At 38.4% G+C, this 72,089-nt stretch overlaps 1 protein-coding gene across 1 annotated transcript; it reads left to right on the top strand.

Annotated features, from left to right (window-relative positions):
* Positions 1–14,562: 14,562 nt before the first annotated feature.
* ITGB1 (integrin subunit beta 1) lies at positions 14,563–65,656 on the top strand. The gene is made up of 16 exons (XM_039220531.1): positions 14,563–14,662; positions 31,932–31,998; positions 40,685–40,770; positions 43,362–43,584; positions 45,002–45,172; positions 45,653–45,891; positions 48,585–48,740; positions 49,513–49,608; positions 49,986–50,075; positions 52,419–52,559; positions 52,719–52,918; positions 54,501–54,739; positions 54,964–55,186; positions 55,797–56,029; positions 58,214–58,380; positions 64,431–65,656. Exons 2-16 carry the CDS (start codon positions 31,932–31,934, stop codon positions 64,494–64,496), a joined length of 2,397 nt encoding a protein of 798 aa, XP_039076462.1. The 5' UTR covers positions 14,563–14,662; the 3' UTR covers positions 64,497–65,656.
* Positions 65,657–72,089: the final 6,433 nt, after the last annotated feature.

The following is a 72,089-nucleotide window of genomic DNA, read 5'->3' as shown; positions in this document are numbered from 1 at the left end:
AATAATGTGTGTACCACCTAGGTTCAACAATTCCTAATCTTTTGTCATGCTTACTTCATCTTTTGCTTTTTTTTCTTGCCTTTTAAAACAAATCTCTGAGATAACCTATTATTTCACCATTTTTTCATGTCCCCCACTCCTAAATATTTCCCTAAAAAAGTATTTTCTTACAAAATCACAATAGCAGTATCATGCCATTATATTAATTCCTTAATATAATCCTGTCTATATTCAAAGTTCCCCCAATTATCTTATATCTTTTTACACTTGGTTTGTTCATCAGGATCCAAATAAGTTCCACTCTAAATTTGATAGTTAGGTCTCTTAAATCCCTCTCCTTTTTAGGTTTTCTTTCCAAGATCTTTCTTTATAAAAATCAGATCAGTCATCCTGTAGAATATCCCACAATCAAAAGTTTTTCTGAGGCTTTCTTGTAGTGTCATTTAAATTGTTTTTCTATCCCTTGTATTTCCCATTAAGTTAAAGATCTAAATGTGATTAGATTCTGCTTCATTTTCTTTTCTTTTGTTTGTTTCTGGCATAAAAATTTTACAGGTAGTGCTTTGTACTTCAAAATACATCATATCAAGGAGCACATGGCTCTGGTTGACAAAGTTTTAATGATGCTACAATGAACCTCTGAGTTCAGATGAAAGTAGTGAATCCTTCCAGTGTGTAGCTCTCCCTCAAACTTTACCCTGAGGGTTCTTAAAAAAATCAATTATTTCAAGAAAGATTGTCAAATAGTAGTTTTCTACTTTCATTATTCCTCTATAGTTGTCAGCTGTGATTCTTCTTTGAAAAAATAGCTTTGCTTAATCAAACACATCAATTTAGATACTTTGTCAATTAATTTATACAGGAAAGGTAGGATAAATGCTTAATTCTTTTGTTCTAATTACCAGTTTCCAGACTAAGAAGTTAGTTCTCTGGCCACTTCCAATGGTCTTTTCTTTTCTTTTAAATTCTTGTTTGTTCAGTTTTTTTAACTTTCCTGTTTTTTTCTCTTTTTTTAAAAAAATAATGAACTCATAAATTTTTATAAATTCAATGTGTTTGAATGAAGTGTAGTCACTTTTTCTTTTTGATACTCAAATTGTCCCATCTATAACAGTTGGAAGGGTCTTTTCAGTCTGGCTCCTATATCCTTTTGAGAAAACCCAACTAATACTTGATAATTTCTTTGGTTTCTGGTATGCACACAAGTGTGCATGCACACACACACACACACACACACACACACACACAGAGTCTCCATTCATCTCCTATATTTGCTATTTCAGGTTTGTAATCAATCATTTTCCATGCTCCTAATTGGTTGGGAATTTCCAGTAGACAACAGTTTGGAAACCAGAAGTATTCCTTGCTTCCAAGTTATTATTGTTTCTAGGTCTTTCCAGTTTATTGAACTAGGAAACACTCATTTTTAAAATTGTGGTAAAATACACATAAAATTCACCATTTTAGCAATTAAAATTTTTTTCTTAATGTTTATTTATTTTTGAGAGAGAGAGATAGAGAGAGAGCAAGCACATGCAGGCGAGAAGCAGAGAGGGAGACACAGAATCCAAAGCATGCTTCAGGCTCCAAGCTGTCAGCACAGAACCCAATGCGGGGCTCGAACAGACGAAGTGTGAGATCACGACCTGAGCCAAAGTTGAACACTCAACCAACTGAGCCACCCAGTCACCCCTTAACTATTTTTCTTATTTTTTAAAGTTTATTTATTTATTATTGAGAGAGAGAGAACACAATCTAGAGAGCGGCAAAGAGAGAGAGGGAGACACAGAATCCAAAGCAGGCTCTAGGCTCTGAGCTGTCAGCACAGGACACAATGTGGGGCTTGAGCCAAAGTCAGACACTTAACCAACTGGGCCACCCAGGCACCCCACCCCTTAACTATTTTTAAGTGTTTACTCACATTGTTGCATAACTAACCTCCAGAACTCTCATTGTCTTGCAAAACTGAAAACTCTACACTCACTTGTTGTTTACAACCTCCCATTTTCCCAGCCTCCTAGCCCCTGACAACCACATTTCTATTTTCTGTCTCATAAATTTAACTACTCTAGGTACCTCATACAAATAGAATCATACAGATTTGGTTTCTTTGTGACTGGTTTATTTCAGTTAGCATGATGTCCCTCAGGTCCATCCCTGTTGTAGCATGTGTCAGAATTCCATTCTTCTTAAGACTGAATTAATATTCCCATTGTATTATGTATCATATACCATATTTTGTTTACTGATCCATTCACCAATGAACAGTTGGGTTCCCTCCCCATTTGTCTGTTGTGAATAATGCTGCTCTTAACATAGGTGTACAAATAGCTTTTGGAGACTCTGCTTTCAGTTCCTTTAGATGATATATAGCAGAAGTGGAATCACTGGATCATATGGTAATTCTATTTACCTTTTGTTATAAGTTCATTTATTTATTTTGAGAGAACATGCTCGCTGACAGAGCAGAGGGGGAGAGAGAGAGAGAAAGAGAGAGAGAGAGAGAAGGAGAGGGAGAGGGGGGGAGAGAGAGAGAGAGAGAGAGAGAGAGAGAGAGAGAGAGACACAAGCAGGCTCTGCACCATCAACATGGAGCCCATTGTGGGGCTCGAGCTCAGGAACAACAAGATCATGACCTGGGCTGAAATCAAAAGTCAGACGCTTAACTGAGCTACTAAGCATCCATTGTCCATTTTTAAAGAAACCACCATACTTTTTCCATAGCAGCTGCACTATTTTACATTCCTGTCAATAAAAACAAAGTTTCAATTTTTCCACCTCCTTGCCAATACTTATTTCTTTTCCTTCTTTAATAGTAGTCATCCTAATGAATATAAGGTGGTATCTTGTTGTGGTTTTGATTTACATTTCCTTAATGATTAGTGATGCTGAGTACTTTTTCCATATGGTTCTTGGCCATTTGTATATCTTCTTTGGTGAAATGTCTATTTGAGCTCTTTGCCCATTTTTTAATTGGCTTGCTTTTATCGTTGTTGAGTTCTGGAAGTTCTTTTTTTGTTTACTTATTTTTGATAGCGACAGAGGGACAGAGCATGAGCAGAAGAGGGGAGGGGCAGAGAGGGTGGTAGACACAGAATCTGAGGCAGGCTCAAGGCTCTGAGCAGTCAGCACAAACTCACAAACTCTAAGATCATGACCTGAGTCAATCAGACACTTAACCAACTGAGCCACCCAGGCACCCTAGTTCTTGATATATTCTGAATATTATTCCCTTATAAGATATATAATTTGAAAATATTTTCTCCCCTTCCATAGGTTGCCCTTCATTCTGCTGATTGTGTCCCTTGATTCACAGAAGTTTTTAAGATTGATGTAGTGCAATTTTTCTTTTACTCTTGTTGCCTACGTAGGGTTCTGTTTTGTTTTTTTGTCCAAATAGTCCTTGCCAAATTCAATGTCATGAAGTTTTTCCCCTGTTTTCTTCTTAGAGTCTTATACTTGAGGGTCTTATGTGTATGGATCTTTGATCCATTTTGAGTTAACTTTTTGTATAGTGTAAAGTAAGGATCCAATTTCATTCTTTTCCATGTGGCTATCCAGTTTTCCACATACTGCTGGTTGAAGTTACTGTCCCTTCCCCATTGAATAGTCTTGGCACCCTTGTCAAAAATCATTTGGCCACACAAGAACAAACTGAGGGCTGATGGGGGTGGGGGGAAGGAAAGGGGGGTGATGGGCATGGAGGAGGGCACTTGTGGGAATGAATGAGCACTGGGTGTTGTATGGAAACCAGCTTGACAATAAGCTATTAAAAAAATCATTTGGCCACATATATGAGGACTTATAGTCTCTCTAGTCTGTTCCATTGATCTGTATATGTCTGTCTTTATGCCAGTACCACACTATTCTGATTATTATAGCTTTGAAATCAGGAAGTTTGAGACCTCCAACTTTGTTCTTCTTTTACATGGTTATTTTGGATATCCAGAGTCCCTTCACATCTAATATTTTAGGATGAATTCTTCTGTATAAAAGTTGCCATTAGGATTTTGGTAGAGATTTTGTTGGATCTATAGATTACTTTGGCTTGACATCTTAACAATACTAAGTCTTCCAATCCATGAACAAGGGATATTTTAGAATTTAGTTGTGTCTTAAGTCAGTAATGTTTTACGGTTTTCAGTGTATAAGTAAGCCTTACACCTCCTTAAGTTTACTCCTAAGTAGTTCTTTTTTTTTTGTAAATTTTTATGTCTTTATTTGAGAGAGAGAGAGAGAGAAAGTGAGCAGGGGAGGGTGAGAGAGAGAGAGGGAGACACGGAATCTGAAGGAGGCTCCAGGCTCTGAGCTGTCAGCACAGAGCCTGACATGGGGCTCAAACTTAAAAACCATGAGATTATGACCTGAGCCAAAGTTGGAAACTTAACTGAGCCACCCAGGCATCCCAGTAATTTATTCTTTTTAATGCTATTGTAAATGGAATTGATCTTAATTTCCTCTTTTGGATTGATGTAATCACATGCAACTGGTATTTGTGTAGATCGTGTATCCTACAACTTTCCTGGATTTATCTGAAGTTCTAACAGGTGTGTGTGTGTGCGTGTGTGTGTGTGTGTGTGTGTAATCTTTAGTTATTTTCTACAAATAAGATCATGACTTCTTCAAACAATCCTAATTTTACTTCCTCCTTTCATTTTGGATGCATTTTGTTTCTTTTCCTTGCTTAATTACTGTCTGGAACTTCTAGTACTGTATTGAATAGAAGTGGTAGAAATGAGCATTCTTATCTTGTGATCTTAGGGGAAAAGTTTTCAGTCTTTTACCAGAGTATGGATTTTTCATAAATCGCTTTTATTTTGAGATAACTTCCTTCTATCCCTGGTTTGTTGAGTGTTTTTATCATGAATTAAATGGAATATTTTAAGGAATAAGATTAAGAATGAAAGCTACACTAAATAATTGCTTTTTAAGATGTTATTTTAATGTTGCTTTGTAATCTTCACAAGGTATTGAAATAACCATCATATTTGTTGTTAAGTAAATAGCGAACAAGCATTTACCCATTCATTCAGCTGTGTACTCTCCGCATGTGTTAAGTACTTCTAGGAACTGGGTGAGGTAGACAAAGCAGTTACTTTCATGGAGTTTGCACATTCGTAGAGGTATATAGAAAATAATCGAAGAAAAAAATAAATAGAAAAATATCAGTTAGTTACTGGTGCGTGCCATGCAGAGTATTAAAATATGGCAGTGTGATCGAGAGGGTTGGGGGAAACTATTTTAAATAGGAAGGTCGGGAAGACCTTCTAAAGAGGTGATGGTTAAACTGAAATCTGGTAAGAAGGAAGTAGACATATGAAGAGCAAGACCTATTTCAGAATGACAAGGACAGAAACTCCCAGATAAGAACACACCTGGTGAAGTCAGACTTCATGGAACAGAGAAGATCAATGTGATCAAAGTGCAGGGAGCAAAGGGGAGATGGTTTAAGATGAGGTCAGAGAAGAGGGGTGGTTGTTTTACCTTAAATGTAAAGAGAAGCAATATAATCATATATGTAAAGCCTTGTGTTAAACACATAAACACTTAAGATATGCTCACTGCCCTTAAGAAAGGTAGAATCTGGGGCGCCTGGGTGGCTTAGTCGGTTAAGCGTCCGACTTTCGCTTAGGTCATGATCTCGTGGTTCGTGGGTTCGAGCCCCGCGTCGGGCTCTGTGCTGACTGCCAGCTCAGAGCCTGGAGCCTGTTTCAGTCTGTGACTCCCTCTCTCTCTGACCCTCCCCTGCTCACACTGTCTCTCTCTCTCTCTCTCCTAGAAATAAATAAAACATTAAAAAAAAAAAGTTTTAAAAAGAAAGGTAGAATCTTATAAGGTCTCTAATAAAAAATATGTAACTGAACAACATTGGAATGATGTGTTTGAACAATCTTAGCTATACTTATATGCTTGTTTACATTGATCTATAACAATTAGAATCTCACATTACCCTTTCCTTTTTGATATATGTCAAATATATATTTGATATATATTTATATGTTAAACTATTTATATAATATTCACATAGTATATAAATATATATTAATTTTTATATATTTTTATATATAAAGAGATAAACCAAGTAACAGAGGGAAGTGAAAACGTTACCTTACTATTATCGAAAATGTTGGTATTGGAGAATATGGCTTATATCTAGAATTACAGATATACCTGCCTAGTCACAGCAGAGATGTAACAGGGCAGGCAATGTCTCTATAAAGTTACAGAAGAGACCAGAGATAGTACAGTAAACAAACATGTGAATCCTACAGCCAGACAGCCCAGGTTCTAGTCTCCACACTGTAACTTTCTAGTTTTTCAAGGTAACCACTCACTTCCATTTCCTCACCTATAAAATGTGGATAATACTAATATTACTTCATATAAAGGATTGTGCCATAATATGTTCTGCATCTTGTTAATAATGCACACATAATCTATATCAAATATCTTTCCATAGCCATGCATTCAGATCCAATGCATAATTTTTTAAAATTTATTTATTTTTGAGAGAGAGAGAGGTGCAAGTAGGGGAGGGGAGAGAGAGACACACACACAGAATCTAAATAGGCTACAGACTCTGAGCTGTCAGCATAGAGCCCAACATGGGGATCAAACCTGCAAACTGTGATATTATGACCTAAGCCAAAGTTGGATGCTTAGCCAACTGAGCCACCCAGGCACTCCAACACATTGTTTTTTAAAGCTGCTGATTGTTATTTCCATGGATATGTTAGAATTTAATCAATTTTGCATTTTCCTGAATGTTATATAGTCCGAATCATACTGGAGGTAACCTTTTTAGACTGGCTTTTTTCACTTAGAATTTGCATTTAAGTTTCCTTGGCTTGATAGCTCATTTCTTTTTAACACCAAATAATATTTCATTATCTAGATGGACCACAGTTTATTTACCCACTCACCTACTGAAGGACATCTTTGTTACTTCCTAGTTTTGGCAATTATGAATAGAGCAATTATAAACATCTCTGCACAGATTTCTGTCTTGACATAAGTTTTTACCTCCTCTGGGTAGATTCCAAGGAGGGTGATATGGGCACAGTATGTTTAATTTTCTACGAAACCACTAAAATGTTTCTCCAAAGTGACTATACTATTTTGCATTCTCACCAGCAATGAATGGGAGTTCCTCTTGTTCTATATCCTCACTAGCATTTGGTGTTATCAGTGTTTGGATTTTGGCTATTCTAATAGGTATATAGTTGGGATTCATTGTTGTAATTTGCAATTCCCTAAAGACATATGACCTGGAATCGCTTTTTCATATGCTTATTTGCCTTCTATATATTTCTTTTCGTGAGGTATCTATTAAGGTCTTTTGTCTCATTTTCTTTTTCTTTCTTTTTTTTTTTTTAATGTTTTTTATTTATTTCTAGGAGAGAGGGAGAGAGAGACAGTGTGAGCAGGGGAGGGTCAGAGAGAGAGGGAGACACAGACTCTGAAACAGGCTCCAGGCTCTGAGCTGGCAGTCAGCACAGAGCCCGACGCGGGGCTCGAACCCAGGAACCGTGAGATCATGACCTAAGCGAAAGTCGGACGCTCAACCGACTAAGCCACCCAGGCGCCCCTCATTTTATTTTTCTTATATATTTCAAAAATTTTTATTTTAGAGAGAGTGTGCACGAGTGGGAGAGAGGGGGAGAGGGAGAGAGAGAGAGAGAGAGAAAGAGAGANGAGAGAGAGAGAGAGAGAGAGAGAGAGAGAGAGAGAGAGAGAGGGAGAATCTTAAGTAGGTTCCACACTCAACACAGATCCCAATACAGGGCTCCATCCCACGACCCTGGGATCATGACCTAAGCCCAAATCAAGAACTGGATGCTTAGCCATCTGAGCCACCCAGGTGCCTCTGGCCTATTTTTAATCAGGTTGTTTGTTTTCTTACTGTTAAGTTTTGAGTTATTTTTTTTTGATAACAATCCTTTATCAGATATGTATTTTGTATGTATTTTCTCTCTACTAGTGAAATTGAAATGTTTCATTTCCATTGCCAATGATCTGACTATAGAAGAAAAACAGCGTAGTTGACATTTTAGGCATGTGGCAGCCCTAAGCAATTCTAAATAGGGAATTCTTGTGATCATAGAGTGAAAAGCCTATGACATCAGCCAGAAACAATGCAGAAATCCTAAAGCAGAAAAGCCACAGGGCTTATTCTTCTGAATGCTATATGGAAAATATGCCTAGGAAATGTAATTAATATTTATTTAGAATTGTTCATGAGCTAATTAAAAATTTACAACAATTTTTGATTAGGAAAATTTTTAGATATAACTTGAAGGCATTTAAGTCCCAGTATATAAAATGGAGACTTGAAATAAAAAGGTTCTAGTTTCCTTTTGAAGTCTTATTTTACCTTAAAAATTAAACACACTCTTTAGTTGTATGGTTTGGTCACAAATGAGTCTACTTTTTCTGTTCTACTTCCTACAGGTTAGATAACACTGCAGTGAATCTCTTGTTATAACAAAATATTTGGACATTTATCTGATGTTTAAAAAATGGTTTCAGATAAGACTAATCAATATTCAACTAAAAAATCCAGGACAAAAACAAAAAAAAAAATTTTTTTTAGGCCCTTGGTCTATAAAGAAACTGATTGCATTAGGGCGTAAGAAACTAATTCTTAATGTTTTGCGGTTAAGATCCCATTAAAACCAGAAATATCTACAAAAATACAGATCTACCTGTATACGTGAAACAACTTATCTACAACTTTGGGGGTTCATATAGTCTGGGTTTCCCATGTTGACATAGCAACAACTCTATCTTAGATAATATGTTATGGGGATTAATCTGGGAGAGGAGGGAGCTTTTACTTTCCAAACAAACATACCTTCTAACTAACCTAACCTTTCCACCCCTAATGAATCTGGCCTAAAATCAAGCTACTCTCAGCTCAAAATAGCATATTTTCTTGATACTCAAAAGTAGTTAAATAAAGAAATAACGCTGTTTTATAGTCACTTGCCATAACTCATTGGTAGCACCACCATTTCCCGCACTGAATGACCCCAGTTCCTAAAAATAACTCCAGTGCTATTCAACTGCTTATATTTGGCATATTCTTCATTCTTATTTGGGAAAGCACATTCCCTTCTCCAGCTGAAGAAACTCAGTGTCTGAAAAGAGCCGCTTAAAAACACTGCTCCCTCTGGGCTCCTAAAAATGTTCAGCATCTGAAAGCTGGCAGAGAATGCTCACACCCAGTGGAGGCAATACTGAGCAAGAGAAAAATGGGGATGCTATATATGGAAGACAGGAAGCAGAACTAGTTGAGGCAGCCTCACTCAATCAGTGACCCATCTTAAGGTCATAATCCGGCAACTGTTATCTAGAAAAGGAAAAGACTTTAATAGCTAGCCTAGGTTATAAAGGATACACTGAAAATCAGGCCAGACTGTTCGGACATGTTCCACCTTACTTTTAAATAAGCAAAAGAGTACAGAACTAAGTAAAGCCTCAGGACGGGCTAGTCAAATACACAGCATGTACACAGCATGTACACATGGCATGTATACAGATGGTAGCTGCCTTGCAGCAAATGGGATTTTTTTATGGTTGATCTGGCAATTAGGGTATTGAGGAGTGTCAGAGTTCCCAAGCCAAAAAAACAAGTTGCAAAATAAATGAACTTCCAGTTTCTCTACATTACATGATTATTTGCATGTTATTTGTATATTTGGAGACAGAAAAAGAAGGAACTGGAAGGCCTGTCTCACTCTTTCTTATTTTTCAAAAAGCCAATAATTCCCATAGCTGTTTTGTTTTGTTTTTAACCAGACAGATTCACATTTTAATAGAGGGATTTTGGTTTCTTAGGAAGAGAAATGGGGTTATTTATGATCAACCTAGGGAAGCCTGGGTGGCTCAGTTGGTTAAGCATCTGACTCTTGATTTTGGCTCAGGTTGTGACCTCATGGTTCATGGGGTGGAGGCTGGCATTGGGCTTGGTGCTGACAGCAGAGCCTGCTTGATATATTCTCTCTCTCTCTCTCCATTTTCCTCTCATGCTCTCTTTCTCTTCTCTCTCTCAAAATAAAGTCTTTTTCTTAAAGCACTTCCACATTAGCATTTTAAGACATCATCAGAGGCTTTTTATTCCTTCTCTCCCCATCCGCTTATCTTTGTCCTTTTTTTTAATATTTAAAGAGGAGTCAAGATCCAAGTGCTGGAAGTGGCAGATGAGGAAAATATATCTAGGTCACTCTGTAGGAACCGTTCTTAGAAAAGAGGCTGAAGACTCACCTAGCCACTATCAATTTGTTCCAGAAGCCTTCACATACATTTATCATGGTTTTTAAAACACAAGTCTTGTTGATCAATGAGGTTACTGTCAAAGATTTTCCTCAATTAAAGCTACTAGTAGGGCATTTTCATCAATATGAACTGCTTCATTTACCACACTCAATCCTACACAATGTTTCCCCCCATCATTAATGTTAGAACTGGTTTTCACCTATAAACCTGGAACCTACTTTGCAATGTGTCCCTATGTATCCTCTTTGAATTTCTAAAACTATTTCTCATTTCTTATTGTATGGACATTCTTATTTATTGGATGACCATCGAATCTGTCATCCATATCTGGATGTACTTTTGGGAATGAAAAGGGGTGCTATTAATAATTATGCATGGACAACAAACTGTGGCTATCTTGAGCATATCAGGACACAAAGTCTCCCTGCAAATTTAAAAGTGATCTGAGGGGAGGGGGGCAGGGCAGCACCTGGATGGCTCAGCTGGTGAAGCATCCAGCTCTTGATTTCAGGTCAAGTCATTGTCTCATGGTTCTGAATTTGATGGAGCTCTGTGTCTGGCTTTGTGCCTGCTTAGGATTCTCTCTCCCTCTCCCTCTCTCCCTCCTCAGCTCTCCCATGTGTGCTTCTCTCTCTCTCTCTAAAAAATTTAAAAAATGTAAGTGATCTGGTTTGAATTGTGTGTGTTTGCCAGTCAGTAGCCAACACCAAGAAAAATTTGATCTTAGGTAGACTTTTTTTTTTTTTTTTTGAGGAGAGACAGACAGAGCATGAGGGCGGGAGGGGCACAGAGAGAGAGACACACACACACAGAATCTGAACTGGGCTCCCGGCTCTGAGCTGTCAGCACAGAACCCCACATGGGGCTCGAACTCACGAACTGTGAAGTAATGACCTGAGGGGAAGTCGGATGCAGAGCCAAAGCCAACTGAGCCACCCAGGTGCCCAGGTATACTTCTATTCACGTAGGATCCTCTGATAATTGCACATTGAAAATGATTTATAAGTGAACATGTACTAAACTATTTGCCCATAAAAGTTTATACTATTTAGTGTTATTTCTACTCTCAAACATTGAAAAGCCTTCAAGTTATCATGGGATGATTTGTGGCTTACTAAACACCTTCATATGTGAGAGCGTAAGTCCCAAAACTGCTCAGACTGCAAGGTAAAGAGACGCCACTTCCTGACACCAACATCGACTTCTCACTCCCAATCCTGTATTTTATAATCACGGGATTAAATACAACCTGCCTGTTCTAAAGGTCAGTAATCAAATTGTGATCCTGCTGTTTAAAAGAGATAATCAAGTTCCTAGAGAACCTTTAGTTTCTTTTGTGCCTCACTAAATATTAATGGTTCCTTTCATTTATGTAAGCCTATCCTTTAATTATACATAGAAGTAGGGATTAAATGCTGATTGAAAAGAACCGGAGTATCCAATAAAGTCTTTGCTGGTGAACAACACTGAAACTTCACTTTGGAAAACAGGGGGTGAATAAAGATACATTTCAAAGAACATATAGTATGGTGACAAACTTAAAGAAAAAGCTAACTTTTAGTTATCTGATATAATGAGCTGGAAGAAGACATTCACAATAATTGGGAGACAGTATAGGTACAGTATAATTTGAAATGTAAGCCACCAATAGATGTTCTATCATGATTTGATGTGGCAATGTGACTTGCGCTATTCCTATGTACTAGGACTTCCTGTTCAGTCTTACCATGCTGACCAATGCTTTTTTGGAGTAATCATATATTTTATAGTTAAATATCCATTGATTAATATTTTATGAAATCACAAGTTGAGCCATACTCCTGACCAATCACTGTTTTTCTCCGATAACATATTTCTTTAATTTCTCCTCTTTAAGGTTCATGACGTCTGTATATAAATTGCTACTCATACTTCAGTTTAACTTATCCCAAGGGAGCAAAAAGACCTATTTATTTATTTATTCACTTATCATATATTAGCTGAGCCCCATCACGTGTCCTGGAATAGTGTTTGACATTGGGATTAGAGAGATGATTAAAACTGCCCTTGAACTCATTTAGTTTAGGATTGTACAAATCTAAACCTCATAATTTTCTTTTTTTTTAATTTTTATTTTAGAGAGACAGAGAAAGAGAGAGAGCATGAGTGAGGGAGAGGGGCAGGAGAGAGAGTCTTAAACAGGCTCCATGCTCAGCATGGAGACCAATGAGGAGGCTTGATCCCACAACTCTGGGATCATGACCTGAGCTGAAATCAAGAGTCAGATGCTCAACTGACTGAGCCACCCAGGCACCTGTAAATCTCATAATACTCTTGTGGGAAAGATTGCCTCCTCAGATCACATAAGGGAAGAAAATTCTGGGAGATGTAGTGCAAATCAGGCATACGTCAATTATGCTTTATCTTTGAACTTCAGTCTCCCATGTTGAAACCAGGCCAATTCTTAGTAATTTTGAACAGTGGTATAACCAAGAATCAAAGATTCCTTAAATCCAAGAACGCTGAGGTCGTAGCAGCTTTACTGTTGGGATGACAATACAGAAACATCCTTTAGCTTCATCCATTAGGGGGGAAAAATCAAGCTCATTACTTCCAGGTCTTCAGAGATTATCTAATTAACAGATTTGAATTTGCTGGTGAGCAATATGCAGACTTTCCATAAGAAGAATTATTTTATTTTTTCTTATTTAAAATTGGCAGCCAAGGGGTGCCTGGGTGGCTGAGTGCTTAAGCATCTGACCCTGAATTTCACCTAAGGTCATGATCATCTAGTTTTTTGGGTTCTAGCCCCTTGACAGGCTCTGCGCTGAAAGCACATAGCCTGCTTGAGATTCTCTCTCTCCCTCTTTCTCTGCCCCTCCTCCACTCACGCACACTCTCAAAATAAACTTTTTTTTTAAAGACTATAAAATTCACAGCCAAATGGGCATCTCAGCTTCTAATTTCCCCCAAGTGAAACACTACTCAGTTTCACAAATCTCATTTGAACTCTATTCCCAACAGGGTGCTGCAGCTGGCCGGGCTGCATGGCTGTAACATTCTCTGTTAACAGGATGGCGGCCTGCCAGCAACATATTCTGAATTACTAGGTTTCAATATGATGTTGGTTGGTACAAGTTTCAAGCCTCTTATCAAAATGTGTCCAGCCATTCTCACAATGAATGGTTCCCTTCTGTTTTAAATGTTCCTCCTCCAGCCCTCATCTCCACCTTATTCCTGTTCCCCATAAATGGACCTCCAGATGAAACTAACAAAAACAGACCCCCAACTTACCAGTTTTTTTCTCTAAAACTTTCCTAAAATCCATCTTTCTTGGCACCGAACTCCTTCCCGTCTTCACCTTCTCAAAAGACCCAAGTCAAGCAAACTATCACTCCAGGAAACAGTATTGGCTTTAGTTAACTGCATTCCAAACGTTTACTGTTTTTGGCCTTGCAGGGTGGGTGACTGTCTTGATTTGGATTTGCCTGAGGCTGAAGGGGATGCCGGGACAATCCAGGGCAAAAGGGACCCTTGGGTGTGGCCTGGGGTAAGCAGAACTTAAGGCCGGAAAGGAGTCCCGCCGCAAGTGGGGGCGCCTGGCTGGCTCAGCCGGTTAAGCGTCCGACTTCAGCTCGGGTCATGATCTCACAGTTTGTGAGTTCAAGCCCCACGTCGGGCTCCGTGCTGACGGCTCAGAGCCTGGAGCCTGCTTCTGATTCTGTGTCTCCCTTTCTCTCTGCCCCTCCCCTGATTGTGCTCTGTCTGTCTCTCTCTCCCAAAAATAAATAACATTAAATTAAAAAAAAAAAAAAAAGGAGTCCAGCCACACGTTCCCTGCGGCCTATCCAGTCTTCCCTCATGGGAGGATATGACAGCTCGCCGGGGCCGCGCAGATACTACAGCTCGTTTGGTCCAACCCCAATGCCTCCGTCCCCAGGCAGAAAAGGAAACTGAGGCACGGCGGAGTCCCGGCCGAGTCCCCCGCCCCGCCCCCCGCGACTCCCTCAGGCCCGCTCCCGCCCCGCTGGGCCCTCTCCTTTGTCCTGGGCCACGGTCTTCCTGCCTCCTCCACCGCCTCAGCCGCCGCCGCCGCCTCCTCGCCTCGGGCGCGGCTGACGCTGCCGGGGAGGAATGCGTTTCCGGAGGGAGAGGAAGGCGGCGGCTGGAGGAACAGGATCGACTGTGCTGAGAAGGAGGTGCCGCGGGGGTCGTTTCCTGCCAGGGGGCGGCTCCGAGCCGCCGAGTCTCCTCCTCCCACCCCCGAGGAGGAGGAGGAGCCGCCGCTGCCCGCCGCGCCCGAGACCCGGGAGGCCGCGCCAGCCCACGGGCGAGAGACCGAGCGGGAGCCGCGGAGCAGCAGGCCCGAGCCGACCGCTCCGGGGCTGGACGCCGCCCGGAGAAGGTAGGCGCCTGGGGGGGCGGGGCGGGCGGCGGCTCCCGGGCTCCAGAGCGCGCGCCGGGCTGCGCGTGTGGGACGCTGGGGCCGGGTGGGCCGCGGGGGCCGGGGCGGGGGTGCGGGCGGAATCCTGCCCGGGGCCGGAGAGGAAGTCCGGGCCGCCGGCCGCGCTCCTGGCCTCTCCCGCGGCCTTCCCTCCCCTCCCCCGGCGCGGGCGCCCCCAGGGCGCTCAGGCGGCCCCGTGGCGCTGCGAGTGGGAGGGTCGCCGGCCTGGGCGCTGTCACGTCAGGGCTGGAGTCCACGGAGGACCGGAGCCCGCGACCGGCCCCTCGGACACTTGCCATCCGTAGCGACCCTTGTCTGACTCGTGGCTCGGGCTTCGTTGAACGAACTGACCCCACGCGGTGCCCGGGTGTCCGTCCGCCGCCTTGGGCGCGTGCAGGTGAGCCGGCGAACGGAGGAATGGAGGCAGGCCTCCCAGCGCCTCGACGCTTTAGGACTTTGAACAATCCTGGACGGTTTCCCTTTGTCTCCGTTTCTGTCGCAGGCAGGCTGCTTTTCCTCTGAGCAGCGTTAAGCTTAGTAATTCGCTTCCAGCTTCCAGAAGTTGGGCCCTAGCCTTCAGGGCCCGTGGCCCGGGCTGAATTGCGGGGTGGGCCCAAACAAAAGTTGGCATCGTGGAGCCGCTAGGAAAAGAAGGCGCAGGGTTGGCATATAGTTTTTTCCCCTTCGTGTTTATGAAGGCCGCGCTTGAGTGTCGGCTCCCTGGGCAGGGAGAGTCCTGGGCCCGGGCTCCCTGCCGCTCCGCAAGACGCAGTGTCCCGACCTGCCCCTGGTGCCTGTCTCACTACGTGTCAGTTCTTGTGCTTCCTAACGAGTTGTATGTAGTTTTAAGAATATCAATATTTTATGCCCACGTAGTTTTTATTTCACCAAATTTGTGCTTTTGAGTCAAAACTTAAGCACTCGTAAATTACCCTCTTTAAGCGTTTTCTCATCTAAAAATGAGATACAAGAATACCTACACTATAGTCAAAGTTAACTATGATAATAACGACAGTATTGGCCGTGCTTAGTTTTAAGCACTTTACGTCTGTTTTCTCATTTTATTCTGGAACCGATGCAGTGAGGTAGGTGCTGTTTTTTATCCCCGTTTTACAAATGAAGAAACTGAGGCACAGGGAGCATAAGTAATTTGCCTGTGATCATCCAGCTAGCAAGTAGAGCCCATGTAAGAACCACAGGTAACCTTCCAAAACTACAATATAGTTGTGAACGTTAAATGTAATATGGAAAATAATTTAAGAGTAGATACTCAATAAATATAACTTTTTTTCATCTCTTCTTGGTGTATTAAAGTGATTTTTTCTTAAATCTGGGGATGTAATTGATAACATAATTAGCTTGGTTTCTTTGGGTCGCATTCCACATAGATACTCAGGTGGGTACAATTACTGGGTTGTTATTTTTTGTTTTGATGGGACGAATAACTGCAAAATGAATTTTGATTAGGTGTCTTTCTTAAACTACATATAGCCTTTAGGTTATGCTAATAGACTGCTTTTGGAGATGATTAAGAAATCTTAGTTGAAGTTCACCTTCTGCATTTGTGGACACGTAGGCCCAGAGATGGTAGGACTGACTTAAAAGTTCCACTGTGTTCATATTTTTAAAAAATTTTAGTTTGTTGATCAGTATTAAATGAGTGACTTAAATAATGAAGTGATACATAGAAGACAGAGCAAACAAGTCAGTATTTTGGGGACAGGCCTTTGAGGAAAAAGCCATTTACTTATCCTAAAATTTAGTGTAAGGTGGAAGATGTAATTAGAATGCTGGTTAAGAAGACAGGGGATGTGGTTAATACTTCTGCAAATAGAAAGCAAATCAACTCCAAATTAAGACATCTGTGTTGACTTCACAGCTCTAAAGTTTTTTTTGTAATGTTCACTCTTTTCAAAAAGAATGCTAAATTCTGTTTTATGATTATTTTGTAATACCCTCAACATTCTGTACATTATGAATCAACAATATTGAAAATTGCTAGATTTAGTAAGTTTAATAATCAGGTGGTTTTTTCCTTAACTTTCTGGTCAGTATAATTAAAGTCTAGCCCAAATTTCCATCACTGAATGAATATATAGTTCTCTGTATTGTTACCCATGAGTTCCTAATTCCAGGAGCTTCTCTGGGGACAGGTCTTCACTTTGTAATAGAATTAATCAGTTTAATGTGATAATTTTAATGGAATACTTGCCACATAATAGCTTTATTGTTTGACTTCTTGCCAGATAAATTGTGGCTTACAAAATGGGGGGGGGGGTAGTGTAATATTCTACCTCCAGAAAATATTTTTTCTTTAATATTCTGTTAGTGCACTTTTGCTCCTAACTATACTGCTAGAAAGATCAGATGAAACATCTTCTACCTGGTGAAAGTTACAGAACTTTTGAGTTTGAGATTTTCAGTTTCTGAATGTGTAACAAGTTGAATTTATCTGAGGATTTATATGGGCCCTTGTTAAATTTTAGGTTTTCCCACTCTGAATGGAAAGTTAGGATGTGTCAGGTTGTGGGTAGAATCCTAGAGGATTCTATTGTGCAAACACATAAATATCTCTTGTATTAGCAAGTCTCTTCTAACTTTGGTTATATATTGTGAGATTTTGTCCTTTTTTGTTGTACTGGGGTGGATGGATTGACAAGGGTAAGAGTGAGGAAGAGTGCATTAGTCTTCAGGATTGTGAAGTGGTAGCAGTATCTATAGATGTAGAACGCTGAAAAAATATTTCAGTATGTCCATGGGTTAAAGGAGGTACAGTCCATAAAACCTAGAACACTAGCAGCCTTAGAGTATTTCAGTGGGTAGGTGAAAAAAATGTGCTATCTCTTCTCCAGGATCCCCTGTTCAAAAGGAGCCAAACTGTACTTTGTCAATTTCTTATCTTTTTAAAGATGGGTAATTATAAGACTTACAGAATTAAGTTTTATTTATAAAATAATATTGAGTGGGTTTTTAGAAGTCAGCTACCTTTAAACTTTTTGGTTTATGACCTTTAATAAGGTTAACCATTAAGCAATATGCTAAAGCATTTGTATGTCATCTTGAAATATGTGTGTGTGAGTAAAAAGAAAGGGCTTCAGATACCTACTGCATACCTATATAAATACATATACACATGCATAGATATATATCTTATTGGACTAGTCTCATATAGTTCCTAAGTACAGTTTCCTGGCCCCCGGGGATGTATAAAATGACTTACTGGAGTGTAGGAAGAAAATATTAGATTTAACTGTTAGACTTAACATACATATGTGTGTGTGTATGTGTGTGTGTGTATACCTTAAAGTTTAAAATTTTTATTATTTTATTATAATCTTGTATTGCTGTAGAAGTACATGAGCTTTAATATATAAATAAATATGTACATATTTTGGGCATATGTTCAAAAATCTTTTCAGTAATAAAAGTGAGTGAGGGAAAAGCTTTTGGAGATCATTGGCATAGGGGATGATTCGGGTGGGGTACAAGCGCTTCTGTATTCAGGAGGGAGAATTGATACTTGGTGTCTAAGGTAAGAGAAGTGAAAGAAACCCAGAGTGACACAGGTTTCTGGGTAGGTGGTGTCATTTGCCAAGACAAGGGGGTGGTACTTGTTGACTGGGAGGGGAAATGATGAATTTATAAGGCTGAGTGTTTTTACAAGTGACTGTGGCACATTGGTAGAGACACCTAAGAGCGTAGTTGAATACACACATTGGGAGCTCAAAACAAGTCTGGCTGGGAGATTCAGATTCTGAAATTCTTGTCTACAAGGACTAGTTGAAGCTACGGCCTACAGACGAGGATACCAAAGGAGAGTGTGGAGAGTGAAAATGGGCTGGACGGAAAGCCTGGGAACACTTATAAACTGTCCAGGGCTGGGTGGAGGAAAAGGTATCCAGGAAGGCATTTCCTGTCCTGTTTCTTCTCTTAGTTCCTAATTCTTTTGTGTGACAGTTTAATTAGTGACTTGAGAATTCACAAGTTTTTCCCGTGGTTGACATGTTTGAGGTAAAGGCAAAAAGACTTAGTCATTTTAGAATCATATTGGAAAAGCAGTTTGATGTAATAAAGGCTTTGTAATTGGGTGGTGGGAAACTTGGGTTTCGGTACAGGCTGTGCTACTGAATTCCTCTGTGACTTTTGTTGAGATACTTCACCTTCCAGGGCTTTGGTTTCTGCAGCTACACCATACAGAAATGGCCAGTATGTTTCCATCATTCTGTCGTTCTGTTAGTTGATGGATAGCTACTGCTTCACCCAGGCAGTTGGAGGGCAGCTCTTCCTTGAGCAGCCATTTTCTTGTATCGTCACCAGAGAGGGCAGGTGCTGTGCCACATTACTACTGCTTTAAGAAAACCTGCCAGTGTTGACCAGCCAAATCTATTCCTGTTATTTCTTTGTGGAATGTAACTCTTTTGTATGTTACATTTTAATCTGTGTATTGAGTGCCAGTTACCTGGAAAATGCTGTGAAAATGAGTGGATGTAGATCAAGCAGTTGACATGGACTTTGCTGCTGAGTGTATTGTTTAGTTAGGACAAATTGTGTTTAATCTAGGGAAACATAACAAATACCAAAGAATACATTACTCAATGTACTGTACCACATAATTTTCTATAATAGATTTTGAGAAAAAGATCAGCATTGGCTTAAGTGGTTTCGGAAGACTTTATAAAGGAGCTTGGAATGATACGAGCACAGAAATGGGTGACAGATTGGTGACATATTCCAAGGACACTATAGGTACAAGGCAGAATTCAGTTTAATTTAGCACATTTATGTGTGTGTGTGCGTGCGCTCGCACGCATCTGTTGAAGGCCTGGATTTTGTGCTCCAGCTTTTGTCTGGTGTGGTTCACAGACATGAGTATAGTCATAATAGAAGTTTGAATTAAAACAACATGATATTATTGAGCATCACTGGGAGGTTTGTTATTTACTGTGCTAGAAACATAAAGAACTAAAGAATTAAAAAAGGAGTAGTTCTGCTTATTGTGGTTTGAAGAGATGAAGAGCCAGTGAAAGCCAAAAAAAAAAAAAGAAGAAAAATTAGCATTTTATTTTGTTATATAAACTATAGGGAATATAGTTTCTGTGGGTGAGAAAATTTTTCATGTAAATTTTTGTTTACATGAAAAATTTATTGGGAATGTACCATTTGAAATATAGAAGCCACGTTTCAGTGTATAAAAGTTTTATTGAATGAATATATGAGTAAATTAAGCCTTCATACTGAGTGAAATTCAGAATAATTTATTAGCTGTCTAATATCTTACAGTTAATGATTTTTCTTTTTCTTAGAGAAATCACGAGCATAAGCAGGAGAGGGGCAGAGAGAGAGAGGGAGAGAGAGAGAGGGAGGGAGAGGGAGAGAGAGAGAGAGAGAATGAGAATCTTAGGCAGGCTCCATGCTCAGCGTGGTGCCCAGTGCATGGCTTGATCTCATGACCATGAGATTGTGACCTGAACTGAAATCCAAAGAGTCGGACGGGTAACCAGTTGAGCCTCCCAGGAGCCACTGTATGATTTATTTCATATTATGATTTCAGTGCTTCCCAGAAGGGGTCATGGTAGGTCGTATTTGAATGTTGGAGGAGGAGGTTGTAGTTTGAAAAAGTATATTCAGCATTATGTTAGGAAAACAACAACAACAAACACAATAGGAATGGATTTGTACTTGCTAAAGAAGCATGGATTTAAAAAGATTGAAAACCGTTTATTAAGTAGTCACTCAGTTTCTTATGTTTAGATGCCTATACCTAGTGAGTGAGTGGAGAGCAGGAAGAAAATTCAGTAATTAAGTAAAATGTAATCTACAGATCACTGTAATGATATGTGTTGCTAAGAGCTTTTACATTGATCATCATATTTTGTCTTTGCAACAATTCTGAGGTAGATATTATTCCCAGGTTAGTGCAGAATATAATGAGAAATTGATTTCTCCTCTGTAAAGCTAGTTTTTAAAGCAAATGTTTTATATTTAAAATATACCTTGTGCTTGTTCCACACCATTTCAGGGCAGAGAGGAGCTGTAGCAAAAGATATGGTCAAAATTTATTAGAGTTTTGATCAAGAAAGAAGTTTAGAGTGATCTGCCTAAAAGATAAAATTATACAATTTGGGAACATAATTTATAATTCTCCTTAATTAAAATAATGTGGAACAGCTGTTTCTTTCAAGTGTTTATTGATGCCATTATAACAGTGTGGTTAACATTCATTTTTTGCTAGCGCCATTCACAATTATCTTTGTAAACTTGCCCCATAGTTAAATTCTCAAACAAAACTCTTACTCCTTTCTTCTCTCAGGGAAGGGCCAAATCTATAGCCACAGCAGGTATAGAGAAGGAACTAGGCTGGTTTGAAAAATATCAGTTGCTAGATAATGTTTTCTCTTTTGAGTGCAAGAAGGATTTGGGAACAGTTCATTTCAGGCAACGTTCCATGTTCATTTTGGATCAGCCTTTAATATTATGGCTCAACAGTTTTGTTTCCGCTTGTATGTAAGTTCGTCCTTCAGTCTTTGAGTTTACTACGTGTCCCCGCACCAGTGTTTTTAGTTTAATGCTTAATTGTTTTTTGTTTGCTTGTTTTTTCCTTACCAGGTTAGCAGTTTATTATAAAAGGATATGACTCATAAACAGCCAGGTGGAAGAGATGCGTAGGGCAAGGAATGGGGAAGGGCCAGGGAGCCTCTCTCCACATCCCCACAGTTCACCAACCCGAAAGCTCTGAATTCTTTCTTTTCTTCTTTTTTTTTTTTCCTTCATTCTCACATAGGCTCTCCTTTTGGAGGGATGGTAGTAGTCTACTGGTTATCTGTTAACTAGATCACCATTGGCTCTATCATAATGTTTCTTTTTTTTTTTTAAATGTTTTTATTTTATTTTGAGAGACAGAGAGCAAGCAGGAGAGGGGCAGAGAGAGAGGGAGACACAGAATCTGAAGCAGGCTCCAGACTCTGAGCTGTCAGCACAGAGCCTGATGCAGGGCTCAAACCCACGGACTGAGATCATGACCTGAGCTGAGGTCGGACACTTAACCAACTGAGCCACCCAGGCGCCCCTCTATCATAATGTTTCTGATTGGCTTGAATTATTTTGAATTCTGTGTGGTATTTCTCACACATGCTTATCCTGTTGTATTGATTCAGTTGGTTGTATTTAAGAGTTCTATAGAGGATTTCAACTTAAATTTACTCCCTGAGTTTTGTACGCTTTTCCACTAGTTTTGTGGTCTTAACTGTTTTTGACTGATTGCCAAAAGACCGGTTTGAGATTTTCTAAGTCTCTTCTAGAGCATAATGAGTTCATCTAGATTTTCTCCTAGAAGATTCTTCACTTCTTTTAACTTTTTCTTCTGTAGAAGTTTTTCCTGAATAAGTTCCATGGCCTTGCCTGCCCCCTTCCCCCACAACTGATTTATCTTTGAGGCTCTTTATGTGCCAACACACAGTATATCCATTCTTTATCTTTCCTGTGCACTTGTGGACTGGGTGGTGGATGGTGGTGATTGATCTTCCACATTCATGTTTCCTTGGAGAAGATGGGTAGAGTAGTTACTAGTGATGAATTTTGTTTCAGTCTGTTACTATTATTTTCTTAAAGTATCTAGCCCTGTTATGAGCTCTTCTCAGGTTTCAAATTGTTTTGTGAGTCTGTAGCTTCTGAGCAGCCTAACCTTTTGTTGTGGAGCTCTGGAGCTTCAGGTTGATGTCATCATTGGGTAAGAAGGGGTCAGTGCTCATAAAAAAGCACTTTTTTTTTCTGGGCAGGAGTAATCAATTATAGAAAGGTTTCTAGTTCAGACTACTGTTTCTCCATCGCATTAGGCAGAAAAAGACTTCTGGTGAGGTATTAGTTGCATTTTTGCTTTGGAGTACTTAGCCTTTTCTCTTTCCTGTTTTCTCTCTCTCTCTCTCTCTTTTTTTTCCTTTCTCCTTTCTGCCAAGTTTTTCTTGATCATTAATTTTGGCTTATTATTTGGGTCATAAACACTTTTGTGGTTACCACACATACGTCTTCCTGCGAGACAGAGGGAAATAAAATGTTGAGTTTTAATGTTCTTCCTGTAGGTGAAAGATGCTCTTGCCCCAGAGGAGTACATCCCCACTCTCACCCTCAAATTTGATAGAATAGAGATCAGTAGGATTTCTGGGCATCTTCCATGTAGACCCCCCATCTGTCTGCTCTCTGTTGGGAGAAGTGGGAAGGGCTGTATGTAAGTTCTCTGAGGCTTTCAGTTTGGCTTTGCATTGTTTTTATGCTCTGTTGTGATATTTAAGTGCTATTCTTTTATAGGATTATTTATTTTTTTCCCTTTTAAAAAGCAGATACAGAAAAAAATAATGGTGGGACAGACTTGATGAATACAACTTTCTTGTATTTATAGGAGAGATTTATGATATACCTTAATGTAGGTATCCTTATCTTTTCTACCATTAAATAAGTGAAAAGATTTAAAAATGTTATGACATAGGGGTGTGTAGGTGGCTCAGTTGGTTGGGTGTCTGACTTTTGATGTTGGCTCAGGTCATGATCTCACCTAAAACATGGTCTGTGGGACTGATCTCTGTGTTGAGGCCCATATTGGGTTCTATGCTCCCATTTTGGGAGCCTGCTGGGGACTCACTGTCTGCCTCTCCCTGGCTCGCATGCATGCTTTCTCTCTCAATAAATAAACAAAAAGTTATGACATAAAAAAGGAAGTAAATTCTGTTGTCTGAAAGGGTATTTGAAAGGTGAAAACCCTTAACCTTACCGTTAAGTTTTATTTATTTATTTTGAGAGAGAGAGGGGGAGAGAGAGAGAAAGCGTGAGCGGGCGTACGCAGGGGAGGGGCAAAGAGAAAGGGAGAGAGAGAATCCCAAGTGGGCTAAGTCTTCAGTGTGGAGCCTGAAGCAGGGCTTGAACTCACCACCTGTGAGATTAACCAGCTCAGCGACCCAAGCAGCCTACCCTTAACTTTCCTTACTAGAAACCTACTTATATTGAAAGCTTGAGCTTTTGAATCAGACCCAGGTTCATATCCCAGCTTTGTCTAGCTTTTTCTGGCATAGTAGGTACGCAATAAATATTTGCTGACTTGAATTTAATTGGTTGTATTGAGCAAAAATGTACCCTTTGTAAAAGTTTTAGGGGAAGAAATCTTTTGTGGATGATCTCTTTTTGTACTAGTTGGCTTTGGGGACCTTATTTTGAAACTTGAAATAAATGTAACTCACCACGTTTTTAAAAGTAATTTTCCTCTAAAATGTAATTGCTTGATTTCTATAAATTTAGTACATAAAAAGTTTCTAAAGATTGTATTTGTAAATGGAAATGCCAAATGAGTAACTTGTGACAATATTAAAAACATTAAAATAAGTGTATATTTAGAAGTTTAAACAACATAAAATCACAATTTGGTGAATGAAAGTGAGTTTAGAGTGGAGATTAAAATTATTATGGGCAATTTTTGACAATGCATACAGTTCAGACCACAAATAACATTGTTGGGGGAAGATTTATTGTTTAAGAAATGTATTATGACCCCTTAGATAAACTTGAATATGGTAAAAAAATAATACTAGCGTAAAACGTCTTTGTAGTAACAAGACGCAAAACCTGTGGGTATACTCATGAAATTTGACAATTAACATAACTTGTTAGCCTCCATTCAAGTTTGAAGCGCTAAAAAATAAACTTACAGAACATTATAAATCCTTTCCATTTCTATGCTGTGAGTCATTTCTCACACTGAAGAGATACTCTTTTTTTTTTTTTCAATAGTGACTTGAGTAGGCCTTCAAAAAATTACAGTTTCATGAAGCACAGCTCTGATCTCAGCTTGTGATGCAGTCTGAGCTCCATTCTACCTATATGACTCTGCAGAAGTTACACAACCTCTCTGTGGTTTGGTTTCCTCACCTGTAAAACAAAGGTAATATCATTACCAACCACAGAATCACTTGGGGGAGAGACCTATTATTATTTTTATCATTATTGTCATTAGTATAATCATTTGAAGGTGTTGAGTTAAAAGTGAGGTAACTTTTTGTTACTAATTACCTTAAATTGCTAAAGCTGAGCGTAATGTGTTATCTTCTCCGTGCCTGCCATATCCTTACTCTGGCCCTTTAAATGAACACATAGATCTTCCTTTTGTTTGTCGTCCTCCTGAGCACCATGAAATCCCACTGTTAACAGAGCATTCAGATTCTCATTTCTACTAGTAAGATGTCTTTTCAGGGAAGGTCCCTTTCTTTCAGCTTCTCCTAGGTTTGCTTCCCCTTGACAGAAGAAGCCTCAAGCCACTCTCTCTCTCTCATATTTCTATTTCTATTAGTATGTTTTCTCCCACCCTGATATTTTTAAGGTAGTCTGTGATACTGATGTTTAGAAATTTCTGTATTTTGTCTAATGTAATATAAAACTGAGACTTTGCTGCTTTTATTATTTTACATACAAATTGTTAGGAATCTAATTGTTAGAAAGCATATTAAATAGAATAATCCTTATTAGATGTGGTACCTAAAATAAGCATCTAGTATCCTTAATTAATATGATAATTGGTATCTAATATAATAGCATCTGATTAAACCTTACTGTTATTTAGTGTAGTAAGGTTTTGACATTGTATCCAAATAAGTCTTTGAATGGATATAATAACGAACATTCATCTGTTCTTGGCAGTCATGTTATTTCTAACCCTTATCCTTTCTTCCATATCTTGTTTCTCCCCTAATGTGGATCAATCCAAATTCTTCTGGTTATAATTATGATTGAAAACAAGCAAAACCTTCAAACATAGTTCAGAGATTTGCATCTAGGCATTCTGGCTCCAAGTCCATGCTCTTAATTCTGTGCTAACCTGTTATTGCAGTGCTGGGCATAACACACTTCTTGCCCTCCTTAAGCTTACTGGTTTGGGTTTGGTTTTTGGGTACCTCAGAATATTTTCAGTTACCTTTATCTTTTAGTTTCCTGACTAAATATGAAGGTACTGTGCTTAGTACAGAGAACACCGAGCAGTTAACTTCTAGAAGATGGCAATTTAAAAGACAGGTCAGTTTCAGACAGATGGGTAAGAGCTACATGTATCTTAAATACTAAAGTAAATTTTTTAAAATTTATTTTGAGAAAGAGTGCACGTGCACACAACAGCATGTGGTCGGGGCGGGGGGTAGGCAGAGAGAGAGAATTGGAAGCAGACTGTGTGCTGTCAGTTCAGAACCTGACTCAGGGCTCAGTTGCACTGACCGCAAGAACATGACCTGAGCCAGGATCAAGACTCAGATGCTTAACCCACTGAGCCACCTAGGCACCCCTTAAATACTAAATTTTTAAAACAAAGATTGTTTATGTATTTGATTTATTGTGTGTGTGTGTGTGTGTCTGTCTGTCTGTCTGTCTGTCTGACCTAAATCACCTCCCCAGTTTCTGCTGTCATTGGGGGTCTTCAAGAGTTCATGCAGCTAAAACTTCTCACACTCTGGTCTGTTTTCTTGACTCTTTCAACTCCAGTGCCCTTTGAGCACTGAATTAGAGACCTCTTCTGTCTTCACCTCCTCCTGGCCTCTTCTCTGATTCCAGCCACTGCAGCTGGAAACAGTTCGTTTCATGACTCACTTTTGGCCGACTGCATCATGCCTCAGGTTCCTCTTGGGACTTCTCTGTCTGTGGGGTGAGAAGCTGGCCCAGCCTTCTGGGCAGATGAACCATAGTTCTTGGAAGTGTGGGGGAATTAATACCCCTTGGGCCAAACTTTCACCTGTGGGGACTGGAATTAACGTACTTCTCCACATTGACCCTCTTCTGGACCCACTTTCTATACACTTCTCAAAACTTCTCAGCCAGATCAAGCCCCAAAGCGCCCCCATGATAAATGAGTCTCCTGAATTGGCTGCCTTGGTTCAACTCTTTTTAGGATCTGTGTCTTTACCAGGGGTAGCCTTTGTAGTAATACTCACCTGCACTCCTGGTTTTGTCTCAGCCTCTGCGTTCAGAAGGAACTCTGGCTAAAACAATTGCCCAAGTGTTAAACCTACCCTTATTCTCTAGCTCTCTTCCCTCCCCTGTTTATATGAGCCCTTTTTCTCTCACTTACCTATTGTGCTCTCTAGTCTTTTCACTGGGTCCTCTTTGTTGTTAACTCTTTGTCAGCACAGCCAAGGCCTCTTCGGTGCCTGCATTTGCTCTGTAAACCAGTGAGTTAATTCAGTTGATTTCAGATTGAAGTCTGAGGATCCAAGGGAGGTAGTCTCAGTGATTTGAGCTGTAAGCATTTGTAAAAAATGTTGTGCTTTTGTGCTAATAATTATAGTGGTAAGCAACTAACATCTGGATTATCTGGTTGACTACTTTGTGACAGAGTAAGTATTATTTCAGTGCCTAGTGTATATTTACATATTTGGTTCATAATGTGTAAGAGCCAGAACTGTGAAGCTTTTTCTATCTAGCTGTATATACTTAAATGAATTGAAAATTAGGATCACTAGGGTGTCTACAGTGTTTTCTATTTAAAGAAGGTCTTCACATTAATTCTGAGAACTCTTCTGGGCTTCTGAGTAATGTCTGAGAGAAATGTCATATAATATAATACAGCTCAGCAAAAATTTTTGAGCATTGACTTTGTGCCAAGTGCTTTCAGGTACTACAACCGATTAAGACACGCCAAGGCCCTGTCTTCTTGGAGCTGGAACCCATCAGGAAAGAAGGGTGTGAGCAGGTAGTTTCCAGTGAGAGAGTGCTGCAGATGGGCCTTTGTAAGTCAGGGCCCTCAGCTCTGTGATGCTGCTATTGCCTGTCCCCCCCCCTCCCCCCCGCTCTACAGACCTGGGCTGCCCTGCCCTGCGCCGAGAGAAGCCCCTCTCTTCCGGCTCCTACACTTGGCCAGAGCTCTGGATGCTAACCCTCTCCGCGCCATCAGATATCCTCCCCAGTGTCTTCACCTCTCCAGCTCGCCTCTTTTCTGGAATGTTCTTTCCTTCACGGTCTCCTCAGTTTCCTAGTTTCAGTTGTGCCTTTATGCCAACCACTCTTGGGTAATCCTCTCTGACCCTGACTTACATCCTGAGCTGAGGACCTGTGTCTTAACTTCCCCATAGGTGTCCTCCCTCGCTCCCCCTCAATTAAGGCATTGTTTGCTCCTCTAACTTCATTCTCCTTCTGCCATCTCTGTTCGAAAACGGTGATTCCTTTCTTTCTCATACTTCCTTTTCTAAGCAACAGTCAGGCCCCACTGTGCTACGTCCTAATCTCATGTTTGTCTTCTTGTCCATTGCTACCGAGTGAGTTTACATCTGCTGAACCTCAGCAGTGAGAGTGGTGCTCATTTGTAGCCTGGGTCTTGACCCTCCTCCCCACTTTCCCTGATCTGCGCGCATGTGTGCCGTCATGTGCTGCCCCGCCCCATGCTGTCTTCCTGCTGTATATCAGGTAGAATCTAAACTCGGCATGGCTGGCTGGCTGTAACCTAACTCCTTCTGCCTTGGCTCGCCTCAGTTTCTTTTTCCCATCTCATAATTTAAGTTTCAGAAATGCTTCAGTATATTAAGGTTCTTTTTGGCCTTTATGATATTTTAAGATTATTAACATAATTTGTACTTACTTTAGAAAATTACAGGGATAAAAATAATCATTCCCACAGACTAGATTTAATTACAAATAACATATAGATACATGTTTTCTAGTCTTTCTTCTGTAAAGATAGAGTGAGACAATCCCAGTTGGGTGGTGAGGGTCGGGGAGTCACCCTAACGTGTATGTGTGGAAATAAGACTGGAAAGAAGTTCTCTAAATCTTGTTGGGACTCCATGGCTTTGCACGCACGAACTCTTGCCTGGAACACTTCTCTCCATTTGCCTGCCCGCTTCCCATATGTCTGCAGTTCTAGTGTTGCCAAACTCATGAAGCTGCTGAACTTGGCCGGGCAGATTTTGGTGTCCTCAGTGCCCTTTGTCCTTATTTTCATTACAGAAACCATCACACCATATTGTAATCATTTGTATTTTTGTCTTTGAATGAAAACTTTCTGAGACCACAGATTTTGTATCTCCATATACAGCACACAATTGGACATAGTTGGCAGAGGAGAAACTTCCAGAGTGTGGGGGAGAAACCAGGAGAGCCCAAGTACTAGAGTGCATTAAGAAAGAATGATGATGTGTATTAAGTGCTTTGTGTGAATTCTGTGGGTGGCAAACTGATGTATCTCCCAGAATATAGGAGATGGACAGTCAAGGCATTTTTGAATGAATGAATGAATGAATGGATGCGGACAGTAAGATAAGGCCTGGGAAGTTCTTTTGCAAGAGCAGTTTCACATGCCTTGTAGTAAATGGACACCAATTACAGCCGGTTGAGGAGGGAGTAGGAGATTACAGAATGGAGACCAGCATTGACAAGTACTTCTAGACCTTTGATTTCAAACAGGAGACAAAAGATAGGATCAGGGTGATGCCTAGAGGCTTCTCTCCTTGTTGGCCCCTCATAATGAACTGTTCTGCATGGGATGCCATTGGTAGGAAACGCCTCAGCTTGGGAATCACTGGAGTACAGGCCTCACTGGCTGAGCTTGTGGTTTTAGGCCCCGGTGGGCATCCAGGTAAATCTGAAGTGGATACTTCCTAGACCACACTTGTGGAGGTGCGGCCTGATTTTGAAATGCTGTGGGAGACTCTTGGTGTGCCCTTCTTCCCCCCACCCATGCAGGAGGAGGATCTAACACCTTCAAGAGCCGGATCAGTGGGGAGGCTGCTGAGTCTTATTTGCCGTTTCCTCCACACTGCCTGTTTTCTGTGGTGCACTTTGCTCATAGCCACTTCTAACCTGGTGTCTTCTCAGCCTCATCCTCACTGCTCTTTACTCTTCATTGCTGTCTTCTGTCTCCAGTGGCTTCTCTGTTTCCCCGAGGGAAAGACTGGCCTTTATAGGAGTCACCAGCCAATGACAGTGCCTATTTCTTGCGAGTATGCTGACCAGTCACTGGAGAGTTGACAGATGTCCTTGAACTGTTCTCAGCTCCTGTCCTGTTCTCTCAGCTGCTCTACAACACTAAAGCCTTGTTCTGCCTGCTTCTGGACTTGGAGCTCTTCCAGAGGCAAGAGGGTTTCACAAGGCTCATCTTTGGCTTGTCAAGGGTTGCAGAAGGAAGACGACAGGGGGGTTAAAGTAATATTTTAAAGGTACATAGCATAAGATTGTGAGGCTGTCTAATAATAGAATGTTTCTGTGACCTAATGGCTTTATCTTAGTGGTAACTCTCTGAATTGTGTAATATTTTAATAGGTTTTTCAAAGCAGTCTAGTGGTCATGAAGTAGCCTGAGGAGTATCCTGAGGAAACACGTATCAGCCCATATATGGAACAAATATTTGTTCTGTTCACTTTGTGTGGAAACTGCCCAGATGGTCCATCCATCACAGTCTTAATGTTCCAGGCCCTTTTTGTCATAACTTTGGAATTGATAACATTATGCGAATTGCTTAGAGTTTTAGTCTATGTGGATTTATCGTACATAAACCTGTTGGATAGGCCATAGAAGGCAAACTGTAGGCATGTCCCACTTCCATGACACTGTGGCTCTGTCGCTCCTTCAGATGCAGTTACAAGTGATACGTAAGCAAAACCGTAAGCTCGTGGCACAGCAGAACTTTCCGGTCTGAGCACAGTGTAGAGCGTGTAGCTATGCAAGTTACACTTACTGCTCTTCTCTGGGAAGCCAACAGTGAAGCTTAAACAGCATTTAACAGTAGAAGAGACACAGGGATCCTGGGTGCTCTGAGCACAACTTTGAAGCACTCTCCCGGAGCTGTGGTAATAGCATCCTAGAATAGAAGCTTTTGAAACTGGAGGGTTGTTTTTTTTTTTGTTTGTTTGTTTGTTTTAAAGAAATATGTTTTTCCTGCTAATAGAAATTTACCAAGGCAGAAGAAAATCCCACACACTCACTCTGCCATAATTGTTTTTATTAAGAAAGCAAAAAGGAGAAAACACTATGACAGTTTAAAAGCAAGCCTATTGGGGTGCCTGGGGAGCTCAGTAGGTTAAGCGTCCGACTTCAGCTCAGGTCATGATCTCATGATTCGTGGGTTCAAGCCCTGTGTCGGGCTCTGTGCTAACAGCTCAAAGCCTGGAGCCTGCTTCAGATTCTGTGCCTCCTTTTATATTATGCATATATACTTTATAAGCTTATGTACTGTAATTTTTACATATCATCTTAATATGTACTTTGTATTCAGAATCATTCTAAAAACCTTTTTGGTCTATACTGCATTTGGTTTTTGTATTCTTGTGGGAGAGGCAGATATTCATGTATAATATGTTGCTGGTCCAAGAGCAGTAAACAGTTAAAGGATAGGGTTAGTGACTAGTGGCTAGAGCCATCTTTGACCAGCTCTGCTAAAGTGTAGATTAATATTGTAAAAACTGATTCACAGAAAATAGTCCTATACCTAACAGATGCAGGTTGGGATAATTCTGAGTAATATACAGGATAATACTTAATTTTTCTTTGGAGATTCTGGGAGACATTTAAGCCTCTGTCAGGTCTTCTTAGGCTCCCCTCCTGAACTTTTTCTTTTTTGGTCTTGTTTGTAGATCTCAAAATTATAGAGAATTGAATGGAATGTTTCACTATTCCCATGCATAGAGGTTGATTTTATTTAAAAAGATAACTAATTTTAGTAGATCACACTCAAACATGAAGTCAAGCCTTCCTTGTGTATGGTGCTGGTCTTAGTCTGAGGAGAAATGGAAATTATTGAAGTGCTGTAATCAAGGGAGTGAACCATGAGGATTTCGACAAGTTCCCTCAAAACTCAGTGTTGAGGTAATGGAGGCATCTCGGTGTGGCTGTGTGGCCCCTAGAGGAGCCACAGGAGGTAATAGGCCTAGAGGTTCCATGGAACACAAACTGTTAATAGCTTTTACAGTGTTAGCGAATACTTGACACTTTTTTGAGCACTATTAATTAGATATTAAAATACATTTGATAGGGAGAAAGGCAAGAATGGATTCAGGAATCTGGCATGGAAACTATTGTAGAGCAAGTGAAAGGTGAGGTAATTGGGAAGGGGAGGTGGTGGTGGGTATAGAGAAAAAAGGTATAAAGATGGATGGCAGAAGAAATGGTTTGAGAGGTGGTATTATGTTTATAAAATGAACAGAAGATAAGGTGACTAGGTATGTTCGTGTTTAATGTATTATCTTTTTTGTTAATATTTAGCCATGTACATTTTACATTTCAGATGAATTTACAACTGATTTTCTGGATTGGACTGATCGGTTCAATTTGCTGTGTGTTTGGCCAAACAGGTAAAAAAAAAAAAAAAAAAAAAAAAAATTTCTGGTTGTCTTTTCATTTCAGTGTCTTGTATTACTTTTGGATCAGTCAGATTCCATCATGCTGCTCCTTCTGAAAGCCCTGCAGTGGCCGCNGTGTGTGTGTGTGTGTCTGTCTGTCTGTCTGTCTGTCTGACCTAAATCACCTCCCCAGTTTCTGCTGTCATTGGGGGTCTTCAAGAGTTCATGCAGCTAAAACTTCTCACACTCTGGTCTGTTTTCTTGACTCTTTCAACTCCAGTGCCCTTTGAGCACTGAATTAGAGACCTCTTCTGTCTTCACCTCCTCCTGGCCTCTTCTCTGATTCCAGCCACTGCAGCTGGAAACAGTTCGTTTCATGACTCACTTTTGGCCGACTGCATCATGCCTCAGGTTCCTCTTGGGACTTCTCTGTCTGTGGGGTGAGAAGCTGGCCCAGCCTTCTGGGCAGATGAACCATAGTTCTTGGAAGTGTGGGGGAATTAATACCCCTTGGGCCAAACTTTCACCTGTGGGGACTGGAATTAACGTACTTCTCCACATTGACCCTCTTCTGGACCCACTTTCTATACACTTCTCAAAACTTCTCAGCCAGATCAAGCCCCAAAGCGCCCCCATGATAAATGAGTCTCCTGAATTGGCTGCCTTGGTTCAACTCTTTTTAGGATCTGTGTCTTTACCAGGGGTAGCCTTTGTAGTAATACTCACCTGCACTCCTGGTTTTGTCTCAGCCTCTGCGTTCAGAAGGAACTCTGGCTAAAACAATTGCCCAAGTGTTAAACCTACCCTTATTCTCTAGCTCTCTTCCCTCCCCTGTTTATATGAGCCCTTTTTCTCTCACTTACCTATTGTGCTCTCTAGTCTTTTCACTGGGTCCTCTTTGTTGTTAACTCTTTGTCAGCACAGCCAAGGCCTCTTCGGTGCCTGCATTTGCTCTGTAAACCAGTGAGTTAATTCAGTTGATTTCAGATTGAAGTCTGAGGATCCAAGGGAGGTAGTCTCAGTGATTTGAGCTGTAAGCATTTGTAAAAAATGTTGTGCTTTTGTGCTAATAATTATAGTGGTAAGCAACTAACATCTGGATTATCTGGTTGACTACTTTGTGACAGAGTAAGTATTATTTCAGTGCCTAGTGTATATTTACATATTTGGTTCATAATGTGTAAGAGCCAGAACTGTGAAGCTTTTTCTATCTAGCTGTATATACTTAAATGAATTGAAAATTAGGATCACTAGGGTGTCTACAGTGTTTTCTATTTAAAGAAGGTCTTCACATTAATTCTGAGAACTCTTCTGGGCTTCTGAGTAATGTCTGAGAGAAATGTCATATAATATAATACAGCTCAGCAAAAATTTTTGAGCATTGACTTTGTGCCAAGTGCTTTCAGGTACTACAACCGATTAAGACACGCCAAGGCCCTGTCTTCTTGGAGCTGGAACCCATCAGGAAAGAAGGGTGTGAGCAGGTAGTTTCCAGTGAGAGAGTGCTGCAGATGGGCCTTTGTAAGTCAGGGCCCTCAGCTCTGTGATGCTGCTATTGCCTGTCCCCCCCCCTCCCCCCCGCTCTACAGACCTGGGCTGCCCTGCCCTGCGCCGAGAGAAGCCCCTCTCTTCCGGCTCCTACACTTGGCCAGAGCTCTGGATGCTAACCCTCTCCGCGCCATCAGATATCCTCCCCAGTGTCTTCACCTCTCCAGCTCGCCTCTTTTCTGGAATGTTCTTTCCTTCACGGTCTCCTCAGTTTCCTAGTTTCAGTTGTGCCTTTATGCCAACCACTCTTGGGTAATCCTCTCTGACCCTGACTTACATCCTGAGCTGAGGACCTGTGTCTTAACTTCCCCATAGGTGTCCTCCCTCGCTCCCCCTCAATTAAGGCATTGTTTGCTCCTCTAACTTCATTCTCCTTCTGCCATCTCTGTTCGAAAACGGTGATTCCTTTCTTTCTCATACTTCCTTTTCTAAGCAACAGTCAGGCCCCACTGTGCTACGTCCTAATCTCATGTTTGTCTTCTTGTCCATTGCTACCGAGTGAGTTTACATCTGCTGAACCTCAGCAGTGAGAGTGGTGCTCATTTGTAGCCTGGGTCTTGACCCTCCTCCCCACTTTCCCTGATCTGCGCGCATGTGTGCCGTCATGTGCTGCCCCGCCCCATGCTGTCTTCCTGCTGTATATCAGGTAGAATCTAAACTCGGCATGGCTGGCTGGCTGTAACCTAACTCCTTCTGCCTTGGCTCGCCTCAGTTTCTTTTTCCCATCTCATAATTTAAGTTTCAGAAATGCTTCAGTATATTAAGGTTCTTTTTGGCCTTTATGATATTTTAAGATTATTAACATAATTTGTACTTACTTTAGAAAATTACAGGGATAAAAATAATCATTCCCACAGACTAGATTTAATTACAAATAACATATAGATACATGTTTTCTAGTCTTTCTTCTGTAAAGATAGAGTGAGACAATCCCAGTTGGGTGGTGAGGGTCGGGGAGTCACCCTAACGTGTATGTGTGGAAATAAGACTGGAAAGAAGTTCTCTAAATCTTGTTGGGACTCCATGGCTTTGCACGCACGAACTCTTGCCTGGAACACTTCTCTCCATTTGCCTGCCCGCTTCCCATATGTCTGCAGTTCTAGTGTTGCCAAACTCATGAAGCTGCTGAACTTGGCCGGGCAGATTTTGGTGTCCTCAGTGCCCTTTGTCCTTATTTTCATTACAGAAACCATCACACCATATTGTAATCATTTGTATTTTTGTCTTTGAATGAAAACTTTCTGAGACCACAGATTTTGTATCTCCATATACAGCACACAATTGGACATAGTTGGCAGAGGAGAAACTTCCAGAGTGTGGGGGAGAAACCAGGAGAGCCCAAGTACTAGAGTGCATTAAGAAAGAATGATGATGTGTATTAAGTGCTTTGTGTGAATTCTGTGGGTGGCAAACTGATGTATCTCCCAGAATATAGGAGATGGACAGTCAAGGCATTTTTGAATGAATGAATGAATGAATGGATGCGGACAGTAAGATAAGGCCTGGGAAGTTCTTTTGCAAGAGCAGTTTCACATGCCTTGTAGTAAATGGACACCAATTACAGCCGGTTGAGGAGGGAGTAGGAGATTACAGAATGGAGACCAGCATTGACAAGTACTTCTAGACCTTTGATTTCAAACAGGAGACAAAAGATAGGATCAGGGTGATGCCTAGAGGCTTCTCTCCTTGTTGGCCCCTCATAATGAACTGTTCTGCATGGGATGCCATTGGTAGGAAACGCCTCAGCTTGGGAATCACTGGAGTACAGGCCTCACTGGCTGAGCTTGTGGTTTTAGGCCCCGGTGGGCATCCAGGTAAATCTGAAGTGGATACTTCCTAGACCACACTTGTGGAGGTGCGGCCTGATTTTGAAATGCTGTGGGAGACTCTTGGTGTGCCCTTCTTCCCCCCACCCATGCAGGAGGAGGATCTAACACCTTCAAGAGCCGGATCAGTGGGGAGGCTGCTGAGTCTTATTTGCCGTTTCCTCCACACTGCCTGTTTTCTGTGGTGCACTTTGCTCATAGCCACTTCTAACCTGGTGTCTTCTCAGCCTCATCCTCACTGCTCTTTACTCTTCATTGCTGTCTTCTGTCTCCAGTGGCTTCTCTGTTTCCCCGAGGGAAAGACTGGCCTTTATAGGAGTCACCAGCCAATGACAGTGCCTATTTCTTGCGAGTATGCTGACCAGTCACTGGAGAGTTGACAGATGTCCTTGAACTGTTCTCAGCTCCTGTCCTGTTCTCTCAGCTGCTCTACAACACTAAAGCCTTGTTCTGCCTGCTTCTGGACTTGGAGCTCTTCCAGAGGCAAGAGGGTTTCACAAGGCTCATCTTTGGCTTGTCAAGGGTTGCAGAAGGAAGACGACAGGGGGGTTAAAGTAATATTTTAAAGGTACATAGCATAAGATTGTGAGGCTGTCTAATAATAGAATGTTTCTGTGACCTAATGGCTTTATCTTAGTGGTAACTCTCTGAATTGTGTAATATTTTAATAGGTTTTTCAAAGCAGTCTAGTGGTCATGAAGTAGCCTGAGGAGTATCCTGAGGAAACACGTATCAGCCCATATATGGAACAAATATTTGTTCTGTTCACTTTGTGTGGAAACTGCCCAGATGGTCCATCCATCACAGTCTTAATGTTCCAGGCCCTTTTTGTCATAACTTTGGAATTGATAACATTATGCGAATTGCTTAGAGTTTTAGTCTATGTGGATTTATCGTACATAAACCTGTTGGATAGGCCATAGAAGGCAAACTGTAGGCATGTCCCACTTCCATGACACTGTGGCTCTGTCGCTCCTTCAGATGCAGTTACAAGTGATACGTAAGCAAAACCGTAAGCTCGTGGCACAGCAGAACTTTCCGGTCTGAGCACAGTGTAGAGCGTGTAGCTATGCAAGTTACACTTACTGCTCTTCTCTGGGAAGCCAACAGTGAAGCTTAAACAGCATTTAACAGTAGAAGAGACACAGGGATCCTGGGTGCTCTGAGCACAACTTTGAAGCACTCTCCCGGAGCTGTGGTAATAGCATCCTAGAATAGAAGCTTTTGAAACTGGAGGGTTGTTTTTTTTTTTGTTTGTTTGTTTGTTTTAAAGAAATATGTTTTTCCTGCTAATAGAAATTTACCAAGGCAGAAGAAAATCCCACACACTCACTCTGCCATAATTGTTTTTATTAAGAAAGCAAAAAGGAGAAAACACTATGACAGTTTAAAAGCAAGCCTATTGGGGTGCCTGGGGAGCTCAGTAGGTTAAGCGTCCGACTTCAGCTCAGGTCATGATCTCATGATTCGTGGGTTCAAGCCCTGTGTCGGGCTCTGTGCTAACAGCTCAAAGCCTGGAGCCTGCTTCAGATTCTGTGCCTCCTTTTATATTATGCATATATACTTTATAAGCTTATGTACTGTAATTTTTACATATCATCTTAATATGTACTTTGTATTCAGAATCATTCTAAAAACCTTTTTGGTCTATACTGCATTTGGTTTTTGTATTCTTGTGGGAGAGGCAGATATTCATGTATAATAGGTTGCTGGTCCAAGAGCAGTAAACAGTTAAAGGATAGGGTTAGTGACTAGTGGCTAGAGCCATCTTTGACCAGCTCTGCTAAAGTGTAGATTAATATTGTAAAAACTGATTCACAGAAAATAGTCCTATACCTAACAGATGCAGGTTGGGATAATTCTGAGTAATATACAGGATAATACTTAATTTTTCTTTGGAGATTCTGGGAGACATTTAAGCCTCTGTCAGGTCTTCTTAGGCTCCCCTCCTGAACTTTTTCTTTTTTGGTCTTGTTTGTAGATCTCAAAATTATAGAGAATTGAATGGAATGTTTCACTATTCCCATGCATAGAGGTTGATTTTATTTAAAAAGATAACTAATTTTAGTAGATCACACTCAAACATGAAGTCAAGCCTTCCTTGTGTATGGTGCTGGTCTTAGTCTGAGGAGAAATGGAAATTATTGAAGTGCTGTAATCAAGGGAGTGAACCATGAGGATTTCGACAAGTTCCCTCAAAACTCAGTGTTGAGGTAATGGAGGCATCTCGGTGTGGCTGTGTGGCCCCTAGAGGAGCCACAGGAGGTAATAGGCCTAGAGGTTCCATGGAACACAAACTGTTAATAGCTTTTACAGTGTTAGCGAATACTTGACACTTTTTTGAGCACTATTAATTAGATATTAAAATACATTTGATAGGGAGAAAGGCAAGAATGGATTCAGGAATCTGGCATGGAAACTATTGTAGAGCAAGTGAAAGGTGAGGTAATTGGGAAGGGGAGGTGGTGGTGGGTATAGAGAAAAAAGGTATAAAGATGGATGGCAGAAGAAATGGTTTGAGAGGTGGTATTATGTTTATAAAATGAACAGAAGATAAGGTGACTAGGTATGTTCGTGTTTAATGTATTATCTTTTTTGTTAATATTTAGCCATGTACATTTTACATTTCAGATGAATTTACAACTGATTTTCTGGATTGGACTGATCGGTTCAATTTGCTGTGTGTTTGGAAAAAAAAAAAAAAAAAAAAAAGATTTCTGGTTGTCTTTTCATTTCAGTGTCTTGTATTACTTTTGGATCAGTCAGATTCCATCATGCTGCTCCTTCTGAAAGCCCTGCAGTGGCCGCGTCTCACGCAGGGCGATGGGCAGGGTTCTCACAGGGGCCTGCCAGGCCCTTCCGCATCCGGCTCCTTTGGCTGCTGCCACCCAAAAAGTGGTAAGGCCGGTTGGCTAAGGAAATGCTGAAGTGATAGGAATACAGTACGCTACAGAAAGATCTTTTAAGACTGTAATAGGGTGTTTAAGTGAGCAGAGAGAAAGCAAGGGTATGTAATGTATTAGAAGAAAATAATAAATGTGTAGGATGATCGATTATGACAAGCCATTAGTATCTAAAAAAGTGAAACCAGGAACAACTGACTTTCTAGAAGATGTTCTTGCTCTTTGATCAAAAAGCCTTGACAAAATGTTAGCATTATCTAGAAGAGGAATAAAAAGTAAAGCCGAAAATAATTTAATCTTCTTGTAAACTATGGCGTACCCACCTCTGGAATAATAGATGTGCAGTTCTCTCCTCCGAATCTCAAAACATACATTGCACATGGACAATTATTTGATCTCAGGACAGGAAGGACTTAACCAAATAGAAAAATGAAGGAAGAAACTTTTAAGGAAATTATTGATAATGTTGATTTACTTAAAATCAACAGCAACTTAAAATGTGTTTATGTGAGAACACCATCAATAAGATAAGAAACTAAATAAAGGTTTAATTTCATTAGCACGTATAGAGACCTAATAAAAACAGATGAACACCATAGAAGAAACATTTGCCAACAAAATTTACAAACAAATGGTCAGTAAAATACAGTAAGAATGAAACCTTAAATAACTGACAAGTTAATTGATATTGTTATTTATATGGATTAAATGAGTAAAAGATTTTTTTTATGTTAAAGAAGAACTTGGAGGTGCCTGGGTGGTTCAGTTGGTTAAACTTAATCTGACTTTGGCTCAGGTAATGATCTCGCGGTTCATGAGTTCAAGTGCCACATTAGGCTCTTTGCTGACAATTTGGAGCCTGGAGCCTCAGATTCTGTGTCCTCCCCCTTTGCCCCTTCCCCACTTGTGCGCGCGCGCTCTCTTTCTCTCTCTCTCTCTCTCTCTCTCTCTCTCTGACTTAAACATTAAAAAGAAATTTTTAAAAAAGTATTTGGTGCTTGCTGAAGGTTCAGTAAAAATGGTATTTTGTATACTGTTTGTGATTATAAATTTGAATATTGTTTCTGGACAGAAGTTACTATATAATAAGAATATTAAAAACATTAATAGCATTCCACTCGGTATTTCTGTTGTTTTTCGTCTGTGATAAGGAGATCGTTAGAGTTTTACATTGTGTGCATGGTCATCACAGTGGGTGCATGTATGTCCATGTATGTTTATACGTGTATTTGGAGAGTTCATGTGTGCACATGAGCAAGTGTGTGTGAACCATGCACTTATGCAATTAAAGTATATTAATGTAATATATAATCATTAAAAAGCATATTTAAAGATTTTTTTTTTAAGTTTATTTATTTTTGAGAGAGCGTGAGTATGGGAGCTGAGTAGAGGCAGAGAGAAGGAGAGACAGAATCCCAGGCAGGTCCCATGCCGTCAGTACAGAGCCCAACACAGGGCTCAGTCTTGCGAGCCCTGAGGTCATGACCTGAGCCAAAATCAAGAGTTGGACCAACTGAGCCACCAGGCACCTCTAAAGAATTTGAAATGAAACACATAGGATAAACTATAGAAAGTACTATGCAAAATGTATATTCTCAGTTTATTTAAATAATGTCTCTATGTGTGGTTCCTTGCTGTTTTTTTTAAATCTATCTTCATAGAAAAAAAAAACTGGAAAGAAATATACAAAAATGTTAATAGTAGTTATCTCTTAGTAAGTGGGTTATGGGTGTTTTTTTGTTATGTTTTTATGTAGTTTCCAAATTTTCTATTATGAATATATATATTAGGTTTATAATTAGAGAAGACACATTGGAGACAGTCCATGTTAGTGCTTACCACATGAAAGGCATGCTGATATACTTAGGAGGATTCAAAGAAATGTGAGGCATACTTTGAACATAGAGCTTGAAAAACTATGAGATTGTGGACTGGATGAATTGGGGTTTTCAAGTATTTACATACTAAAAATGAAAGGAAAGCAGTTACAGGTGTTTCTGGAGGTATGGGTATGGTAGTATGAGTTAATTGAAAAGAAATAGTATTTTAACCAGTTGTAAGAAAATTCCTGACAGTTATGACCATCCAACAATAGATCCTGACTGAAATTATGCCTTTGAGGAAAAGAATAAGTGTATAGATTACTAGTACATAATCTGCTATAGAAGGAAAGAAAAAGGTTACTATTTTTTCATGGCTCTCTATGCCAAGGTAATCTAAAATCACTAGTCTTTGGGGTAGATCTGGATCAGTTCACTAACTATTATTATATGTAATATAATAGTATTTATTATATAACAATATATGACATATTTTGTTATTCATACTTAACCATTATGTATGTTGCATTTTAATCATTTTTCATTATGTTCTCTCTTGAAACTTCAAGTAAAGTTGTCTGTTCTTTGTTTCTCCTGACAGATGAAAATAGATGTTTAAAAGCAAATGCCAAATCATGTGGAGAATGTATACAAGCAGGGCCAAATTGTGGGTGGTGTACAAATTCAGTAAGTAAGATTGCTCAAGGTCTTTCTATTTACTCTCTAGTCATTTACTGTTGCCCAATATTGTATCCTTAGGAAATGTTAGATATGAATTTTCACTTAAATCAGTGTTTATTGAATGAGTATCAACTCTGTCAAACACTATGTGCTGATCTAGAGGTATTTAACACAGTAGCCACTGGGAACATGTGGCTATTGAGCACTTTAAATATGCTCCAAAATGGTCCAAATGAGAATTGCTATAAGCCTCAGATACATCCCAAAGGTTGAAGACTTAATGATTAAAATAATCATTAATAATGTTGAAATGGTAATATTTTGTATATATTGTTAAAATTAGTTTCCTGTTTCTATTTTTTTCTTCTTGTGTGGCTACTAGATAATTTTAAAGTGCATTGGTATCTCACCTTTGTGGCATGCATTATATTCCTATTGGATAGCTTTCCAAAAATCTCTAGCCATTTAATTTGGCTGTTGTAGATCTGTCTTTTTTTTTTTTTAGCAGGAAAGGTAGAAACTAACCTTCCTAATTGTATTTGAGTTAAAACTAATGTAGAATTGATTTGCATCCTGATAAAAGCCCATTGGGGTTCGGGTGTAAATTTTATTTAGTGGTCATCTCTGTACACTGTGTAACTTGGTATCTTTCACAAAACTTAATGTTAAATGAATAAATAAATGTATGAATGAATAAATCAGAACAGAAGTAAAGGGAAGTCATTTTGAGGATTTACAATTTATTCAAGTAAATAATATCAGAAGGTCAAAGGTTGCTATAAGCCATGCTTATTTAAGCATTTGACCTCACATTTGAACTCAGGCATTTGACCCCATACATTTCAATTGCCTGTTTATAGCTATAAGTAACTGGTCAAACATCAGATATTTTGTTTGGCTTAACCATATGAAAAGGAAAATCAGAGGTTTTTGTTCTGTTACTTCAAAATTTTTCTAGTGACACTTTCTGTCCTCAGAAAAATGGTATTTGGAATTGGAGACAGTGGAAGAAATAGGGAGTGCTCTGAGTTTGTCTCAGACAAGGCTTACTTGCCAAACTGTTCTTTGGCCTTTGATATTTGTAGCATAATTCTTAAAGTATTAAAGGGTATTTTGGAATGTGTTTAGTGAAATTTTATTTGAATATTACAGTCTTAAATTTTCCACACTAGGCTTCTGTGCTTTGGTAGTTAGTATTTTAGGTTTGATAATACATCAAAGTAGTTCAGCTTTGAATTATCTAACCCTTGGTATTCCCTTTCAGTTTTGTTTTTCTAGTTACATAAATGCTCTCATTAGTGTTGTTTCCCTTAAAAAAGTGATCACAACCATTGTATATTCTCTGTATTTATCCTCATTACACAGCACTGTGAAATTTGTAGATAGTAAACAAAAACCATATAAAATTGAAGATAAAGTGACCCAAAATAAAAGGCATTTCCTCATTTTCCCAGTGTCAAGATTAAAAAAGAAAAAAATAAGATCTCTGGCCTAATATAACTATATATACAGTTTTTAGGGATATATGTGAAATATTCAAATGTCTATTATAATAATTGATAGTTATGGGTACACATTTTGAAATGACACATACCCATCCATGTACTAAAATCATTGTTTTTCTCCTCTCTCAGATTTCATGAAAAGCTTTTATTTAAAGATTTTGCATGCATCCTAACAGTAGCGTTTTTGCTTCCACTAAGATACTTCTTCAGTTATCTGATAAAATTTTTATTTCCATCTAATTTGTTTGAGGTATAACACATTTTGAGGTCATATCACTACTGGAAATTTTACCCCAAACCACAAGTACCATTTATATATTATTCAGACCTTTTTAATTTTTATTCTTTTAAAATGCACCCTATGGGAATATATTCATGACCTTGTCAGGTAATCAAATTTTACTGCGATTATTGTTTTCTGTTGTCATGTAATCATCACTGTGATTATTGTTTTTAAAAATAAATTTTAGAAGACTTATTTAAAATAATAGCCAGTACTTGAAATGTTTTCAAACCTCCAGGAATACTTACTAATTCTGCGTTAAGCTTCTTGGTCTTTTTAAAAATTGCATCATTAATTGAGACACCTTCAGGCTAATATGTTTTCTCTACACATTGAGTTGTTCAAACTATTGTGAGGAGAATGGTACATAATATGAGAGACTTAAATAAGACTTTTCTAAGGGAAATTTTGGGGAAAAATTGTCCCATATTTGGGTATATACATTATTAGTGGCCATTAGGCATGCCGAATAAGTGGTTTCACTGAAGAAATTTGTTTGATTATATACTTATAATTTGAAAGAGGGACAGTTAAAATGTACATTTAGGTCAATCCTAAGTATTACCAAACTAATAAGTTATTATTAATAATAAAGGTATTACTTTCCTAGAGAATGAGTTTGTTTGTTTTTAAACAAGAGCATATGATTTGGGTGAAGAGAGCATTTTGTTTAACAACCAGAAATGAAGTATGTTAGTTGTGTGTCACTTGATTTTTGCCTTTAAATAGTGCATGTTTGCAATTATGATTATGCAGAATGTTTGACCATTATACTTATTATTTATACCTATATTTTGTTTGTCACTTAGACATTTTTACAAGAAGGAATGCCTACGTCTGCACGATGTGATGATATAGAAGCTTTGAAAAAGAAGGGTTGCCATCCACATAACATAGAAAATCCCAGAGGCTCCAAAGATGTTAAGAAAAATAAAAATGTTACGAACCGTAGCAAAGGAACAGCAGAGAAGCTCCAGCCAGAAGATATTACTCAGATCCAACCTCAGCAGTTGGTTTTGCTTTTACGATCAGGTACAGAAGTCTAATTGCATGAATACCTTGGTTTCAACTGGAGCTTTTTGACAACTTTATATAAGCCTCTTTTGAGTTTCTGTCAAGGGGTGTTCACATAAGGACTGGCACTCACATAGAAATGTGGACTATGTCAAACTTTAGAAATTTGTAGCAGACATAACAATCTGTAAGACACATATACTTGACATAGTAAAGGTTGCCTAATGTCCAAAGCAAATTCTGTTAGAGTCAGAAAGTATTAGATTTAATGGATTTTAGAAATGAAAGTATCCATCCTGAGGTATAATTAATGTAAAGACAACATTCTAACCTATGTTTTTCCTTTGTATTTGTTTAATGCTGTGAAAATAGTAAGCTTTTATAAGAATCTGGGGCAGTCGTGCATCTGAAAAAAGAAAGAAGAAAACAAGCCTCTTCCTCAGCTTCCCAGTTTCCATCCCTTTTCTCTCAAAAGATGGTGCACACTCGTGGTCTCCATGACTTTCCCTCTTGAGCACTTTTTAGTCTGCTTCCGTTCTGAAAAACGCTGTTACACCTTGAACCACCAAACGTGGTAGATCCCTGTCAGGGCCTTTTCTTCTTTTAACCTTCTTGTACTGACTGACACTTTTGATTGAACTTCTTGAAATGCTCTCCTTTTTGTGTCTTTTTTTCTTCCTTCCTCTTTGTAGTACACTTTTATTGTTGGCTTTTCTCTCATTGCTTTTAAACCATTTGTGTGCTATAACACAGCCTTCCTTAAAAGCTGCCTACTAGAAATCTGTATAGAAAACATCCATTGTTAACAAGTAATGGCTTTTCATCCAAACCTTATCTTTCTACTGTATATCGTAAATGAATTTTACCTTCTGCCTCTTATATACTTCTCCTTTTCGTATTCCTCATGGTTTCAGTTCAGACCTTCATGTCTTCCTCAAGGATTTTTCCAGTAGTTTCTCAACAAGCTTCTTTGTCTCTACAGTTAATTAAAAAAAAAATTTTGGGGGGGGGTCAGGTTCTCTAAAGTAAAAATCAGACGATGTTGTTTACTTGCATATAAACAGAGTACAGAATGTCTTATGACTTCACCTCCTAAAAGTCGGGCATACTCTCTAACGTGCCCTGCCTTACCCACCCCAGTCTAATTTATGCTGTTCCATCATCCTGTTGTCCTTTGCCATAGTTATAAATTGACTGTCTGTCTTGCTCATGGGAGTATTGTCTTTTTCATCTTGCATGCCCAGAGCTTAGCATAATATTTGTGGAATGAAATTGAGTATACACTCAGTTAACCAGTGGAATTTTCAAGTTTTTGTAAAGATATGGCAGTAATACATTTCATTTTATAGTGTTTACTTTGTGAATCCAATTTGGTTTTTATCATTTGCTTTCGATTGCTACAACTAACTTCATTTTCTAATCTCTACTTAATTAGGGGAGCCACAGACATTTACATTAAAATTCAAGAGAGCTGAAGACTATCCTATCGATCTCTACTACCTTATGGACCTCTCCTACTCCATGAAAGATGATTTGGAGAATGTCAAAAGTCTTGGAACGGATCTGATGAATGAAATGAGAAGGATTACTTCAGACTTCCGAATTGGTAGGGATATGGAGAAAACTAATAATTTTCATTTGTATCAGTCTTGGCAGTTTTGTTCTTCATCATATACTTATGAAATATATAGAGCAGTTTTTAGCCTTTTTTTCTGAGAGAAAACCTATTCCTGTCACATATCTAGTAATCTTTGTACCTTCTTGTTCCTCTGTTACTTTATGCTACCATGTTACTCAATACACATTATACCACATAGATAAGAAATAGGAACTTATTCCACTCATGTGTTGAGTTATAAAATGTTGAGTACTCAAACATTTTAATTAATATGACTACACCTGTCAGTACAGCCTAGTCTCACTTTATTTATTTTTTGTATTAAAATGATCTCTTTTCCAAACTTTATTATTAAAATCTTATTTCTTATTAAAGAAAAAGATTGACTTCTATGTGGTAACATACTTTATTCTTTTCAGTACAAGTTTATGTCTGTCCATCCATCTCTTGTGCATTTTTCCTTCACAGGATTTGGCTCATTTGTGGAGAAGACTGTAATGCCTTACATTAGTACAACACCAGCCAAGCTCAGGAACCCTTGCACAAGTGAACAAAACTGTACCAGTCCCTTTAGCTACAAAAATGTGCTCAGTCTTACTGATAAAGGGGAAGTATTTAATGAACTTGTTGGTAAACAGCGCATATCTGGAAATTTGGATTCTCCAGAAGGTGGCTTCGATGCAATCATGCAAGTTGCAGTTTGTGGAGTAAGTGCATTCATTTCCTACAAAGGGCTATTACTTGTATGAATTTTAGGTGCCATTTTACTCTCAGTACAGAAAAACTACCTACTTTATCAAATCATCCTTCATTATCCTAGAGAAGTACAGAATTGGATCCTTTAAATTCCCTCCAGCCACACAAGTGCTTTGTAAAAGCGTATTTAATCATGTCCTTATTTAAACCAGGCAGTTACTTCTTTTATATGGGATTTTAAAAGCCAGATCGCTCACCATTTGAAACAGTGGGGCAGTTTAGCTATGATTTCGCTGGCGTTCTAGGTTTTTAGAAGAGGGGCAGGTGTCCTGACTCTCTGGCTTGTGCCAGAGACAGAATTGAACTTGTTGGAGGTATTACCAGGAGAATTAAAAGAGCTCAAATGGAACAGTATCTCAGATACCATTTTCCTTTGATCAGTTTTCTTCTGCTCATTGTCTTTGAAAGATGCCTTCCTGTGTCTTAGTAATTCAAAAAGAGCTTTTTATGTTCTACTTTGTAAGCTATATGAACATATATATTTTGAGAAGTCCTGTAATGTATTTATTTTTATTTATTTTTATTTTTGAGAGAGAGAATCTTAAGCAAATCCCATGCTCAGCATGGAGCCCAGTGTGGGGCTTGATCCCACAGCTATGAGGTCATAACTTGAGCCAAAATCAAGAGTAGGATACTTAACTCATTGAGTCACCCAGGCGACCTTATTAATAATTTTAATTGCAAGATTTTTAGTAAGCTCATCTCGATTAGACTAGTGATAGAATTCTATGACTCATTTAGCAGCTGAAGACTTTTAGGTGACCTTTTCATGACACGGCTGACCCTGAAATTAGAAAGCATTGTGAGGTAAATAAGGTTTATTGCAAGACCTACTTCTCTCTTAATTTTTCCTCCTTTTTTTTCCTTATAGTACCCCTGTTCCCTAGAATACTCATATATGTTCCCTGTTCTTGATTCCTGACGCTTCCTAGTGGTTATTTTTCAACCAGTTTTTGCTAAAGTGTTGTATCTCATATCCAAGATATCCAAGATAATGATGTGATATAGCAGTATGGTATAGTGTTTAAGAGAACAGTCTTCAGACTATTAGAACATGATTTCACAGTTTCCCATTGCCACCGATGCTAGACCATTTACATAGCCACACTAAGGACTGTATCCTTCTCAGTATGAAGGGACAGTAGTACGTACACCTGATAGGACTGTTTGCAGGCATAAATACAGCAGTCCATAGAACGTGCCAGTAAGCACTCAGCAGACATCAAGTACTATATTATTGTTACTTTTGACTTCTTCCTGGGGCAGTTGTAATTTAAAGATAGTCCCGGCTTTTAAAGGGGAAGAAAGGTTAGTATTTCAGGTAGTGCCTAGCCTGCCACCCTTTCTTGCAGTCATTTGTTTGTGATCCTTTTATAAGCTCCCTGTAGAGAGAACATTCTTTGGGCTGCCTCCAGCTGTGCCTCAGCCTGTGGGATCAGAGCAAGCCAGAGCATCCATGGCCACTGCTGTCTTTCCGTGTTTATCATGCTGACTGAGAGTAACTATTTCACCTACTTCCCTAGATGCAAGAGACACCGGGATTGCCAGCATCAGTAAACATAATTCTTGCCTTCAAGGAATTTACAGTTTTATGTTATATACAGATGTGTTGAGTAAATTTAGACAAATGTAATTACAAATTTACTATAGAAGGGGATTTTATTGGTTTTTTTTTTTAATATTTTACTTTGTAAATAATCTGTACACTCAACATGGAGCTCAAGCTTAGAACCCTGAGATCAAGAGTCACACACTCTACCAGCTGAGCCAGCCAGGTGCCCCTTTATTGCTACTTTAAATTCTTTGTTGAGTAAGGAGGAGAATGAAATAAATGAACAAATAGTACTTGTGAGGTAGACTGGATGGAATTAAGTAGGGCAGGTGTTTGGAGAAGAAAATTTCTTCTGTAGTTAAAAAAAGGAAAGCTTAGTACGGAGGGCCGATAAAGGAGGTGTATGCTGTAGGAGGTAGGAGCAAGGATGAAGGCTGGATGGGAGCAAGGCAGCAGCAGCAGGTAAAGTACAGAATGGACTGAGACATTTCTGTTTCCCCAGCAAATATTCCTTAGGCACCTACTGTGTGCCAGGCCCTGCACTTGCTACTGGAGAAGCACATATGCTCCCTATCCCCCATAGAGTTAGCTTACCTTCTAGTGGGGGAGGAAGACATTGATTTTAAAAGACACAGTTTTTTATTTTTATTTGTTTTTATTTTTTAAATATTTGTTTATTTTGAGAGAGCATGCATGAATTGGGGAGGGGCAGAGAAAGAATCCCAAGTAGGCTCCATACTGTCAGTACAGAGCCCAATGCATGGCTTGATCCCACGAACTGTGAGATGATGACCTGTGCCAAAATCAAGAGTTGGACGCTCAACTGACTGAGCCACCCGGGTGCCCCAAAGATAGTTTTTAAAAAAGGGCTGAGAGACATGGGCAACCAGGCAAGACAGTTTTCCAACAGGGTGGAGGAGCCTTCTGCAGAGGGCTCTGCATTTATCAGCAAGAATATTAGCATTGTAAAAAGAGAATCTAAGAAGATACAGAATTAGGTTAAAAGTATAATGGTAGCCTATATGAGGATTAAAGATTTATGTACAGTGATTGTGGATAGTATTTTTAAATTGAAATCATTTTCTTTTCAAGTCATTGATTGGCTGGAGGAATGTTACACGGCTGCTGGTGTTTTCCACGGATGCTGGGTTTCACTTTGCTGGAGATGGGAAACTCGGTGGCATTGTTTTACCAAATGATGGACAGTGTCACTTGGAAAATGATGTGTACACAATGAGCCATTATTATGTAAGTGCTGAATTCCTTACACATTGAATGGACTCATGTGGAATTTTAGTGTTTAATACTAAGAGTATTGTGGATGACTAAGCTCGTGGGTTTTACTAGGTTTGGGGGTTTGTTATTTGGTAAGTATAGACTCTTACCTAATGTGCAAGGAAGCTAGCGTTGCTGTTCTGAAGATGTGGCTTTGTGCTTGCTTCTTGCTGCTGAGCCAAGGGCCTCCGTCTGTGAAAGGAGCCACTTCAACACTTTTACTCTGTGCCTCAACCCATTGCTGTGACTTTTCTCCCTTGCATACATCATTTGGTAGCAAATTTGATATTATTCCTAAACAAATAATTTGTAGAGTCATGTACTCCTCATTTATATAAGATTTTTAAAAGTAGGCACTCTACTTTTACTGAAAACAAAGATTGGCAAATTATTCAAGTTCTAGAAGAAATCTAAACCTTGGTGAGTTTTGGTCTTTTTCATAACTGATTTATGATACAGCCTTTAATTATTGGTGATTCTTCAATTTCACTGTTCTAACATTTAATACACATAGGTCTTGCTTTTAAAAATCTTTTTATTGAAGCATTTTATACATACATAAAGATAGAAGAGTAGAAACCCATGTGCACACACCTCCCACTTCCACAGTTAATTGTGTTATTTCAGGCAGTCTTGTGTAAGTAATCTAGTTACATATGCAGATTGTTATTATTTTCAGAAAGTATTGGAAAACCGGAATACATTGGATATAATTGCTTATAAATTTTATTACTTCATTTCTTAGGATTATCCTTCTATTGCTCACCTTGTCCAGAAACTAAGTGAAAATAACATTCAGACCATTTTTGCAGTTACTGAAGAATTTCAGCCTGTTTACAAGGTAAATATATATAAATATAAATATATATTACGTGTGTGTGTGTGTGTATATATATATATATACACATACATACACACACATGGGATAAAAAGAGGAATCAATTTCTAGACCTTTATGTTTAGTCATTAGAGGCAAAATCATATGTCTGAATTGAAATGTGGGGAAGTGTCACTAGTCAGACCGGCCGGATTTTATAGAAGTGGTTTTTATTAAATCACATACAAAACAGTTGGGTATTTTTTGGTCTGACCCTAACGTTGTTTAGGAAATGGATAGGGAACTCATACTTAAAAATAAATACTGTATATTCAGTAGATGCTAATTGTTTGAATGAATAATAGTATTTGTATCTCATGTGTTTTATCTTTTAATTTCAGGAACTGAAAAATTTGATCCCTAAGTCAGCAGTAGGAACATTATCTGCAAATTCCAGCAATGTAATTCAGTTGATTATTGATGCATACAATGTAAGTACATATTAAATAAGTTTTGTTTTATACAATACCCTGTTGAGAATACTTTGCTCAAAGAAAGTAAAACGCTCTTCATACACAATTTAGCAAGCCCAGAGGACAACACAAACATTCTGTGTATCTGGAGGGAAACATTTAATATTCTCTTACAAAAGCATAGTTATTTATGTAGCCTAAACAAAGTAAAAATATGGTAAAGACATGTGGGGAAGATTTCTAAATATTTAATGTCATTAAATAGGTTTCCTTGTTGGAAAATAAGTGGAACATACATTTAGACTTAATAGGATTACTTCAGTCTTCTCTTCCCCCTTCTCAGTCCTTTGTAGATTGATCTCTTGTGATGAATTATTCCAGAAAAGCTTTTTTGCCAGTTCTTCTCTTGCCATGTATTCAGAGATGCAGTTTTCTGTTCTCAAAAGATACACAGACACTCATCTACACATGTACCTTAAAATATCTATGTATAGGGGCGCCTGGGTGGCTTAGTCGGTTAAGCGTCCGACTTTCGCTTAGGTCATGATCTCACGGTTCGTGGGTTCGAGCCCCGCATCGGGCTCTGTGCTGACTGCCAGCTCGGAGCCTGGAGCCTGTTTCAGTCTGTGACTCCCTCTCTCTCTGACCCTCCCCTGCTCGCGCTGTCTCTTTCTCTCTCTCCTAGAAATAAATAAAACATAAAAAAATAAATAAATAAAAATAAAAAATAAAATATCTATGTATATAAATATACATATGCTTTACTTCTTTTGAAAAAATTTATAAGTTTTTTTCCCCCATACATGGAAGGAAGTTGAATTGTCTACAGCTACTTTAGAGTAGGTTTAGTGATGTTTGGTAAGCATTGATGAATACTCACTTTAAGTAGTCAGAAGACATTTCTAATAATACGGTAACCATTGTGTGTCCGCTCTCAACCTTTTGACAGGTTGAATTTTAGATACTTTTTACTTTATGTTAGAGTTTGCTAAATGTTTTGGAAAGACCCTGTATAAAGAGACAGGTTATATATTACAGAGATTTTCAAGATTCCAGTTTGTTCATGTCTTCCCCATAGTTCTCCACCCAACAGAATATTTTAATAATTTCCTTACTTGCACGCACGTAGGCATGTGAATGAGAGACAGCTTGGCGCTGAGTCTTCTCCATTTGTCCTGAGCATTCTGATACTCTAAAAAAAAAAAAAAAACACTGGCTTGAGTCCTTTGTACTTGGGGTTTTGAGTTCGGTGTTTTGTTGTTGTTTTTTTGGCCTGGTCTATAATGGCTCTTAAGCATATGTGTTCCCAGACTGTAGTCCGTTGTTTACTGTAGTCCCTAGTTGGCTAGAAGTGGTAGGGCCAGAGGAGAGTCGTGTTGCCAAATGGAGACAGAAAATGTTTGTCCTGAGGTCTTAGGACTCTTCATAATTTAAATCAGGCCTTTTTAGCACTGTATGATCATCAGTAATTAAAGATACTCTTACTAGGGGCGCCTGAGTGGCTTAGTCGGTTAAGCGTCCAACTTTCACTTAGGTCATGATCTCGCGGTTTGTGGGTTCGAGCCCCGCATTGGGCTCTGTGCTGACTGCCAGCTCGGAGCCTGGAGCCTATTTCAGAGTCTGTGTCTCCCTCTCTCTCTGACCCTCCCCTGCTCACGCTGTCTCTCTCTCTCCTAGAAATAAATAAAAATTTAAAAAAAAAAAAAAAGATACTATATTTTTTTAGTTTATTTATTTATTTATTTTGAGAGAGAGAGTGTGTGCAAGCAGGGGAATGGGGGAGAGAGAGAATCGCAAGCAGGCTCCACATTGTCAGTGCAGGGCTAATGCGGGACTCAAACTCATGAATCATAGATCATGAGCCAACCTGAAACCAAGAGTTGGGTGCTTAACATCTGACTGAGCTACCTGGATGCCCCAATACTCTACTTTTTTTTTAATATTTTATTTATTTCTGAGAGAGAGACAGCATGAGAAGAAGAGGGTCAGAGAGAGAGGGAGACACAGAATCTGAAACAGGCTCTGAGCTAGCTGTCAGCACAGAGCCTGACGTGGGGCCCGAACCCACAAACCGTGAGATCATGACCTAAGCCGAAGTCGGACGCTTAACCGACTGAGCCACTCAGGCGCCCCCCCCAATACTCTTACTTTTTAATCATGTATGTTATTTTGAAAAATTTTAATTAGAGCCTCTTTCTTTGGGGTCTGTGTTTTCTAGTCACTCAGGATTTGGCTCCAAGTCTTTTATTAAATGATACTATTTTCTTAATAGTCCATTTGCCCATTGGTTTTATGCATTCATTGTACTTTATAGAAGCATTTTGTTTGCCTTTTCTATGTGTGATTAGTCTTTCTTTTAAGTCCCTTTCCTCAGAGGTCATTTTGGAAAACAGCAAATTGCCAGAAGGAGTAACAATAAATTACAAATCTTACTGCAAGAATGGGGTGAATGGAACTGGGGAAAATGGAAGAAAATGTTCCAATATTTCCATTGGAGATGAGGTATGTTGTATAAGCATTTTCAGAAGAAAAAAATTGCTTGTTTATAAGCAAATCTAGTTTATAATTTGAGAAACAGTAAAAGAAATGAGTAGTTTTTTTAAATACTTTTTAGCAGATTCACATTGCTTAGTTAGTTGTTAATTGTTTTTTTCCTTCAAGGTTCAATTTGAAATTAGCATAACTTCAAATAAATGTCCAAATAAGGATTCTGAAACCATTAAAATTAAGCCTCTGGGCTTTACTGAAGAGGTCGAAATTATTCTTCAGTTCATCTGTCAATGTGAGTGCCAAAAAGATGGCACCCCTAGCAGTCCACAGTGTCATGAAGGAAACGGGACGTTCGAGTGTGGAGCTTGCAGGTGAGCTGAGGCTGTTGGAGAGTGACAGAGAAAGATCTAGGTTTAGAAAGTTACAGGCAGGTTTTTTTGAGATATCCAGGAAAAAAAAATCTCTATTTGGAGCAAATAAATTCTTTGTTCTGACCACTGTTGCTCACCATGCTATCAATTTGACAATCCGATGTGTGTGATATTTCTAGAAAGCTCTTCGCTGCCTTTTTTTTTCCCCTTAAGGCTGCTCTTTGAAATAAAAGGTTTTATAGCCATTTAAGACATATATTTACAAATTGTTAAGGTAGCCTTTGGGTTTTTCCCTCCTATAATAGCAGCCTGAATTTTTTAAAGCTAAATAAGCTCATATAAAATACATTTACAAAAAAACGTTTCAGGAAAATATATCAAACTTATAATCGTAATTTTATTTAGGATATGGAACTATGGACTAGTAAAGGGTGTTCACCTTACGCATGTACCTCTGCATTGTTGGAATAATTTTTAAATACAAATATATTTTGCAAAACTAAAAAGTATTTTCTGAACATAGATCTATGACTAATAAAACTTTAATCAAATTATCTTAATTTTTTTTAGACTGTGGTGGTTGGTTGCCTTTTAATTAAAAATTAAAATTGAGTGTATTCTGAATATAGTTTTCTCCTTAAAGGATAGGAGGAAGGAGAGAGTATTTTGATCTAAATGTCAGCTCCAAATGACTCGGCTTTGAAGAGTTTTCAATTGGGAGAAAAGTAAATGACTATATTTCACCATCAGTTATTAGTTGTAATAATTAAAATGTATTTTAATATTTATGTTGCACATATCCTGATTGAGTCATGTAGATCAGGCTTTAGTAAAATTCATTAAAAAGATCTTAAAGTTTGCCTCCCTTTCCTTTACATTGTCGTCAGACACAAAGTAAGTGTTTTGCTAAGCCTTCGGTATTCTAAAATATATAGTGTGTCTGAAAAGTGTGAACCCATAGGATACATCTATTTTTAAATTGTGTATTTTTAAATGATATGCTCAATATGTTTTTCTTCAACTTCCATAAACCTTTTGGGGTATGTTTATGATCCTTTTTAAAATATATTTAAGTAATCTCTACACCCAACATGGGGCTTGAACTTGACCCCAAGATCGAGAATTGCATGCTTTTTGGACTGAGCCAGCCTGGCTCCCCTTATCATACTTTTTTAGATTAACAATTGGACCATTGCTTTAAAGTTCAAGTTACTTCACCGATAATACCAAATGTGATAGCATTTCATTTGAAAACAACTATTACACCATTTTCAAGTAAGTTGATCCTGTGTTTCCAAATGTTTTGTTTCCCTGTTCACTGCTAGATTATATTTTCATCTTGATCAGAAGGGTTATTTTTCTGAAGACAGATATTTTTCCCCAGTCCTTTGAACTTTACTGGTGCACACGTGTATGTGTGCACATATGTACACTTTTGTACACGTCTGTGACGTGTGGCATGAACGCTCCCATGTAATAGAATTGTAGTTTGAAGATACTGTTCATAATCTTATTTCCTCTCCCATTTTTTCTCCCAATATGACTTATTTTATGTGATTGAAATTTTGGATTCTTTCTTCAGGTGCAACGAGGGACGTGTTGGTAGACATTGTGAATGTAGCACAGACGAAGTTAACAGTGAAGATATGGACGCTTACTGCAGGAAAGAAAACAGTTCAGAAATCTGTAGTAACAATGGAGAGTGTGTCTGTGGACAGTGTGTTTGTAGGAAGAGGGATAATGCAAATGAAATTTATTCTGGCAAATTCTGCGAATGTGATAATTTCAACTGTGATAGATCCAATGGCTTAATTTGTGGAGGTAAGAAAGGAGTGTGAGAATGGTTATAAAATGTGATCCCATCTAATACAGTAAGAAACGTCTAAGAGTTTGCTTGGTGACTAAATAGAAAAGGACAGCATTGAGGGTTCTGTCCATCCTTAGCTACATTTTCTTCCTCATTACTGCTTATTTTTTACTGTTAAGTCAGTCCCGTGATTTTATATTTTGACCATTGTTATGAAAACCGATATTTTTAATCATAGGAAATGGTGTTTGCAAGTGTCGTGTATGTGAATGCAATCCCAACTACACCGGCAGCGCCTGTGACTGTTCTTTGGATACGACTTCATGCATGGCCACAAATGGACAGATCTGCAATGGTAGGGGCATCTGTGAGTGTGGTGCCTGTAAGTGTACGGATCCGAAGTTTCAAGGGCCAACTTGTGAGATGTGTCAGACCTGCCTTGGTGTCTGTGCTGAGCATAAGTAAGTATCCTAGTTGCTTGAAATAGTCGATACTTACTGTCTGTTGGCCTAACTAGGTATTCTATCTAGAACCAGAACATACTGATAATATATGACAGTGTAAATAAAATATGTGACACACGGTAGCCCACTCTAAATCTTAAAAATTCTTTCTCATTAGGAGTGTCAATATGATACTTCTATGCGTCATATGAGAATAGTCAGTACCATTATTTTGGACTGAATTTGCTATATAATTGAATCCACGTGGTAGCCTTTGTTAAATTAGTATTACCACTTGTTTAATTATTATCTTTTGACTAAGCAAAATTGAAGATTTTGCCTTTTGAGGAACTATTATTGTACCAACACACATTGTTTAAATTATTTTCATTTTGTGTTATATATTTATAATGTTTGATAGGACTAGTTTTATTTTACTACTCTCCTTTCTTTCTCTTTCTGGATTTTAGTTTGAACTGTACTAAATCTATAATTTCACTTGGGAAACTGCATCTTTACGTTTAGTTTTCCCATCTAGAATGTCATGCCTCTCCCATTCACACAAAGTAATCTTTAGGCAAATATTTAATTTTTAAATAAACTTTTAATATAATTTGTGTTTTAACAGAGAATGTGTTCAGTGCAGAGCCTTCAATAAAGGAGAAAAGAAAGACACATGTGCACAGGAATGTTCACATTTCAATATTACCAAGGTTGAAAATCGGGACAAATTACCACAGCCAGGCCAGGTCGATCCCCTGTCCCATTGTAAGGAGAAAGATGTTGATGATTGCTGGTTTTATTTCACATATTCAGTGAATGGGAACAATGAGGCCATTGTTCATGTTGTAGAGACTCCAGGTAAAAATCTGATCATTTCAAAATTCTTCACGTTTTCTTTTGTGTCTTGTTTTTACTACTAGTTAGGCCTCTTGGTGATTTTCCGAACACCCAGGAACAGTCTCCAGCATTCAGGTTAGGGCATTTTTAATCTCAAAGCTTAAAATAGTATTTAAATTACTGAATAAGAAATAAGGAAAAGGGGTGCCTGGGAGGTTCAATTGGTTGGGCATCCGACTTTGGCTCAGGTCATGATCTAACGGTTGATGGGTTCGAGCTCTGTGATCGACAGAGCTCCGTGTCAGGCTCTGTGCTGACAGCCAGCTCAGAACCTGGGGCCTCTCTTCGGATTTTGGGTCTCCTTCTCTCTCTGACCCTCCCCTGCTCACGCTGCTTCTCTCTCTCTCAAAAGTAAATTAAAAAAAAAAAAATTAAAAAACAAAAGAAATAAGGAAAAGAGAAAACAAGTTTTAACTTTTATGAGTTTGAAGATTACATGTGTGAATCCAGACAAAACACTCAGCATTCCGCCTGACAATTATTTAAAGAAATACTCACTAAAAGTTATATCATTATTGATGATGTTTAAGTTTGAGCTTGACTTAGACTTGGACATTGGGAAAAATAATTTGTTAAAGGATATTGTAAAGGATGAATTTGCTCAGCTTCTCAGGAAGTAAACATTTTTTTGTTTTTCCTAGACACCTTTTTATATATTCTTTGAAATTTTCTACATTTGTGTACAGGTTTTTGTGGGAATGTAAATTTTCATTTCTTTTGGATATATATTAGGAATGGATTTGGGGGGTAAGCATGTTTTTAACTTTATAAGAAATAGCCAAAATGTTTTTTTGAAGTCTGTGTATTGTTTCCAGATAACGTGTTTTGCAAATATTGCCTCCTGGTTTATGCTTCCTTATCATCTCACTTTTTAAATTATTTTTTAAAGTATTCATTTTTTTAAGTATATACTTCTGTGAGAGAGAATGTGAACGGGAAAGGGGCAGAGAGAGGGAGCGAGAGAGAGAGGGAGTGCATAGCCCAATGCCAGGCTCGAACTCATGAGATTATACCTGAGCTGAAGTCAAGAGTTGGATGCTTAACTGACTGAGCCACCAAGGCGCTCCTTACCATTGTTTTCTTAAAGAGTATAGAAGCTTTAATTTTGATAAGCTACAATTTACCAGGTTTTTCTTTTATGGATCTTGCTTTTACTTTTATCGCATCTAGAATTCCTTGCCTAACTCAGATTCATAATGCTTTTTCTCCTGTATTGTAGAAGTTTTATAGTTTCTCGTTTTTCATTTAAGTCCATAGCCCATTTTGAGTTATTCTTAGAATATGGAATAAGGTTCAGTGTTTTGCGTATGGATGTCCTGTAGTTTTATCACCATTTGTGGAAAAGACCTTTCTCTGCCTTTGTGGAAAATCAGATGGTCTTAGGTGTTATTTCTAATTCTAACACTTTTTAAAAATTATTTCCGACTTTTATTCTGTTCCATTAATCTGTGCATCTGTCCTTTAGAGCCAGTATACCACACTCTCTCAATTATTGTCACTTTATAGCTAGTCTTGAAATCTCATAATGTAAAATGTCCAACTTTGATCTTTTCCAAAGTGTTTTTGAAATACTTTCCTAGTTCTCTGCCTTCTTTGTACATTTTAGAATTAACTTGCTGCTATCTACAAAAATCTTGCCAGAATTTTGATTGGGAATTCACTGAGTTTATATAGATCAAATTGTGGGAAAATTGGCATCATAACAATATTGAGTCATCCAACCTATGAACATGGAATACCTCTCAATTTATTCAGGTTTTCTTTGATTTCTTTCATCAGTGTTCAGTAATTTTTAGCATGTGAATCTTGCACATATTTTTTTAAGATTCATATATAAGTATTTAATGATTTTAGATGCTATTGTAGAAGATACTATTTTCTAAATTTCAGTTTCCATATGTAGAAAAAACCTTCTATATAATATATAGAAATACATACGCTTTTTGTTTATAGGTCATATATCCTCTCTTGCTAGTTCTAGTATCTTTTTTATATATTCGTTTGGATAGTATGCATCTACTTATCTTGGATTTTATTTCTGTATGTTTTCATAAGAGACTAACCAGAACTTTGTAGTTTGGGCCCTACTTTGCATATATCAATCTCTTGTGTGCTCATTCCTTACTTTTAACTTTAACCTTACAGAGTGCCCCACCGGTCCAGACATCATTCCAATCGTAGCTGGTGTGGTTGCTGGAATTGTTCTTATTGGCCTTGCATTGCTGCTTATTTGGAAGCTTTTAATGATAATTCATGACAGAAGGGAATTTGCCAAATTTGAGAAGGAAAAAATGAATGCCAAATGGGACACGGTAAGTTGTAAAACATGTAAAAAGTAAGGTGATTCATAGAGTAAATGTAATAATACTTCTAAGACTCGTCTGTTAACTCTAAAACTATTAAAGTCCTCTTTAAATATTTTATTTCCCCAAAAGTTCATTATTCAGAGAATATGCATTTAGCATAAAACAGAAAACATCTTAAATTTGTCCCATTAAAACAAAACATTATGAGAAAGTAGCTTCTGGGGTATTGTGGCCAGTGTTTTTATTTCCTTAATTTTGATCTTCAATCTGCTCTTCTGCCTTTTCTTCTAATGTAAAATACAATTCTAAATAATGTTGTCCCTGTAGCAAGATACTTAGTGGAAAACATCTCTTTTGTTTGTTTGTTTTTTTCAACAAAGAACCTTATGTCAAAAGCAGCCATACTCAAAAGGCTACATATTGTTTAATTCCATTTATGTGACATTCTGGAAAAGGCAAAACTATAGGGGCAGAAGTGAATAAATATGTAGTTTCCAGAGGCTGGGGTGGAGGAGGAGAACACTGAGGGATCTTCTTGGGATGGTCATGATTGTGGGTATATTTACAAAATAAAAGGGGTATTTTCAACTCTCCACAAATTGTAACTCCATAAACTTTGCTTTGTAAAAAGTTTTAAAACTGAAAGTGAGTGAAATGTAATAGGATTTAATGTGTTTGAAACACAAAGTCTGAGGGAGGGGTAGCCAAATGTTGGCCTTCCTGTATTTTATCTTTTGAAGCAACAAGGCAGTCTTTGGTATTTTTAAATTGTAAATGAATTTTAGTCATTTGCATTTTACTACAATTGGCTTGGGTTTTTTTTAAAAAAACATGATATTCAGATATAAAAATAGTAAACATTCTCTTAGAGCGTTTGAACACTATACATGTCAGTTTTTTCCTGAAGAAATCATTAGAAACTATTTCTTTTACTTTAGCAAGAAAATCCGATTTACAGGAGTCCTATTAATAATTTCAAGAATCCAAACTATGGACGTAAAGCTGGTCTCTAAGTGCCGTTCGTATTTTCTTTCATTCTCTGTGTTTGCATGTGAACTTTTATCCCTTTTTACTGCACTGTGTGTCCTTTATCACAACTGCTGTTTTTTTAAAGTCTGGCTTTATTTATATGGCTATACTATGGCTTTTGTGTGTGTGCGTGTGTTAATTTAGTGTTTAGAAGGGCTTTAAAACAGGCTTTATGGTAAAGCAGCAGCAGCTGGGTTGTAAAAAGAGGATGTGCTTTGTGGTCAGACAGACCAGGGTCAGATCCCAGCTCTTCAACAGCACTGAGTCAATTCACTGTTTAGGCCTTTAGGTTTTCATATCTTTAATTTTTTTTAACATTTATTTATTTTTGAAAGAGAAAGAGCGCGTGCAAGCAGAGGAGGGGCAGAGAGAGAGGGAGACACAGAATCTGAAGCAGGCTCCAGGCTCGAGCTGTCAGCACAGAGCCTGAGATGGGGCTCGAACTCACAAACCGCGAGATCCTGACCTGAGCCAAAGTCGGACACTTAACTGACTGAGCCACCCAGGCACCCCTAGATTTTCATATCTTTAGCAGGGTGTTATTAATAATATCTATTGTGTGGGTCTGAGTGTTTTGGTTGATGAACTACAGTATATTATATCAGCCTGTCAGTTTTAATCTTCACTACCGTAGTGTTTTAAATTGTATTATCTTTATATACAAACTACTGTATGCAAATTTTAGAGTGAAAAGGGAAAAGTGAAATCTATGTTGCAAAATAGGAAAAAGTAACCAGTCTCTTTTCTTACCCACTACACTGTACTGGCAGCAATCACGTATCTTCAGGAGACTGTTAGTGGTTAAGAAGAGGTAGCTCATTTTCTATAGAGAATTATGACTTCTTGACATTTGTAGTAACTTAGAGTAACATTCCTGTGTTGGACAAACATTGTAACAGAGTTACCACTTTATGACCTAGAAACCAACAATACTGTTTTTCTCATTTACTGGGAGTGTACTTAAAATACTTAAAAATATTACTATATTTAATATATTTAAGAGATAGGAAGGTCCAATAATAGAAACCATTACTTATCTGAATTTTCTTGTATTTCTGAGCAGATTAAGACTTTGGCAATGGCAAAATGAAATTTGATGGCAGAAGGTTACAGTTAGCACTCATATGGGCAGGCTTTTACGGTATTAGTCTGAGACTCGATGCATCCTCCTTTTTCTCACCTGCTCATCTAACCCTTACCACAGAATAGTTTTACCCATTTAGTCCATCTCCCCACCCACAACCCCTCCGCAAGCCTCAATTTGTTCTCCGCATTTAAGAGTCTCTTATGTTTTGTTCTCCTCATTTTTATATTATTTCTGCTTCCCTTCCCTTATGTTCATCTGTTTTGTATCTTAAATTCCACATATGAGTCAAGTCATATATTTGTCTCTCTCTGACTAATTTCACTTAGCATAAGACCTTCTAGTTCCATCCATGTAGTTTTGCACATGGTAAGATTTCATTCTTTTTGATTGCTGAGTGTGTATACACACGTATACACACACACACACCACATCTTCTTTATCCATTCATCTGTTGATGGACATTACCACAGTATTTTTAAACAGAAACTACTGACTTGCTAGGCTTTCTTTTTTTTTTTTTTTTTTTTTTTTGTAGGTCAAAAACAGTTAAATGTTGGCAGTTCCATATGGTTACTTCTCAAATGAGATGAATTTCTGTGTGTTCTGTTGAAAGGTGAAATTTACACCTTTACGATACATTAAATTGTACTTTGAAGGAAATGATCAATAATAATAGTGAAACTTAATGTTTATATAATTAAATTTATTTCTGGCTGAAATGTTACTTCCTCAGCCCAAATAAGCCTTTTGGATAACTCGAGAAGTAAAGAATTTGGTTAAAATTTTATTACTCATTAGTGAAATCCAGGCAAGTTACTGGATTATTTCCGAGATGTTTTCTCACGAATAATTAAAGTAGAAGTAAACAATAGACATTAATGATGCACATCTAGAAATGAAAACAGGTTATGGCTCATAAAACACTTTTCTGATAGGAGACCAAGGTTTGCCAATCAGAAAATTGTGTCATTAACATATTTCAGATAATGAACAGGCACTTTACCGCCTAAGACTATCATGCAGGCACATTTAAGAAATCAAGTTATTAACTTTATAATGTTAAAGTGGATTAAAAAATTGTCTATCTTTCCTGCTGTTAGGCACATTTAAGTGTGGTTTTCTAATCTCTGGCAGTTGTGTATTGTATATCTAAAATGTTATATTGCTGAGGTGATTCTGTAGCCACTATTGTCCATTATTCCAGAGTGAGCACAAAGATGATGTTTTACTGAGTACAGAGGACTTCATTTCTGAATATAACCCTGTTCTCTTAATTTAAATATGCCTTGATTTTTTTTTTCTAGAGATAGGAGTGGGGTTGCACTCTGAACAATGGAAACTAATCTTATTTATTTTAATTTATTTACCTCTATTTAAAATGATACTTAACACAGTTTAATTTTACCTCTAACCTTGCATGTTAAAATTTTGCTTGGATATAATGATAAATATAAATGTTTGTGTATATGAAAAGGCAAACTTTTCTCCAAAGGTAAGTTTCTGCCTTATGCACTTTGGACCCATCAGTAATTTGAGTATTTTTTTTCTTCTTTTGTTTTTTTGCTTTGTTTTCTGGGGGTGGGGGAGTTATATGTATGTTTTTACTTCCCTTATAATTCTTAAGTATTAAATATATATCTAACATATTGCTTTAAGCTTAAATGGTAATTTCTCATTTTATTTGAAAGAATGCACGTTCTAGCCTCATATGCTGACTAGGAAGATGGAAACAAAGAGTGTAACTTATTTGTACTATATAACTTGTTAAGAATGTAGCTGCCAGGATCCAGTTTCCTGTCTCTATTATGAAACGTCTGCTGTAATGTCTGTATAATAATGTATTTGCTTCCGTTGGACTAGAGGTCAGAAGTTGATATATGCTTTTTAATCCTATATGTTAGTCTCTGAGGGAGCCTAAGGTCCTCCATGTTTCTGAAATGACTGGTTCTAAAATGACAGGGTTGTGTAATTTGGGATGGGTTTGGGGTAGGACTAGGACATATTGTCATGTCTTAATTGGAATTCAGACTAACTGCTGAGCTGAAATCATAATAGTTTACTTGGTGTGGTTCAGGACCACTCAGCCCTTTTCATGCTCCAGTTTTCCTCCATGATTTCCCATCTACAGAATAAAATTCAGTCTATCGCTTCTCGGCCTTTTGGCTAAGATCAAGTGCAGAATAAAATTCAGTCTTTCTGGCATGGCATGCAGGACCTTTTATGATTTGGCACTTTTTTCTTTCTTGTCTCCCCTTCCCTTGCTCACACCTCAAAACATACACTCACACATGCACCCTTAAAAGCTTCTAAACTATATATAATGTTTGTTTATTTTTGAGAAAGAAAGAGCATGAGTGGGGGGATGGTGGTGGAGGCTGAGGGAGAGGGAGACACAGAGTCTGAAGCAGGCTCCAGGCTCTGAGCTGTCAGCACAGAGCCCAACACAGGGCTTGAACCCATGAACCATGAAATCATGACCTGAGCCGAAGTCAGACACTTAACGGACTGACCCACCCAGGCGCCTCTTTATATATTTCTACATAAATATTCCATTCTTTTCCCTAGATCTTGACTTTGTATATGACCTTTGACTTTGCATGTGTTTCTATTCATCTTTTAATATTTTATCTATAGTCAGCTTCTCTATGAAAATCCCTAATCTTCTCAAAGTCCTTTCCTTTTTTCTTATACTGTTCCCATACTATGTACATAATTCTGTTTTGTGCTATATAAAAGTGCCTTAACTTATTTGCATGTCTGTCGTCCACCAAACTGTACCCTCCTAGAGAGCAGACATTGTGGCAATAAAAGCCATATCCAAATATAACCAGTGAAGTAACTAAATAAAATTTAAAAGTAAAAATTAATGTTTAGTTGCTTCCTATAAATATTTTTCAAAATCACCACAAAAAGCTCTATAGTACAATATAAAACAACAGCATTTCAAAATCTTAATTTTTGTCTAAAAATTTAATGTTTTAAGTTTTAATTTAACATTTACTAATATGAACTCACTGTAATTTCCTCTGATACAGATTATTTGGCTGTATTTCTCACTTCGCTTTCAAGCCTACTTTCAGTTTATAAGGATAGGAGAAAGAAAATGTTACAGTAGATATTTAAATGTATCACTTAGCATAAGATTTTTTTTAAAGAAAATGGTAGTATGCGATTGTATGTTACTTGCTGGCTTAAAACACCAACCTTAGTCTATTTTTGGATCTTGAAAGAATTCTTGGGTTTATGGCTTGGAGTCATTTGCTGGGCTTGATTTCAGTCCTCTTTACTAAAATTCAGTATTGCAATAAAAGTGAAACATTTCATCAGTATGATATTAAAGAATAACAATTATTTCATGAAGAATGGTAATTATTTCTGTTAACATTCTAAGCAAATTTGGCAATGTGATGCCGTGTGGAGGCACGGTACCCTTAGCGGCACCATGACAGCCTTACCCCAGAACTCTCCATGGCAGTGACTTCTATGCTAGAAGAGCTTCTGGAGAACACTTCCCTCCCAGAGTTTGACAGCGAAGGGTTCCCAGTAATTATCCAGAACTTTCTTCACCGTAATAAAGGGTTAAGAATCCGGCAGTTAATGACAGAAGAGTTCATTCTTTAAGACAGGCATTCAAAAATAGTTTAAAGAAGAAAAGCGATAATAACGCATTCTCTGCTGTGGAGGACACTCTGAAATCAGTCCTGCCATGTAGGAAGGACTCAGGAATGAAATAATGCCAGATTACACAGTCGCCTTTCAATTTGTAGAGAGCAAAGTTTTCATGTTTCATTTTTGTGTAAACTCTTTATTAATGCCCTTTAAAGAAATGGAGTGTGATATGAATGACTTCTGAAAATGACCATAACTTTCAATATTGCTTTATAAAATAATAATTACATGATTTTAGTAGAGTAACTGATAATTTTTCTCCTTTTTTTAGGGTGAAAATCCTATTTATAAGAGTGCCGTGACAACTGTTGTCAATCCGAAGTATGAGGGAAAATGAGCACTACCCATGCAGATTTCACAGCACTGAATGCAAAGTCGTAGTTTCCATAGTCACAGTAAGGTAGCACTAGGGCAGTATCACCATGGTTTTTCTTATGTGCAGGTTTTGAAAATGTACAATAATGTATAATTTAAATTTTTTTATTATTTTGAAAGTAATGTAATAATCAATGCCAGGGACTGACAAAAAACTTGAGACAGACAGGATGGTTATCCTTGTCAGCTAAGGTCACATTGTGCCTTTTCGACCTTTTCCTCCTGGACTATTAAAATCAGGCTCTTATTGGTTGAAGTGATATTTCTACAGCGATTGAAAGCAGCAAAGTGATGAGTATGATGTGAGTTTCTATTAGTCAAGTGTTAAAATTGACTTTTAGCTTTATAGACCTGTCTGGTTTTAGTTACACAGAATCCAAAGTAAATGTCTTACTTAGCTAGTTTAGATTTGTTTTAAATTTGTTATTTTGCTATTTGCCTATTAGACAAGACTGATGACAAAGCTGAAAGATTGAGTATGTTGGGAATTACTGATGTAAAATACTTCTGAAATATTTGATCTATAGAGGCCATGAGACAGAGAATTAGGAAGGGAAAACATAGCTTTAAAACCTGTGTGCCATTTTAAGAGTTACTTAATCTTGGTAACTCTTACGCCTTCTCTCTAGAAAACTAAGCCTTGGATAAAAGTATCGGGAAATTTTCTGCAAAAAAGTCCTTAATTTAGCATTATTTACATAAAGGCCTTACTTTACATAATTGCTGAATTGAGGACCTTTAGGTGAATTTATTCATTTTATTTTGTTTAAAGCCTGGTGCTTTTCGTCACCTCTTCTAATCTTTAAGTGTATTTGTTTGCAATTTGGGGGTAAGACTTTTTTTTTTTTTTACCAATACCTTTTCTTTGATGTTCCAGCTGTAAATTTGCCTTTTTAATGAACATGTGAAGTTGTCCCCTGACTTTTGCAACAGCTATCACTTAAGCATGTCTTACTTTCAGCGCTATTAACAGACCACTGTATAGTTCCTTCTCACCATTTGCCCATGTTGTTTCATGCTATTCACATTCTTGTGTTAAGTGCCTTTTAATTTTAACAGTTCACTTTTTACATGCTGTTTACTGAAGTTATTTATTAAATAAAAATGCCTAAAATATTTAAATTGGTTGGTTTTGCTCTGTATTGATACATTTTGTCAATTTTTATGCATGAAATTTTTATAGCTTTAAGCTGATAATATTTCTGGTTAATGGGTATTTCACCTAAGAAACTAAAATCTTTCTTAAAAAAGAAAAGATGTGCCAGGGTCATAAGGAAAGTGGTATGGTCAGATTTTTCAGACGGTCTCAGCTCTTTAGATAATATTGGGTAGATCCTCAGCCCTCCCTCCACACTTGCCTTCCCTGCATGGGCAGATAGCTTCCATCCCTACATCAAGCAGAAGTAATTCTGTGAATGTTTTAGAACTGATGACTAGAGGCTGGAAATTCTCTCATTTTATTTAAGATCTTGACAGGATTGTTACTTTCCTGAGAAGGAAATCTTTTTTTTTTTTTTTTTTTAATTTTTTTTTAATGTCTTCTTAATTTTGAAAGAGAGAGAGAGAAAGCGAGTATGAGTAGCGGAGGGCAGAGGAAGAGAGGGAGACATAGAATCTGAAGTAGGCTTCAGGCTCTGAACTATCAGTACACGAACTATCAGTACACAGCCCAGTGCGGGGCTCGAACTCATGGACTGTGAGATCATGACCTGTGCCAAAGTCGGACGCCTCACTGACTGAGTCACCCAGGTGCCCCAGAAATCTTATTTTCATTTGGCTTTGGTTTATTTGTTAGAGAAGTTTATATACCCATTAAAAAAAATACTTGTGTAAAACCTATTAAAAGACATATATTCCTTCCTCGAGATAAAACAAATGTCAGAAAGATCTGGGAGAGAAAACTCTGTTGAAACATTGAACTTTACCAGTCTCTCACTTCTGCAGTATCCTCCCTCTTGTTTTTTTTTTTTTTTTTAATGTTTGTTTATTTCTGAGAGACAAAGTACAAGTGGGAGGGGGGCAGATAGAGAGGGAGACACAGAATCTGAAGCAGGCCCCAGGCTCTGAGCTGTCAGCACAGAACCCAATGCAGGGCCTGAACCCACGAATTACAAGATCATGACCTGAGCCAAAGTTGGATGCCTAACCGACTGAGCCACCCAGGAACCCCCTCCCTCCCAGTTTTAAAAATTGTTATCCTTTTGTGCTTATTACATTTAAGTGTATTTCCTAGCTTAGATTAAATCATCTTTCAATTTAGAATCATACATCTTTACTAAGCTTCATGAGAGAAACTATCTTGTTTCTTTTTTCCCACCTCGCACACTTCTCAGGTCATTTCCTTATGCCATAGGCATAATCAATTGAATTATGTATTTCTACTCCAGGAGTTTGCTTTTATAATGAGATTTTTATTTTATTTTTTATGTTTTATTTATTTTTGAGAGAGAGACAGCGTGAGCAGGGGAGGGTCAGAGAGAGAGACCCAGACTCTGAAGTAGGCTCCAGGCTCTGAGCTAGCTGTCAGCACAGAGCCCGATATGGGGCTCGAACCCACAAACTGCGAGATCATGACCTGAGCCAATGTTGGACGCTCAACCAAATGAGCCACCCAGGCACCCTGAGATTTTTATTATTACAAGAACAAAGTCATCCTTCTATATATATGTATTTTTTCCTGACCTAGGTCCTTGAGGCTGAAATATGAATTTTTAGATTTTTTATTACAATTTATAAAAAGATTTTCTATTGAAACCCTTTTATTTGGAAGCTGGAGAAGTTGTATAGTTTCTCATACTGACTGTAAGAGTGTTGACTATTTTAGGCTTAAGATTGGCGATTTCAAAATTCATTCTAAGAGATGGGAAATTAGCTTTGATTGAAATCATATAGAACTCTGTTGCAAAAATGTTTATTTTCCAGGTGACTGTATATTTTGAACTCCAGTGAACCATTTGCCAAAAAATAAGAGTCCTGAAAGTAAAATAACAGTTAGTAGGTTTTTTAAACTTAAACCCTATTAAATTTGCAAAATGTTATGTATAATTCACAAATTATTTGTGCACATCAAATGTCAGTAGTGGCATTTGCTGTAATGATTCTCTGACATTCTACAAAGTTTCCTCATCTTTTACAACATATAACCTTCTGCATTTATTTGATAAAAATACCCAGATAAGACTTTAAGCCACAAGAACAGTTCATCATACTACTTAAAAAAGTCATTATGGTCAACTATTTTAACCAGGAATTGGGCTCTTTTCCTTCTGTTGCCTACTGGAGTTGAGAGAGAACCTTGAATAGAGGCCATTTGTCTTTATTACCAGGTTCATTGCCTATCTCTTGAAGACTTGGATATTTTTTTAAATTTTTTTTTTAATGTTTTACTTATTTCTTTTTTTTTTTTTTTTTATTTTTTATTTATTTCTAGGAGAGAGAGAGAGAGAGAGATAGAGAGAGAGACAGCGTGAGCAGGGGAGGGTCAGAGGGAGAGGGAGTCACAGACTGAAACAGGCTCCAGGCTCTGAGCTAGCTGTCAGCACAGAGCACGACGCGGGGCTCGAACCCACGAACCGCGAGATCCTGACCTAAGCGAAAGTCGGACGCTTAACCGACTAAGCCACCCAAGCGCCCCATGTTTTACTTATTTCTAAGAGAGAGACAGCATGAGCAGGGGAGGGTCAGAGAGAGGGAGACACAGAATCTGAAACAACTCCAGGCTCTGAGCTGGCAGTCAGCACAGAGCCTGACGTGGGGCTCGAACCCACGAACTGTGAGATCATGACCTGAGCCGAAGTTGGACGCTTAACTGACTGAGTCACCCAGGTGCCCCAAGACTTGGATATTTCTGACCCAATCAGCTCAAAGGAGTTCAGAAATATTATCTTCAGGACTCTTCTTGAGCCTATAAAGACTCTTCAATGGCTCTTTAGAATCTCTCATGTTCTAGGATTCTTCTAAGAATTTAGGGAGAGGTAGAAGTAGCTTCTGATTGATAAGTACAAGCAGATTTGGGGGCTGAATTAGCTTGAGAATGAAATAGCCCATTAAGCCTGTACCACTGTGAGGGTGACATGGTTTCTCAACTGGAACCTTTGGGGTACAAAAATGCTAGGATGAAATATGAGGCATCTTTCTTATAAGTCTTAAGTCCACTGATAATGACAATCCTTGTATTCATTTCCTTCTATAATTTCTCTTAAGTGTTCACTAGATTTTAACTATATTAAAGATCTTAAATGAATTTTTCAAAGGGGATAGAGTTGCCATAAAAGGTTACTAGTGATAGTTCATATAATTTTATTGGACTTTCTACTAACTCTGGGTTTATTTTTAGGACCAATTCTAAACTAGAGTGGTATATTAAATAAGAGCTAATTATGGATCACTTTGTTAATGGAAACACTTCAGAATATTTAAATCCCATTATTTAATATGTTATTTTAATAGTTTACAGAAGACAGAATTACCTTCAATTTCATGTGTACTATTTGATGTGTTGTTGACTTTACTTATTGATAGCAATGTTATATTAATACTGCTTACTGACCAAGATTATTCCTGAGGGATGGTATATCAGCATTTGGATCTCCTTCAACAGCTAAGTGGCCTCTGAGCAACAATTTAAAACATGAATTTGATCTCAACACCCTCATTCCAGTTCCACTTTCAGATCCTCAAGGTTACTATGTGTCCTTTGTACTTGATGTTTCTGTCTTATCCCTAGATTTGATAGGTCTGTGAGTACAGGAACCTTTGTCTTTTGATTCATCATTAAATCCATAGAACAATGTCTGGCACAGTAGTAGGTGACCAATGAGTATTTGTTGAATAGATGGATTTGTTTCCATAAGTTACCACTACCTTCCTAGTAGAATCTAGTAGACTCTATCCCCCTATGCTAGTCCTTCTACTTTATTTCAGATGCTGTCTTCTCTTGCCTACTAAGACAAGCATCACTGTTTTCCCCTCTCTTCTAGATTATTCCCATCAGTAACAAACCTGCTATAGTTAACATTTTTGTTTTTCTCTTCCCTTTATAACTCAAAAGAGTTGTCTAATGCATATGTCTATGGCCAATTGATTTTTAACAAAAATGTTAAGTCAAAGAGGAAAGAAAAGTCCCTTCAACAATGGTGCTGGGTAACTGGATTTCTGCATGCAAAAGATTGAAATTGGACCCTCCCGCTTCACAGTATGTACAAAAATTATCTTACAGTAGATCAGTAACCTAAGGGCTAAAAACCGTAAAACTCGTAGAAGAGTTTTTACATGAATTACATGGTATTTCCTCATGACCTTGGATTTGGCCGTGAATCCTTAGACACATAAAAGCATGAGCAACAAAAGAAAAAAAAATGTATGAGTTGGACTTCAGAATTGAAAGCTTTTGTGCATTAAAGGACATTACCAAGAAAGTGACAAGAAAACCTAATGAATGGGAGAAAATATTTGTAAATTGCGTATCTGATAAGGGGTGAATATAAATAAAGAACTACAACTGAATAAAAGGATAACCAAATTAAAAATGGGCAAAGGATTTGAATAAACATTTCTCCAAAGAAGAAACCCAAATGATCAATAAGCACATGAAAAGATGCACATCATTAGCCATCAGAAAAATGCAAATTAAAACCACAATTAAATACCACCTCACATGTACTAGGATGGCAATAACTTTAAGAAGTGGAAATATGTTGATGAGAATTTAGATGCCTTGTACCTTGCTGGTGGGAAAGTAAAATGGTGCAACAGCTATGGAAAACAAATTGGTTGTTTCTCAAAAAGCTCAACAGAAAATTACCATATGACCTGGCATTTCTAGGTTAATACCCAAGAGAATTGAAAGCAGTCACTGAAACAGATACTTCTATGCCAGTATTCACTGCAGCATTGTTCACAATAGCCAAAAAAGCAGAAACAACCCAAATTGTTTTGCTACATGCTAAAGGACCAGATAAGTTAGGTCACCCCACCCATGAGGGCCTCTCCTGAAAGCCCTGGGTAACCTAGATAACTACTTGAGTGACCCCACCTCGCACGTCTTCAGCCATAGCTCCTGCTCTTGGGCTTTAAATTGGCCAATAAAGAGTGAATACAGGAAACTTGAGGCACATCACCCCCAGACTCATAATAAAGGCAGAGACCCAAGTTGATATGTAGCTTCTCTCTTTGCCCTTATCTGTGTCCCCGACCTGTGTGTGTGACCCTTGGGTAGGCCATGTGCCCACTGAGAACTGTGAGTAGTAAATCTTGTTTCTTAAACTTACCTGATGGTTTCTTGAGTGTATCCAGCAATCATAATGAGAACCACAGTGGCCACAGCATTGGCCCTAGTGGGGGAGATGTCTTTGGGGCCTCACTAGGTGTTATATGGTCCTACATGTGTGCTTCAGCATTCCCAGCCAATAGCATCACTAGCAATAGTTGGGGGTGACAAAAAAAGAGCAGTGTTTAGGCTAGCCCTCATTACTTAAGCAAGATCCTTCTGGGTGCTCTACACATGCTTTTGGAATTAACGAGGTTTTCCAATCTGGTAGGCTATTTGCAAGTCTCCAACCATTTTGAGTGGATACTTCTTCAACCTTAGTTTCCTCACAGAAATACAATAATCAGTAGTCTACTGAATACTTACAGGGACCCTTAGCAGATCTCTAGTGTTCTCTCTGTGCACGACTCTTCTTTCTATTACTCTGCCCTGTGTATTCTAGCCTGCTCGGATGCTCAGCTCCAGGCAGTATGCTAAGCTCCGCCTTGGCGCACCTTCCTTTAGTCATGTCCTGAGACATGATTTTAAAGACTTTAAAGATTGTAACATGGGACAATTATAGAAATCACTTCTTTTAAAAAGGCTGTCTTTTTTCCATTGGATATTCTTTCCTGCTTTGTCAAAGATGTGGTTTATCTATACGATGGAATACTACATGGCAGTGAGAAACAATGACATCTGGCCATGTGTAGCAACATGGATGGACCTTGAGGGTGTTATGCTGAGCGAAATAAGTCAGGCAGAGAAGGACAAATACCACATGTTTGCACGTATAGGAGGATTAGGAGGAACTTGACTGAGGACCATGGGGGAGAAGAAGGGAGGAAGTGGTGGGGGAAAGGGAGAGAGGCAAACCATGAGAGACTCTTGAATGCTGACAACAAACTGAGGACTGATGGATGTGGGGGTGGGGTGGGGAGATGGGCATGGAGGAGGGCACTTGTGCGGATGAGCACTGGATGTTATATGGAAACCAATTTGACAATAAACTATTTGCGTAAAAAAAAATCACTTATTTTCCACCTCTCAGGAATGCCAGAAGTGCTGAAAACTCTTTCATTTGATTTGTTTTAAATTTGTTCTATTGGCTTGGAGCAGAATTATTGAAAAGATGAAATTGTAAATTTTTTGAGGTCTAAATTATTTTTATGAAGATAAAAATTTTATGGAGTCAGTTTATCAATTTATAAAGTATGTGATTAATTCAAGAAATCTATGCTTAATTGAAAACAAAAAAGGCTTTTTCCTATGCTTTATTGACTAAGTTTTTGGTTTCAGCTTTTATAT

The sequence above is a fragment of the Hyaena hyaena genome, unplaced genomic scaffold (assembly GCF_003009895.1).
Source record: "Hyaena hyaena isolate Hyena2069 unplaced genomic scaffold, ASM300989v1 scaffold_899, whole genome shotgun sequence".
NCBI classification, from domain to species: domain Eukaryota; kingdom Metazoa; phylum Chordata; class Mammalia; order Carnivora; family Hyaenidae; genus Hyaena; species Hyaena hyaena.
The sequence above is the reverse complement of the archived record's forward strand: the minus strand, read 5'-3'. Positions and strand labels throughout refer to the sequence as shown.

What these genes read in the sequence shown, in the direction of transcription:
- ITGB1 (XM_039220531.1), top strand. Translation starts at nt 31,932, where the DNA reads ATGAATTTACAACTGATTTTCTGGATTGGACTGATCGGTTCAATTTGC. An exon ending in GTGGGTGGTGTACAAATTCA is followed by an intron (nt 40,771 to 43,361) that starts GTAAGTAAGATT and finishes TTTGTCACTTAG; the next exon opens with ACATTTTTACAAGAAGGAAT. An exon ending in TGAATGCCAAATGGGACACG is followed by an intron (nt 58,381 to 64,430) that starts GTAAGTTGTAAA and finishes TCCTTTTTTTAG; the next exon opens with GGTGAAAATCCTATTTATAA.